The sequence below is a fragment of the Marmota monax genome, unplaced genomic scaffold (assembly GCF_021218885.2).
Source record: "Marmota monax isolate L192 unplaced genomic scaffold, Marmota_monax_Labrador192_F-V1.1 WCK01_AAM20220418_F8-fsc00360, whole genome shotgun sequence".
Lineage (NCBI taxonomy): Eukaryota > Metazoa > Chordata > Mammalia > Rodentia > Sciuridae > Marmota > Marmota monax.
Genome location: NW_026694905.1, coordinates 389,760 through 461,848, shown reverse-complemented (window position 1 = coordinate 461,848; position 72,089 = coordinate 389,760). Strand labels below are relative to the sequence as shown.

Below are 72,089 nucleotides of genomic sequence, written 5' to 3'. Positions count from 1 at the left end.
CAATGACTTGGCCAGTATTTGGCCAAAGAACTGGATGACATGATCTAGCCAAGATGACACACAAAACTGACAATCACAGACAGTTTTGGTCCAAGGCTCCATTTCCTGAGCATCAGGTAGCATTGTCCACGTGTCTGTCATAGCACTACTTTTTAAAGCAAACCTCTGTTCAGTATCCTTGATGATTCAGGAAGGTCTCGGTACTTGGGAAACAGCAGGCAGCACTATAGTTCCCTAAGGCATGGGGCTCATGCTGGGAGGTGGGGAGGAAGGGACTGACCTACTGTGTAAGCTCAGGTAGGTGCTAGGGAGGAAGAGAGCAGCTGCTGCTGGTAAGAGTAGGTGATGTATGAGAGAGACCAGCATTGGGCACCCTAGGTGCTCAATAAATGTCACCTGCCTTCCTTTCCTCCCATCACCATGATGTACTAAGTGATATTTTTTGCCCTTCCAGAAATTACATTTCCCCCTGGTTGATAAGGGTCATCTTTGAGCAAATCTCGGTTCTGCATGGGCTAGGGGTACAGGTTGACCTTGGCCACCTTAGGTCCTCAAAGCAATATTATTCCTTGGCATGGACAACTGGAATTTAGGGAGTGGGTAAAGTCCTAGGGAACTTTTGGGAAGGGAAGAGGCCAAATCCTTCACCAGAGATTCCCAACTCTGTCTAATCCAGCCCCACTCCAGTTTAGAGATATTTTGAAACACTGTATTCACTCTCCAAAATGAAATTCATTGCTACTGTCGCCAATTTATACACGAAGTCCAAAATAAGCAATATTGTTTCACAAGTGAAATGAAGGAGAAATGAATTGATTTGTAATTTTAAAAAATTTGTATTTCACTATGAAAGTGCTCAAGCATCATTACCCTAGGTGACCCAAAAAAGCACCCAAGGTCTCCAGAATTCCCCTGTCCCTCCACCTGCCAGTGAGGATCTGGCTGGAGGCAATGTCCTGGGTGGGGAAACTGTAAAGAGTGAATAAAACCCAACTGGAATCAGTCTAAGACAAAAGAGGACCTTGCTAGCTCACCCAACCCAGAAACACGGGTAGATGCGGCCCTGACTGGCAGACGTGGGGCCCAGCACCTCTAAGTGGCTCCCTCTCTCCCTGCTTACACTTCCTACCCGCAGACAGCGGCTGGCTAGTCTGCAGGACTTCCAGCATCTCTGCGAAGTAAGGTCACAGCCTTTCTCTCCAGTGCCACATCGATAAGTCTCAATGACCTGAGTCACATAATGTGGCACAGGGCCAAGGTAGCCAAAGCACTGACATGACCCATATGGCATGTTTACAACATGGTATGGCTCTTTTCTGGAAGCATGCTGTTGGCGTGGTGGAGCAGAGATGCTTGCACGGCACAGAGAACTGATATCCATCCCATCGATGCCTGTCCAGCCTGCTGACCTCAGTTGAAGTCCTCGTGTGTTTATTATGTACATGGGCTATGGATCAGAACTTCTGTTTATTGAGCACTTATTGGTTCCAATACTGTTCTCCACGTTACATCTAAGCTGCCCTTTTACTGATGGCAGGCGGAGGAAGCTTCCCGGGGTGCTTTTTTCTTGGGGGTCTAAGACCAGGGTAGGTGTCTCCCTCTCCTCTCTGCTTTATGCTCTTGTTGTTAGCAGTCCTTGACTCATCTGTTCCAGGCCACCCTTGGCCACCCTCTGCAGTCAGTCTGACAAACGCTGGCATATACAGGTGCCATCCCACCTCTATGCTGCCTGCGATGGAGGCTGGTCTCCCCACCCCATCCCCCTGGCTCTGCTGCTTCTGTGCCAAGGGTTTTTGTTTGTCATGACCCTGTGCCAAGTGGCTGCGGATGACACAGATTCAGTTAAGCCACTGTAGTGCTAAGTGGAGTGATTATGAAGCTGTGGAGCCCAAACATCCACTCTGGGCGCTGAGTGGCTCAGGTGAGTGGGAACCCGCAGTACACTCCAGGATCCGCTTGAAAAGCAGAAGTCCAATAGAGCTGCTGATCCAGAATACGGTCTATCTCAAGGTTAAGATGATTAACCACGTTCATCTATAGACCATCCACTTTGTCTACAGAGGCAAGTGTTTTCAAGGAGTTTTCAAGTGTCATTGATTCGAATGCTTGAAGCTGTAATGTAACCAAAGACAAGCGCTCTTCAGCTGGCTCTGCCATCTAATAAACCACTCGTATCGGAAGGCTGGTCTCCCTGTCTGAGGATTAAGTTTCTAGAGGCCGAGGCCTCATCCCTGTAGCTCTGAGCATGTTGCAAAGAACACTTGATGGGGGTGTCCTGCTGCCCCTCAGGCTGCGGTAACAAAATACCTCGGACCAGGCAGCTGAAGCAACAGGAATTTATTTTATTTCAGTTCTTGAGGCTGGAAGTCTGAGATCAAGGCCGCGGCAGGGTTGGCTTCTGCGGAGACTTCTCTCGTTGGCTTGTAGAGAGCCATCTTCTCCCTGTGTCCTCTACATGGTCATCTCTGTGTGTGTGTCTGGGCCCTAATCACCTCTTCCTATAAACACACCAGCCACTTTGGATTAGGCTTCCTTTAGGACTTTTCTTTTTCTTTTTTTTTTTTTTTTAAATTCAGTCACCTCTTTAAAGACCTTGACTCCAAATACAGGCACATTCTGAGGTCCCTGGAGTTAGAATTTCTTTTCTTTCTTTTTTTTTCAGGGGGTAGGTACCAGGGATTGAACTCAGGGGCACTTGACCACCGAGCCACATCCCCAGCCCTATTTTGTATTTTATTTAGAGACAGGGTCTCCCTGAGTTGCTTAGCACCTCACTAAGTTGCTGAGGCTGGCTTTGAACTCGTGATCCTCCTGCCTTAGCCTCCTGAGTTAGAATTTCAACAGGTGAAAGGCTGGGGGGGGGCACAATTTAGCCCAAAGGAAGTTTCTATCAACATTGACCCTTTACCTTGGGATCCTCAAGGATAAAAGTGCTTGAGTCACCCAGGAGAGATTTAAAATTCCACGTTTCCAGAGCCCACTCTGGACCTGCTAAAGAAAGTCTACGAGGATTTGTATCTGTATAAAGTTCTGGAGGCGTTTTTGGCTCAGCCATCGTGGACCAAGGTGTGGGACACTGTCTTAAATACTGCTTGGCTGACCAAGACCCTGCTACCAAAATGGCTTGGGGCACTCAGAATGCACAGAAGACCCATTCTGGAGGAAAAAAATCCACAGAGAGTGAAGAGAATGGGAAGGGAAATTAACAGTCGACAGGGACATTTCTCTTTATTTTGCAAAATTAAAAAAGAGATCAGAAGTGTTGTGGAGAAAAGGGGGCTGAGACCCACAGTCCCAAATGCCCCATGCAGGACATATGGGGGTGGGCAGGAGATGAGGCCTCCTGGCTGAACCTCTAGGCTGCAGGTGCAGGGAGGGGGCAGGTGAAATCCAGGAGAGGCCCCAGCGCCTGCAGCTTCCACCCTCAGCCTCCGTGAGCCTCACCCAGCTCTACCTGTGGGACAGAGAGAGCAGGTTTGGATGCCAGGCTTGGGGGAGGAGGGGGACCTGGAGGGCCTTCAGCTAAGGACATGGGAATTGGGAGGTACTGTGGTTTATGTGTCCCCTGGAATTCATGTGCTGGGAACCTAATCTCCAAATTCATTTGATGATGGGATTTGAAGGTGGGGACCTTGGGAGGTGCTTAGGGTTACATGAAGTCATTAGGGGAAAAAAAATCCTATGATGGCTTCATAATTTCCAGACGATGTTCTGGGCCACCTCAGGACCTTGCAGAGAATCCCAGTTGGCAAGCACCCACCAGGTGCAGCTGCCTGATGGACCTAGCCTCCAGCACTCTGGGCCAAATAAACCTTGTTCCTTATAAATTCCTCAGTCTGTGGTTGCTATAGTGTCCCTCAAAGGTCAGTGTATTAAAGCCTTAGTCGTAGCTATTGGGAGGGGTGGAACTTTTAAGAGATGGGACTTAGTGGGAGGTCTTCAGGTCATTGGGGGGAATGGTGGGCCTCTAGCTCCTTCTTCTTCTCTTTTTTTCTTTTGTTTCCAGGCCATTGAGGTGAGCAGTTTCGTTCTGCCATGTACTCCTGCTGCTATGTGCTACCGTGGGTATAAGAGCAATGGGTCCACTTGATCATGGACTGGAACTCTCAAACCTTTTCTCTTTATAAGTTGATCCTCTCAGGCATTTGTTATAGTAATGGAAAGCTGACTAACAGTAGTATTCAGTCAGAGCCACAAAAATGGATTAAGACAGGTGAACAATCTAGTATTTAATCACTTGACTCCAATAGACAGTGTTTAAAGTTCATAGATCAAGAAAGGACGAAATAAACACATTATTTTAAGACATGGTGGTAAATAAACAAGAGGATAACAAAACAAGCAACAGGTGAAGTGAGGGTTACAGGTGCCTGGGGGGCTTGTTAACTGGGGGTTCAGGATCAGTCCCCAGTGTGCCTGAGGTTTTGCCTACCTGTTGTGCTCCCAGGGAATTACCACGGGTGGCAAAGCTCCCGGGAGCATGGCTCCTGGTAGAAGAGCCTCCAGGGTCGCCCATGGCTGCTCTGCATTTGGCTTGGTTTTCTAGGCCCTTTGCAACCATTTGCATTTTCCAGGCAAAAGCTGGGCTACAGTAACGAAAATACTCTGGGGATTCAGGGCTTAGAACCAAAAACTGTATTTTCTTTTCACAAGAGTCAGGGTGGGGATTCAGGATGCGCACCCTTTCCTCCAAAGTGACCCTCAGAAGCCCAGGTTGGCAAACGTGCGGCTGCCTCACAGCACAGAGCCGGCTCAGGAAGGGACCCGAGGGCAGTCATGGGGGCGGGGCTGAAGCAGTAGGCGGAGCCACTCAGGGCCCCGCCTCCAGAACCTGCCCCACGGCCACCCCAACCTGTGCCCAGGAGAAAGCAGGAAGGGACTCGAGGCAAGAACCCAAGGCTGCTGCTGCAGTGTAGGATTTGTGTGAACAAGAGAACACAACTTGTAAGGAGGACAGGATAGTCACCAAACTGGGGTGGACAGAGCCGTGGAGCAGAGGAGAGGCAGAGGGAGACTGGTGTTCTCTGGCCATCCTGAGTCACACCAGCGTCTCTGTCGGCTCAGAAGCAAAGGTGGTTTATTTGGTAAATGATTTTGGCACAATAAACTGTCTATCTGGGAAAAATAAAATTACGTCCCATTCTTATGTCACATATACAAATTACAAATGGAACAATGTAAACAGTGAACTAATACAATCTTTTTTTAAATATTTTTTTTAGTTGTTGGTGGACCTTTATTTTTATGTATTTGTATGAGGTGCTGAGAATTGAACACAGTACCTCACACATGCTAGGTAAGCACTCTACACGGCAGATTCCATAAACACACACACACACACACACCAAACAAATATTTACTAATGGTAAACACATATAAATAACAAAATATACAAAAGAAATAATAAAAAACCTAATATTAGATTAGAAAAATATTTGCAATACATATGAAAGATAAATCATTAGTGCTCTAATATATAAAGAACACATACATTAACAAGAGAGAGAAAAATTAAAAGATGGAAAAAATGTATGAAAATTATTAAATAGCAATAAATAATTGCCAAGAATATGCTAAAATTAGGATAGGCAAATTCACAAAGATTACCAAAAAACGGTATTGTCTATTGCTGGTTTCATTGTGAATTGCCTTAGTGCTTTGGATAGTAATCTGGTAATATGTATTAAAATTTAAAATATGCAGCTCGGAGCAGTGACACATGCCTGTAATCCTAGCGGTTCCCGAGGCTGAGGCAGGAGGATCATGAGTTCAAATCTAGCCCCAGCAACTTATGGAGACCTTAAGCAAGTCAGTGAGAAACTGTCTCTAAATAAAATTTAAAAAGGGCTGGGAATGTGGCTCAGTGGTTAAGTGCTCCTGGGTTCAATCTCTGGTACCAAAAAACAAAAATAAAAAATTAGAATATGCAAACTGTTTTACAACTAGTCTATACTTGAGAATTTAAGCAACAGAAATAGGAACACCAACATGAGCATTTACATAGGCGTATTTAGGGTAGCGGCATTCTACAAATGCCATATGGTAAAAATTCCTGAAAACAAAGCATTTATCTGTTCATTACACTTGATATTGTAGGATATACAATGTCATGTCCCTTAGAAGGAACATGTGAGACCTATAGCGCTAGGTGTGGATGAATTCCAAACTGTAAGTGAGAAAAGCAAGGTGCAAAAGTATTTGTAAAATATTAATCTTTTATGACAAAATATAAACTACAAAAACACCTAAGAATGTTCAAACATTACCGTATGATTATAAGCACTTGCAAGAAATCAGCTTACAAGGTGGAAAGTGGGGTATAAATGAGTTTAAAAAAGGAACCCAAAAAGTGGCCAAGAAAAGGAAAGATATCTATGATAGAAACAGCAACCATGATGTGATCTCATCTTTCTAAAATCAGGTATGCGTGTATCAATACATAGGGATCTACGTCAAGAATGGAAACCAACATGTTCATGTGGTTATCAGTTTAGTAGATTCCAGATTTTTTTCTTGTGCTTTTAAACACTGTTGGAAACATTTGTGAGCCTGTATTAGTTGTACTGAGGCAGGGACCACGATAGGGACAAAAGGCAATGCGGTCTGGGCCTTGGTACCAGGATGCAGGTACCAGGAGGCTGGATATGCACATTTCTCAACCAATGTCAGCTTTGCATCATGGAGATCAGGGTTCCCTTGTTGTGGTCTCTGGAATGGCTGCAGTGCAGGGCAAAATGCTGGAGTTTAGAACCCAAACAGATCCTTAGCATTCCCAGCCCTGCAAGTAACCAATACGAGGAGCAGTCTTCCTCTGTTCCGTGAACAGCCTGATGTCTTTACTGATTCCCCAGGGCAGGTGAGCATAGCCTCTGGACTCTGGTCCTTGCACCATGCACGCTTGTCTGAATCACATTCCTAGAACCCAACACCCCACAACTAGAGGAACTCTGAACAATACAGAGGCCATGAAACCATGAGACATGCATGGGCCCTGAGGCTGAATCTCCTCAGTGGCAAGTTTTGAAATGCTGCTTTAAAAGTTAAACCAATGTCAATCGAACACCAATGTCAGGAATTTTCAAATGCATTCCTCACTTAGGCATTTGGTTATATTCCCAGGACCCTGATTGCAGGTAGGTCTGCTGGCAGTAATCCTGGTGGAAATGTCTGAGACATACCAAGTAGAATCAACCAATTCAGTCATTTACAGTGTTTTCTCTATTGGTGCCTTTCCAATCTTGTTTATTTAAAAATACTCCATGTGGCAAGTTCATAGTGGCTGCCCATGCTTTAACACTTCTCTCATGGTGAGATGGACGTGAGTCCCTTCTTGAATCTGGGCTGCCCTGTGAGTGCTTTGACCACTAGAGCATGAGAGAATTGACACAGTGCCAGTTCAGGGGACTGCTTGGGCTGTTGGAGCCCTGAGCTGATGGGCAGAGGTCCTACTACCCTGCCAGGGAAACCCTGAGTCCTCAGGCAGAGGAAGAAAGATCAGGGGGAGACCCTGTGTCTTTAGGCAGAGGAAGATCCAGCCTGGATCTTTCTTCCTCTGCCAGAGGACACAGGGTGGACCATGAGACATGGTCCAGCAGAGACTGTGGTCACTCACATCACTGGTGGGGAGTCAATAGGCATCAGGAGAGACGTGCAGTGTGAGTCAGAATAGCAGGAGGTGCCCTCTGTGCCCAGCCCAGGTCTTATTTCCTACGCGGGGGAAGAACATCACATGCATGAGCAAGGCAGTGCATGACGACGCTCATCATTCGGACTAAGTCAGCATGTGTCTGGCTGGATCCACCCCAGTTTTCAGCCCTTTGAAACTCCCCTCTGTTCCCACTAGCCTTTCTGCTCCACGGTGAGGTGCAGGTACACTGTAGATGGCCAGCTGAAGTGCCATCCGACGACGGCACCCACTCCCCCAGCTTGGTCGTGTCATTCATGTTGCCTTTTCCCAAAGTGGCTCCATTAATGAGCCCTTCCACTAGACCAGGCTTTGCCGGAGGAGGGAGCGCGCCTTCCACCCACCAATGCAGCTCCACTTTAAACTCTGAAATGTCTATTGATTGATTTGATCCACTAATATAAAAGTGCATTTATAAACATATGGCATCTATTTTCTTCTACCCGCACCTGCTCACAGCTTCCAATGATGACTGTGGCTTCTCTATGACCCCATAGTCCACCTAAAGGCTATTGTGTCTAATGAAGTTCTTTTCTCGGTTTCTTCAAAACATGAAAAAGAGAAAGGAACAAAGGGACTGGGGGCGCAGCTCAGGGGTAGAGTGCTGGCTGGGACACTTTTGTAGCATGCGTGAGGTCCTGGGTTCAACACCCAGTGCTGGGGGTGAGCCGGAAGCACCACATCTTAGGAGCATTGCTTCTTCTAGAATCACTGTGTGTCTCTAGCAGGGGCCACAGTAATAGGAGAGTCAGGGACAAAGTGTTTGCCTTTTCAAGGTGTTTGCGACCTTCACTAAACACGCTGGGATACACTGTCACTTATGGAGTACAGATGGATACATTGCTGGGGATTTTTTGCACTGGGGGCTCTTAGTGGGTGATTTCCTTGTCTACAATGGCCCCCAGGCAGAGTGCTGAGGTGCTGTGGAGCATTCCTAAGCAGAGGGCTACAGGTGCCCCACAGAGGAAATTTGTGTATTAGATCTAAGTTTCATCAGGTGTTGTTGGCCATCGAAAATATGGGGGGTGGGGGTTAGGGTTGTGGCTCAGCAGTAGAGCGCTCGCCTAGCATGTGTAAGGCCTTAGGTTCGATCCTTAGCACCATGTATAATAAGTAAAATAAAGGTATTGTGTCCACCTACAACTAAAAGAAACATATTTAAAAAAATGATTCACCAATGGGGCTGGGGTTGTGGCTCAGCAGTAGAGCGCTCGTCTTGCACGTGTGAGGTCCTGGGTTCGATCTTCAGCACCACATAAAAATAAATAAATAAAATAAAGATATTGTGTCCGACTGCCACTAGAAATAAATATTTAAAAAAATGAATCACCAAAAAAAAGGAGAGGAAATTTATCAATATGCAAGTGATGCTGCTTCAGAAAATGCTAAACTACCACTTATAGTGCATGGAAAGGAAGGGACAGTGGCTGGATTCATAGCCAATGACTCCCTCTGCAGAAAAGCCTCCCCCCCCCCCCCACAAAACCTTCAAAAACATAGTGGACAATATTGTTGTGAGGTAGAAAGTCAAAGAAATGAACAGCCCTGTGACCCCAGCTCAGGACCTCTTTAGATCTTTCTTTGGGAGCATGGGCCAGCTTGCTGGTTTCAGAAGGCAACATGGTATGAAAAATATTGAACTTGGGAGCAATGCAGGTCTATGGACAGGAGGCTGCAATAGAATTTTAAAAACCTCTTTTGAGTGTATAGAGGAAAAACCTTATTTTGGAAGAGCACATTTTCAAGATTAATAATAATTGTTTTATGAGAATGTTGGCAAACAAACACAAATGGCATTTTTGGTTGATGAAAATGTCTGACCCAAGGCTCCTGGGAACCTCATCTGGTATGTTCATCCCTAGGCTCCTGTTGGGGATTGGTTCTAGGATGTCCTTCTTGGATACTGAAATCCGAGGATGCTCCAGTTTTTCCTATGAAATGCTGCAGTATTTGCATATAACTTATGCACATTCTCCCATATGCTTTAAATTATCTCTAGATTACTTACAATACCAAATACAATGTAAATGCTGTGTTAGTTGTTAGACCATATTGTGTAGAGAATAAGAGCAAGCAAAAAGTCATACATGTTCAATACAGACACAATATTTTTAAACGTATTTTTTATTCATGGTTGGTCAAATCTGCAGATGTAAAAGCTGCAGATTTTGAGGTCCAACTGTATTTTCTTTAGGAGCAATTGTTCAGCTTTTGCTAATTCAGTGTTTGTGGCAACTTTTTTAGAATAAAACTACTGCAGCTAATGAGAATAGACTACAACTGTATGTTTTTTATTGCCTTTTCTTAGCTCAAACTATTAGTGTACAACTCTAAGGAATTTTAGAAACCGAAAAAAAAAAAACCAAACTTCAAGAATCCAGCACTCTTCTCTAGGAAAAGAAGACTGGCAACACCCCAAATGTCTTCCTTGTGCCCTTAGTTTTTCCCTTACTGAGGGAAATGTGTTGGTCAGCTTTCTGTCACTGTGATGAAACGCCTGAGATAATCAATTTAAAAAGAGGAAAGGTTTATTTTGGCTCATAGTTTCAGTCCATGGTCTTTTTTTTTTTTTAATTTTTTATTGTGGGTTGTTCAAAACATTACAAATTTCTTGACATATCATATTCCACACTTTGATTCAAGTGGGTTATGAACTCCCACCTTCACCCCATACACAGATTGCAGATTCACATCAGTTACACATCCATTGATTTACAAATTGCCATACTAGTGTCTGTTGTGCTCCGCTGCCTTTCCCATCATCCACCCTCCCCCCTCCCCACCTCTCCCCTCCCCTCCCCTCCTCTCTCTCTACCCCCTCCACTGTATAACCCTGAGGGTCTCCTTCCATTACCGTGCAATTTCCCTTCTCTCTCCCTTTCCCTCCCACCTCTCATCCCTGTTTAATGTTAATCTTCTTCTCATGCTCTTCGTCCCTACTCTGTTCTTAGTTACTTTCCTTATATCAAAGAAGACATTTGGCATTTGTTTTTTAGGGATTGGCTAGCTTCACTTAGCATAATCTGCTCTAATGCCATCCATTTCCCTGTAAATTCTATGATTTTGTCATTTTTTAATGCAGAGTAATACTCCATTGTGTATAAATGCCACATTTTTTTTATCCATTCGTCTATTGAAGGGCATCTAGGTTGGTTCCACAGTCTTGCTATTGTGAACTGTGCTGTTATGAACATCGATGTAGCAGTGTCCCTGTAGCATGCTCTTTTTAGGCACATCCTGGGAACAAATCTTTACTCCTCACACTTCAGATAGAGCCCTAATATCCAGAGTATACAAAGAACTCAAAAAATTAGACAATAAGAGAACAAACAACCCAATCAACAAATGGGCCAAGGACCTGAACAGACACTTCTCAGAGGAGGACATACAGTCAATCAACAAGTACATGAAAAAATGCTCAACATCTCTAGCTGTCAGAGAAATGCAAATCAAAACCACCCTAAGATACCATCTCACTCCAGTAAGATTGGCAGCCATTAGGAAGTCAAACAACAACAAGTGCTGGCGAGGATGTGGGGAAAAGGGTACACTTGTACATTGCTGGTGGGACTGCAGATTGGTGCAGCCAATTTGGAAAGCAGTATGGAGATTTCTTGGAAAGCTGGGAATGGAGCCACCATTTGACCCAGCTATTCCCCTTCTTGGTCTAGTCCATGGTCTTTTGACTCTGTTACTTCTGAGCCTGGAGCAAGGCAGATATCACAGTGAAGCTGTCACTTCAAGGAGGCCTGAAAGCAAAGAGAGAGATAGGAAGGATCTGGGATCCCAATATTCCCAAAGACCTATTTCCACTAGGTGCTATCTAGGGAAGATTCTGCCTCTCAGTGGCCCCACAGGCTGGCAACCAGGCCTTCAACACGGGCCTTTGGGGGACAATCAAGATCCAAACTATAGCAGAAAACAATTGTCCTTATTGTCAACATTATAGACCAGTTTTATGTTTTTGAACTTCATATTGGTGGAATCAGGCAGAACTGAATTATTTCGTGTCTGGCTTCTTTCTTTCAGAAGTTTTGTTTATTTGTGTTCATTCTCGCTTCTTATAATGTTCTACTGGCAGTTCCTTTGTCCATTCTGATCCTTGCAGACAAGCGATTCTGAACTTTATGAATAGTCATGCACGTGTCTCTGGGTTGACGTTGCGTCCCTGTTGCCTACATTCCTAGGAGTAGCATTCATTACGGTTTGGATCTGAAAATTTCCCCAATACTGGGTCCCCAGTATAGCAATGTCCAGAGGTGGGGTTTTAGGAAATGATAGGATCATAAGTGATCTAACCTCATGGTTGGATTAATTCATTGGATGGTTTAATAAATGAATGGATTATTGGGAGGTGGGACCTAGTTGGAGGAAGTCACTGGGGACATGCCCTGGAAGTTCCTTCCCCTCCACCGCTCCCCCCTCCACCAGCTTCATGTCAGGTGTTTTGGTCCCAGTAATGAAAAGCTGACTAACAGCATTATTTGGCTCACAAGGTCATAAACTCAACATTAATAGGCATTCCATAACCGTTTTCTAAATGGGTTTTACCAACTGTATACCCCTCCAGCAGTGTGAGAAAGTTCCAGTCCCTTTTCCACTCTAATACTTGTTTTGTTACCCTTCTGGTTGATGACATATCAGTGTGGCCTTAATTTTCATTTTTTTCTGAATATTCTCCTTAGCAAAGTGCCTATTCAAAACTTTTGCTCAATTTCTATTGGTTCTCCCATCGTTTTTCTTATTTCCTTACAGGAGTTCTCTGCTTACTGTATTTATAAGCACTTCACTGGATATAAAATTGCAAATACCTTCCTCCCTGTGTCTTTCCCCACCCGTGAGGGCATGTTTTGATAAAGAGACCTTCTTAATTTAATGTTGTCCGATGTATCTATGTAGTGTGACCTTTCTGATGTCATATTTTAGTTCATGGTTCTCTAGCTGCTCCTGTTATTGCTTGTTTTTGTGGCTTTTTTTTTCCCAGACAACATTTGCTCTTATCCCTGCACAGATATCAATGATTTTTTTACAGTCTGTCTTTTTCCCCACAATGTCTGTTTCCTCCAGCTGTCCTGTGCTGAGTGCTTCGACCTTCCATTCACCTGGGTGGGATTCTTCCAGCGTCCTGTGGTTTCTGGGTGACTTCTGATATCTGAGAATCCTTAGTGCACAGAGGTCTTTGCTGTAGGGGATTCTGGATGAGCTGTCTTGTGGGAGTCCCATTTTAAATGCATTTAAGTCATTCCTCTTGGGTCGGTTCAAGTTCATCAAAGAATAGAGTTTTAGTCTTCTTGGACAAGAAGGATGAGAGTTTCTAGTTCAAACTAGCTGGAATTCCCTGATATCTATCTATCTATCTATCTATCTATCTATCTATCTATCTATCTATATTTTAGTTGTTGATAGACCTTTATTTTATTTATCTATATGCAGTGCTGAGAATCAAACCTAGTGCCTCACACATGCCAGGCAAGTGCACTTTAAGTTTTGTTTTATCCTCTCCTAAGAATAAACCAGCTTTCTGTTAGGACAGAGGAGAAGTGTCCTAGAAGTAGGGAGAGTAGATGCCTCCTGACCAGAAAGGACCATGCATAGCACCTGTTTCAAACTGCATGACCCTCCAATGATTTGTCAAGCTGCTCCCAAGACTGAGGAGACCTCATGGATTTGTTGGTGCTGTCCAGCATGAACTCTGGATTGGCATTGGTATTTGGGTATTTTTGTCCCTCTTTGCACACATTTTTCTGAATGTACAAAAGAAATGTGATGCCATTCATCATGATATCAGAGAAAAAAAAAAAAACTGCATGACCACCTCATGGTTCTCTTTCTTCCTAGCAACTTTTTTTTTCCTGCAATGCTTCTCAACTTCTGAACTGCTAGGACACTCACTCATCTACTTTGGCTGATTGTCTTACTCTTCCTTGCTAGACTAGAACCTCCATGAACTCAAAGATATTTTGATTATCATGCACATTCAGTAAGCATTAGTAGAATAAGTTGATATATATACTATATTTTCAAACAAACATGGCTGTTTTGGTGCTCTTTATTCTGTTTTAATTTTTTTATTCTTGTGCTAATTTTACTAGTTTAATAGTCTAATATTGACAGAAAAATCATCATTCATTATACCTCTTTTCCAAAACATTCTTGACTATGGTTGGGCATTTTTCAGTCACCCTATTAAAGTGGAATTTGGGGGGCTGAGGATATAGCTCATTTGGTAGAGTGCTTGCCTCACATGCACAAGTCCCTGGGTTCAATCCCCAGCATCACACACACACACACACACACACACGCACGCACACACACACACAATAAATAAATAAATAAATAAATAAAATACAATTTTTACATTTTGATAATTTTGATCGATTTTTACATTTTGATCATCTCTGATTTATTATTTATTAACCAAATTGAAACAGAACCAAAATATACCAGTACACCTTTCCAGAGCCAACCACTCCTAAAAGATTTCTGTATCCTTCTAGAAGTATATCAGGTGAGTGTGCTATTTCTCTAACATACACATACATAAAAAGTGTATATATTCACACAATTAGGAACGTTTTGTGAATAGTATTTTACACATCAGATCTTTCCACCTTGACATATTGGGTAATATCCCATAGGTACCCACCTAGTCTAGGCTAGCTTTACTCCAAAGCTGCCTTGCGTTCCACTTTCAGGTCACTATCAGTTATTTATTTCATGTATACTTAGGAAGTCTCTGATTTTTTTTTTATTACAATCAAGTCATGATAATTCTGAACACATAAAATGAAATAAATAAAATTAAAATCACAATGTGTAAGTTAAAATTTTTTTATTAGAATTAGCAGAGTTCAGCACGTGTCGGTGGTGGGAGTTTAGATCGGTGATGACACAGATGGAAAGGACCTAGGAGACAGTAATTGCAGCGTCCGTGGAAAGCAACTTGACAACATTTATCAAAATTAATATTTTAGCTTTATTTTCTCTTTTACTTTCTTTCTTTCTTTTTTTTCCTTTTTGCAGTGCTGGGGATCAAATCCAGGCCTTGCATATGGTGGGCAAGTGCTTACATCCTCAGCAAAATTAATATTTCATATAGCTGTTCACCCTGGACCTTCACTGATTAATGTATGTAATACATATAGTCCAGGATGTGTTGGGATCTTGGTTGAGATTGCATTGTGTTTATTTAATTTAGAGATAGTTGCCATCTTTATCACATGGTGACTTTCCATCTATAATGACATAGTACAATATTCCATCTCTTCAAATTTTCTTTTGTAGTTTTCAGTAGCATATGTCTTGTACATGTTTTAGGTTTATTTTTAGGTCCCACATAATTTTTTTTTGCCACTATAACTGGGACTATTATTACACTAAAATTTCTAGTTGTCTAATAGTGGTATATAAGGAAGTTATTTAATCTCTCTCTCTTCAATTACCTGTCTTATAGTGATCAAACATAATTTTAGTCCAGATTATTGTTTATTCATTCATTTAAACAATGTGCCAGTAAGAGTACTGGTTTTCTTCTTTACTATTCTTTCCTGTTTCATGTACTTTCTCTTGGATTCATTTTTATTTTGCTGAACTACAGACTCTTTTTTTAATTTTTAAGTTTATTTTTTATTTGTTTTGTTTTTGCAGTGCTGGGATTGAATCCAAGGCTCATGCTAGGCAGGTTCCCTGCCACTGAGCTGCACCTGCACCTCCTGTTCTGTTTTGTTTTGCTTTTTAAAATTTTTATTCATTTATTTATTTTCAGAAGTTTGTAGGGATCAAAAAAAATTTTTTTTTTTGAGTCCTTACAGATCTGAAAATGTCCCTCACATTTGAGTGAATTTTGGCCAGGAATGGAAACTTAGTTTCAACATTTTTACCTGCAGAACTTCCCAGTTTTTGTTATATGGGTCTTCTCCATAATTCTTACATTTTTGTAAGTAACCTGATACTTTCTTTCAGAAAGCTTTGAGGATGTTTTCCCCCTTCAGTCTTGGTAGTTTTGAAATATCTTCATGCAGTAGCCAGGATTTTGAGTTTTTTCCAATCTGAATACATACATCATTTTTTTCCCTTAACTCATTGATTATCTTGTGCCACCCTTCACACAATTCTTATAAGTTTTCCTACATACATATCTGAGACTGTCGCCTACGATTTTTGATCATTACATTTTCATCTGTTGGTCTTTGGGTGAACATGAACCCTCCTACTCAATGAGGATTCAAAACGTTGGGGTGGGGATGAGTATAGGAGTCTTAGAAAACCTTGATTTTAAAAAAAAGATTTTAGGGCTGGGGGTATAGCTCAGTGGTAGAGTTTTTGCCTAGCATGTGCAAGGTTTGGGGTTTTTGATCCCCAGCACTGAAACACACACACACACACACACACACAAAACAAAGAACTTTTACTATCTGTTTTAACCCAGTCTCTCCCGTCTTAATTGATCATTGGGGGAAAATGTTAAATTTCTTTGGTCATTAATACTCTAGTAGGAATAAATTAGTGAGAAAAATCTAAGCATGTCAGCATAAAGAAATCTATGAAATGGAAATTTGGCCCAAATCTTTCATAAGTATCAACTTTAGATGCATGCAGTAAAATTTAAAGGACAATTAAATAATAGTTCCTTGGGTAACATGGAAAATTCCTCCTCAGAAAGAAACACTATCTACGTCCTTATACCTTGGGCAGGATGAAGAAGACTTACAAGACAATTTCAGAAGTCAAAGTTGAAAGAAAAGTGAGACAGCCCCATGAGAGGTAAGTTCCAGGCTGTGGGGCAAGAAAGCAGGCCTGAACAGAAAGGTATGTGGTCATGGTTTCTGTAAAGGAAGAAAGCATTCTCATCTTTCAAATACCACAGTTTATTATAATTTTCAAATTGAAATAAATTAACATTTGCTCCAAGGATATTAGACTGCTTCCCTAAATTCATTTTCAGTTTCTTATGTCAAATAAAAGGTTTTATTCTTTAAGGTAACAATAAAACTCCAGGTTTTTTAACTTTTATTTTTCTGACACTCAGATGAGAGTTATAGATCTCACTGATATACCGCCTAGAGTGAACATTGGATGTCTGGTTAATCTCTTAGGTAGATTTCACAAATCTCCTGGTTTATCCTATAGGAAAAGTCATGAAATTAATTAGACCCAGTTCCAATTGTTATGTCACATTTTTTTTTTACCTTAAGTTCCAAAATTTATAGATTTTTAATAGGCAAAATTAATATTTTGAGAAGTTGAAGTTTCAATATTAGAAAACCATTAGATATTAAAAATAAAACAACAAACCAGTTTTACTTGCTTTGGCAAATGATTTTGCTTTGGCAAATGATTACTCCTCTGAGAAATCAATTGTCATTGAAAAGATAACCATGTGTGGCCTCATTGATTCAAGCAGTGTTTGGTTTCTTATTAGGTGGCTGCCATATTTCGCAAATTCACCCTCATTGGTATTGACCAGTTATAGATCCACTTCAAGTACCATTAAATTACTTTGTCAAAAGTTCATTACACAGGAGTGGGAACATTTCAAAATAATTCTAATTATTTTTAAGGGGCATGGGAGAGAGAAAGAATATAACATGATGCATTATAATTTTTATTTACATTCCTTGTTATTGAAGTGAGTTTACACTCTATAAGCAGACCGTGACGGAATGAGGGCTTCCACATAATTTGCTTTACTTCCTAAGAGAAACACCCTATTTTGCCACAATTTCCCCCATAGTGATTGGCAATACTAGAGTTCTGATTATGTGAAAGTGTCCCAGGCAGAGGTCTGAGGAGCTCCCTTCAAGAGGGCAATAAGACCTCAACTTTAGCCTAGTCTGGTTTTTTTTTTTCAATTTTATTTATTTATTTTTAATTTTTTTAGTTATAGATAGACACAATATCTTTATTTTATTTATTTATTTATTTTTATGTGGTGCTCAGGATGGAACCCAGGGCCTCACACGTGCTAGGCAAGTGCTCCACCACTGAGCCCCAACCCCAGCCCCCCTGGGCTGGTTTTTGACTTACTCTTATAAAAGAATATCAGGACATGTTGAAGGCAAGGCACAAGCAAAGATTTATTAAAGGACAGCAAAGGTAGCCAAACCTCAAAGGCAGGGTGTGGACCTCTCTTTCCTCGCAGAGAAGACAGTGAAGCACCCACGGTTGACCTTCCTGACTATATACAGAATTCTCCTGGGAAGAACAAGGCAGGTTCCCAGGCAAGCTTTTGTGAAAACCAAGTCCCACATCAATCAGTTTATATTTGAGGGTCCGTATATTTCTCCTTGGTTAAGCAGTCTCTCCATGAATCAGCTGTGGGCACATTGTGTTGGTCTTTGAAGGTGGTGACATTTAAATTGATGATGTTTTTGTCCTGGTTCATCTGGTACAAGCAAACACTGGAGCCTTTGTTCTTCCAACAAAAGAGACAAGCACGGCTGGGCTCCATCTATTAAGGGTCTCTTTTTCTCTCTCCCTGAGAGCCCACCTATCTCAGAAGTAAATTATCATCCAAAGCTGATTAGCATCCAGGTTACCTCGGAAAGAACCATGTCAAATACTAGAATGCTTATTTTTTAGGATACCCCGAATTGCTGAGACACCAGGTGAAGTAGTCCCCATGCCAGGACCCTGGACCTTGTGGTCTCCAGGAGCCTCTGCTGTAGCATGCTGACCTCAGTGCAGTGTGTGGGTGACCTCAGGGCTACTGCAGTCTCCTTTCCCAGCCTGAGGCTGCACGGGCCTCCCAAGTACTTCAGTGGTATCATGCCTTGTTTTAGATAAGGAATCATTACATTTTTATATAACAGGAAAGCAAAATTAATGTGTGCTGTCATCAGTGCCAATTCTGTGAGGTTTGGGGGGCTGTCAACCAGGGCCTCACACTAGTAACCTGCTATGCAAGTTCTACCACTGAGCTACACCGCAGCCCTTTTTGTTTGTTTTAAGGAGAGGAAACTGTAGCCCATTGGACTGCAGAGGTTTTCTGTTTTCTCAGATGCCATTTAGCACCCTTAAATGGATCGGTGGAGACTTCAGCTGTTGATTATGACAATGGCTAATACTCTCTCCTCCCTCAATCAGAGTCAAAAGAACCTATTAGAGCTCTCAAGGAGTGGGCACTCCCACATAACCTCTCAATTGTGCACACTGATGTTTTTCCTTTTGCTTTATAGGGTGTGGCAAAACATGCATTAAAAAGGAAAGATGAGGCTAAGAGGAAATTTAAATTGCACTTACTTTGATTTGAAAAAAGTAATATCTTTTGTGGTCATGATTCATTTCTGCATGGTAAGAATACTGATTGTTTCATATGGAAAGGTCGATTTTCTCTCCCGGATTTGCATGAGTGAACGCTGGTTTCAAGATGGCAAGTGATTCTACTTAACTAAATGATAGTTCTGGATATTTAATCAGAAAGATTATATTAGAGGTTAAAACAACTATTATTATACCCACAATTGGGAAGCTAGGATCCTTTCCTAAAAACAATCAGTTCTTCATACCTAGCAGAATACCAAAATCCAGAGCACAGAGAACACCAAAAGTTGCTGAGTGTCAAGCAGTTGAGCAGCTTGGAAACTAAACATGCTCTTATCATATGATCCAACAATTGATCTCCTTAGAGTTGGAAATTCATGTCCACACAAAATACTGCACATAGCTTTATTCCCAAACTGGCAGCAACCAGGATATCCTTCAGAAGGTGAATGGACAAGCTGTGTCTTATCCAGAAAGTGGAATCTTATTCTGCATTAGAAAGAGATGACTTTCAAGCCATGAAGGGACATAGGGGAAACTTAAATGCATATCACTAAGTGAAATAATCCAATCTAAAAAGTCTCCAAGCTGTGTGGTTCCAACTACAGTCATTGCTCTTTATCCTCTGGGGTTCGTTCCAGAAACGCCCCCAGATGTCAAAATCTGGGGCCATCCAAGTCCCTTCTAAAAGTTGGACTAATATTTGCCTATAATTTACACACATACTCCTTTATACTTTAAATCATCTCTAGATTACTTATAATGCCTAATATAATGCAAATGCTATGAGATAGGTGTTAACTGTATTGTTCAAGGAATTACAATAAGAAAAAATGTGTACATGTTCAGTATAGATGAAATTTTTTCAATTTCCAAACTTTTGGTCTACAGTTGATTTTCAAACCTTGGATGTAGAGCCCATGGATATGGAGGGTTGGTTGTATAGGAAAATTCTGGAGCAGGGAAAACCATGGAGACAGTAAAAGGATCAGTGGTTGCAAGGGGTCAGGGGAAGGAGGGATGAATAGGCAGATTTTAAGAGAAGTGAAACTTCTCTGTATAATATTCAAATGGTGGACACATTCTGGAGCTCGCTGTCTATGAACTAAGATCTCTGAAACCATGTGCCCTCAAATAAACTCTATCTCCTCTACAGTTGCTCTGGTTGGGTCTTCTAGTCACAGCAGCAAAAAAGCGGATAAACACCAGGTGTTCAGGGTTCTTAAAGCAGGGTCCAGGCCAGGAAGCCCTCGCCCTCTCCATCTGTGGACCCAGGACAGGTCTGAGCGCTCCCTCATCTTTCTGCCTGTGGTCCCAGCAGGTTCAATAAACTAAGGGGATGGGCCCCAGGGATGGAGGGAGAGAGGGTGCCACTGAGTACAAGACAAGGATTCCCACCATGGCCCACAGTTGACAGCGTATATATCCTCTGAGGATTCTGCAGCTCCATCGTGGTCAAATGCTATGATAGAACGCTTTAGTAGATAAGATCTGGTTGTCGTTGGTGTGTGTGTGGGGGGTTATTTTCGCTTGCACAATAACCATCTCTCCTCTCTATAAGCATTCTGATTCTGGGGAATTCCTGTTCTCCACTAGGAAAAGTCTGGGTGGAAACCATAATTGAAAATGCCCTGCCGTCCTTGTTCAGAAGCCAATGGGCTCAGGGTGCACATGTATTGAAACATCACGTGGTACCAACTTAATAGGTACAATTTACCATTTTATGTATAGTTAAAATAAATTAAAATATTTAATAACAACAGGAATCAATAGACTCTTTGGCGACGCCTTTTTCTCATGGACTTAGGCATAGCAAAATGGAGGGCACTTTCATAAGCATGGCCAACCAACCCTTCCCCTGAGATTTTGCTCCTGGGCCTGAATGCAAGTATCAGAGGAGGATTTGACATCCATCTGTTCCAGAAGGGAGTGTGAGGAACTGGCCGAGCCATTCCCGCTGCCCTGGTTCTCATGGATTCTGATCTCCAGCCCCCCAGGGAGTGTCTACCATGCTCCAAATTATTCTCTTATTCCTGCCTTAAACGGCATTGGTTTCCATGCTTATATGGGAAGCACACGTTGTGCCAAAGGGTACTGGGTGGCAGTGGGTACTTGGTGTGCTCCCAGGGCTACAGCTTAACTGTGTACACATCCTCTCCTTATTGAACCAGGAAGCCCATTTAGCACGTGGAGTCCCAGTGTTCCATCTAATGCCAACTCAGTATAAGTAGAAAAAAAGCAAATGAGAAGTCAACTTTAATTCTCTTTTTTCTTAATTATTATTACTTTTTAAGTTGTCGAGGACCTTTATTTTTATTTATTTATTTATATGCAGTGCTGAGAATCGAACCCGGTGCCTCACGCATGCTAGGCAAGCGCTCAGCCACTGAGCCCCAGCCCCAGCCCCTAACTTGTAGTTCTAATGGGTCATATTAAATGAAACTTGATAAGCCTTCCTAGAGATCTTTGCTAAAATAGTGGACATCTGGCTAAGGAGACACCTTGGGGTTGTCTCTGTATGCGTCCTGTCCATGTGATATCTTCATGAACAAGGTACGCGATTGTCACCTGTGCATCCAGGAAGCAGAGCTTGCAAGGGCACCCGAAAGGCCTTTGATGTATAAGCCTGACAGTTTGGAAGCCTGAAGAATCCACAGACCCTGCTGGCTGTATCTTTGCTCTCTACCTTGAATCCTATTTAATGAGAACTACCTGAAACTTTCTATCTAAACACCTGAGTCTAACACAGGAGGTGCTAGGAAGTCTCTGCCTTTCTTTTGACGGTTGCAGACTACACTTCAACCTTGCACCAGGCCAGGGCATGGGGGATGAGACAGGAGGCAGATGGAGGAAGTATTTTACCCTGAAGGCCAGTGGCTCAAAGGAAAATAAGATGTTCCTCTGGGTTTGATCCTCCTAGGAGCTACTTGATAAAGTGGTTCAAAGTCTTGCTCCTATTTCTGTCAACCAGAATATCGATATTGTGGTTGGCAGAATGTTGGGGTTTTGCAAGCTGCGTAGGGGATTGAGAAGTCTCTGTTCCATCTCAGTGCCCCTTGGCTCAGAGCTTGCCATTCCTGGTTGAGTGCCTTTGACACAATCTATTCTCCTTCTTGGCTTTGGTCTCTCTTTGCTATGTTAAGTACTCACAGCTCCCACCTTGATTTCAACTCTGGGAAGAACCAGAGAAGCAGCTCAGGGGAGCACAGTAGGGTCCATGCTGCTCTGGAAGGTCTCCCCTGGGATACCCACCTGGGCCACCTCATTCCTGGGCATGCTGCTACCTGCTCTCAAGGACGACACGAGCTGACTAAGAATCAGGAGCCCTGGCCAATGCAGTGCTGCACACCTGTAATCCCAGCGGCTCGGGAGGCTGAGGCAGGAAGATCTTGAGTTCAAAGTCAACCTCAGCAACTTAGTCAGGCCCTAGGTGAGACTTTGGTGAGACCCTATCTCTAAATAAAATATAAAGAAGGGCTGGAGATGTGGCTCAGTGGTTAAGCACCTCCAGGTTCAATCCCTGGAACAAATAATCAGGAGCCCAACATTCCTGGTTCAGTTCCAGAGTGTCATCTCTGCTACCTGACAGCTCTTTGAACTTGGAAAGTCATTTCATCTCCCCGGACTTTGTGTTCTTACCCAGAAAAGGAGGAAACTGAATGCTGAGCAGTTCGCAAGACTGGAACTGCCAAATCAGAGGGACATTTAGAGGAAAGGGACCAAGGGTATGTGGCAGAGAGGAAGAGGGGGGAATGCTGGGGAGTGAGTAATATTGGCCAAGTTATGTTGCTATGTTGTGTGCATGTATGAATGTGTAACAACAAATCCATCAATCTGTACAACTATAATGCACCAATAAAAAATGTGTGTGGGGGGGAAAGAATGGGACTGTCATCCACTGAGCCACCAATTACACCCCTATTTCTAAGCCCACCATGTCATTTCCTTGGTAGAGATCACCCATCCTAATTCCCAACCCACCCTCACAATACTATTTGTTGGTGAGTCCATGGGTTTATGTTAGATCATTTCTTCTAAAGCAGCTTTCTCTTCCCAGATTCTGTGAGTGTCTCGACTTGCAGGTTTTGTGTTTCTCAAACTGACAAAAACTCCAGTCACCCCAACTTTAAATGTCTCTTTTTCATTATGAGCCATTTTGGGGGTCTCTCTGAAACTGAGCTATATGTGATGTGTTGGGCTTCATGTGTCGGGCAGTAACAGACTGTATCTGGAAAAGGGATTTATTTGTAAACTGTATAGAAACAGACATTTCAGTGATTTTGTGTGATGAACTTTAATCCCAGGAAGGAGTGAGTGACTAAATATTCATCTATAGCCCTGGTGCTTTAGCTCCAAACAGCTTCCTCGTGAGGTAAGTTAGAAGAAATAAGCATGGGTAGAAAGGAGACGGACAGGGGAGCACAGAGGAACCGTAGCTTTAAATCTAACAACTGCACGAACACCCCCACCCTTCCTCCACAGGCCAGCTTCCCCCCAAGCCTGAATTCTTAAAAGGTCCAATAAATCTTAGCCTACTGTAAGTCCAGTTAATTAGTGCCTATATAATGATGCGGGTCCTGTAGGTGTGCTATTCACTAGATAAAGTCACCCTGAAGATTCTGAGATGCACCAGACCACGGTGACCGTGACCTGCCCTGCGTTCCATGATCAAAAGAACTGAGCTCCTTAGGCTGACACCACCCCACAGCCCTCTCAGGCTCAGCATTTACAGACTTTCCTTTAAAAGAAAAAGACCCCAAAGTCTCGCCCTGCAATGCCCACACTCCCTCGCCCTCTGAGCGTGCACCTGCTCCACTCCTTGCTTTCCTAAGTAAATCTTTGCTGTGCCTCTTTGGGTGCATGCTGACATTCCTCTCTGTGGTATAAGTCAAGAACCTGCCAGGCTGAGATGATCTCCCCTTCTCCCTTCTGGGATCCCATCTGGCAATAAACCCAGGATGTAAAAACAAGGAATAAAAACCAGGGTTTTTGTATTTTTTGCTTATTTGCTGTTTGTTTTTGTATCAGGGATTGAACTCAGAGGTGTTTAACCACTGAACCACATCCCCTGCTCTTTTTTATTTTTATTTTGAGACAAGATCTCATTTATTGCTTAGAGCCTCACTAAGTTGCTGAGGCTGGCTTTGAACTCGGGTTACTCCTGCCTCTGGAGCTGCTGGGATTACAGGCGTGAGCCACTCTGCCTATAAAAGCCAGTTCTAATATTTGCTTCATGGGATCCTAGCTCCATCCTTCTTTGTACAGAGTGCTAAGTGATTAATGCCCTCGGCTGGTGAAACACGGACCAATAAAAGACACCCACCTTGTAAACACCTGTATCCCTTTAACAGAATTTTGTTAGCTCCTTCCAGATGGAAGCTGTAAGGGTAATGCCATGAGCTGTGCTTCTACGTAGAGTCAGCCCTCCCTATTCACGCACTCTGCATCTACAAATTCAACTGCCTTTGGATTAAAAGTATTTGGGGAAAAGTCGCATAGTACCACTATGGGATATTCATGCTAAAAAATTTAAACCTGTGTCTAAACAAGTTTCTAAGTCTAAATACCAGCTTACGGGAAACACAGGGAGCTAGAGAATGTGTTAGTCACACCATGAGAATGCGATTCATCAAGATCTAGACTGTAGAAAATTGAGCAGGCTAAATACACGACACGGAACCCAGGAACAAGGAGGGGGACTGTCACGTATTGAAGAGCTTAAGGGATTTGTCAGTCAAATGCACCATGTAGACATTGCTTGGAGCCTCTTGGAACAAACCAAGTGTATGAAGTTATTTTCGAGAAAACTAGGCTTTAAAAGAAACCGGGTACTATATGATACCAAGACATTATTAATTTGGGGGAAGTAAAATGTGCTGTGGTCAGGTTTTCTTTTTTTTTAAGTGCTTATTTTTTTACAGAGACATGTGACACCTTTAAGAGTGAAATCCTGGAATTTGCTTTAAAATGCTCCAGGAAAACAATGGGTGGTGGACAGAGAGAGAAGTGGAAAACAGAGAGAGCGAGATGAACAAAATGCTGCGAAGCCTTGAAGTTGGATGGCAGACACAGAGAAATGCGCTTCATCGGCTTTTCTAGGGTTGTGGACGTTGGAAAGTATCTGTGACCACGTCTGAAGAAATGACGTATCACCGGGTTTGACACTTTCAACAGAAAAAGGAAGAAAGAAGAAAAGGAGGAAGGAAGGAAGGTGTGGGGAGTGAGGAAAGAGAAGGAGAAGGGGACAAAAAGAGGGAGCGCGACGGCGAAGAGCAAAGAGAGAAATGTAAAGAAAAGAAAGGGTCAACGGGTGCGGCGGCACGCTCCTGTAGTCCCAGTGACTCAGGAGGCTGAGGCAGGAGGATCGTGAGTGCAAAGCCAGCCTCAGCAACTTAGCGAGGCTATGAGCAATTTAAAGAGACCCTGTCTCTAAATAAAATATAAAAAGGGCTGGGAAATGGCTCTCAGTACCCCTGGGTTCAATCTCTGGTACAAAAGAAAAAAAAAAAAAGGATGAGAATGTTCTGCTCATATAGTAACAGGTATGTGGCAGTAAGGACCTGAGGATTCAGTCTTAGGAAACACCCTGCTCCTGGCAGCCGAGATTGGTAACTGGGACGCCAGCCGTCTGTTGGACATATAATCTTTCTCTTCTAACCTCCCCAGTAAATTGTGACCAGCTCTCTGCCTTTGCTTGTGTTATTGACGTAGGTGTCTCAATGAGAACTCGCGGGATAAACACAGTCTTGTGATTTTTGTACTCTACTAGTCCCTTACTGGTGAGTAATTCCCTTGGCTTCTATAAGAAACAAAGGAAAGGGCTTCCAGTAAATTCCAGGGCTCTCAATGGAATTATTAACCTGTTATGAGAGGAAGAGAGTTGCTGAGAAATTGCCTGCTTGTTTGTTGGGTTTCCTTTGATTTATTCTCTTTACGTCCGCGAGGCACCACCCTAAAACTTCAGGACGAGGATGTGGACCCTCATTTCACATTCCAGACCAATCCATCCACAGAATGACGGGAAACTGCTGAAGAGTGACTTCTACCTTCGCACTCTCACCAGGGCTTGAGGATGTTCTTTCTTTTTCTGGAAATGTAGGATATTTGGGAGGGAAAAAGGAGAGGGGGTGTTGGCAATATGCAGATCTGGGCAGTGGACAACATGGGGCATCCAAACGTTCTTTCTATAAAATGGGTTGCCTTTGGCTTCTATGAACCCTAGAAGTGTCTGCAGAATCACAGTACTATTGTAAGAATCCTTTATTCCCAGAAGTGGCCCAAGTAACACTCTTGTTTTAAATTGCAGTTGGAAAAATGTGGTCCCTGAAATCATAGTCTAACTTAAGCAGACTCCGCTAGTTTATTTTTAACAAGTGCTTACTGTATGTTGGGCACTGTTATGAGAATTTTCCCCTTTGAAGAAATGTGATTCTACAAAAGACAGCACTCAGTCTGTAGGATCAGCTGGGATTATGCAGGCACGGGCAGCCCATTGCTCAAGGTCCCACGTTTCACAACCACCACGCTGAAATACAGCTTTCTTTTGGCTGTTGCTTTACATTCTGTTTTGGACATTTTAAAACAAAGCATTATTGCTATTGCTTTTCCCAATTAGTGAGTAACAAAACACCCAGAATGGGTAGAACTACACTATGGTTGGAAAAATTTTCCTTGTTGTGTAATACTTGAAATAACCAATCAGACACTGTCTTAATCCATTTTACATTGCTATGATAGACTAGCACAGACTGGATAATTTATAAAGAGCACACATTTATTTCTTGTAGGTTTGGAGGCTGGGAAATCCAAAACCAAGAGGCTGCATCTGTCCAAGGGCCCCCTTGATGCTCTGTAACTTGGTGCAGGACCTCACATGGAACAACGCAGGAAATGTGCTGGTTCAAGTCTGAGTCTCTTTCCTTTCTTGTGTGTTCTTCACTGTGACTGTGAAACTTCTTTAGATCCTTGATACATGACATTTCTATACATGTTTGAAGTCCAGAAATTCAATACTAACAAAGCCACACTTTCAAACAGCTCTTTATAAGTCACTGTGCTAGATACTTTGTGGAACATTGGGTGGATGAGAAGTTGACCCTGTTTTCAAGGGGACTAGATCATAAGTCTAGATCTGTGTATCTGGAAGTGTTCTCTTAGGAAAGCAGCTTCAGAATGATTTGGGAACATGATAGAATCTTTTTAAAAGTTCTTTGGGGGATTTTGACACATCCTAAAGTTTGAGAATTACTGCTCTAGACACATAAGAAATACCAAAAGACCAAGGCTCTAAAACAGGGGTTAAAGTAGATATAAGCAAAAACAATAGAATTTCCAAAAGATAATGTTGAAGCCAAGGGAAATCGTGAATAGATTTCTTGGATTTGGTTTGAGGATGAGTGAAATTGGAGGGTCACATTTGGGTGGTGGACAGGAAGTTCATCTCAAGTGGGGGCAGTTAAGTGTGGCCTATCAGAGGAACTTGGAATCCTACTTCTGGGGAGAACAGAAAATGTAGGACTGTCAGTAGTGACAGTCACGGAATTCTTCAATGTCATTACTAATACTTCAATAATGTGGGGGTGGGGGGCTTGGGGGAACTTAGACAAAAGCAAAAAGAATGTTCCAATTCTATAATGGAGAAAAATAATGGGAATATTTATCCACAATTAAAATAATGGGAAATGTTTGTATATTTGTTAGATCTTCAAGGAAACCTGGAGAATAATGTTGGTCTGGGTTTTTTTTTTTTTTGTATGTTCTTATGCAAATTTTATTTAAAATGCTAAAGTACTCATTACTTCACTTCTTGAAGACACAGGAATAGAAAATTCAGTGGCAATACCGACAACAACATTTTTTGCTTTATAAAGAACTGTGATAGTGTTATACTCTATTGTTGCAATAAAGCCATAATCTTAATTCTTGGCCCTAGTGAAACAATTCCCTGATTCAACTTTAAGAATATCTTCTTGGAGCATTTGGAGAAAAATTGAAATATGAGTGAGTATAAGGCAGAAAACCGTACTGTTTTTAAAATTAAAGCTTGATATTAAAATACGAAAACGAATTTCTGCTATAATGATCTAGAGCATCTAAAAATAAGTATATTTTGGGGTTTACTATTCTAAGAGACTGCAGAAAGTCAAAGGAATTTTAGCAGATGCCTCTGAAAATGAAGATATGACAATGTCAAACTACAGGAATTTTAAAACAGAATTTAAATCTGGCTGAGATGGTATAACAAGACCCTGATTTAATCTTAAGCTTGAAACAAACAAACAAAAAAGAACAAAATACTTGAAACAACAGCATTCAAGAGCTTAGACCCTAGACATTGGGCAAGAAAAACATGCCTTAAGCCCTGTGATTACCCCAGTTAATGGTTCTGAGAAAGCTTCCGGGTGTGGTCCAGGGCGGGGTGGCCAGGGGAATATGGTTTCATTGCTTTGGGAACTGAGAAATTCCAGAGTTCTGAAGAGGAGAGAGTTGCGAAGAGGATGAAACCTGGGGACCCACAGAGAGTTCCCTTTGGGTCTTTAACCGACTGACGATCAGAACATATGTGTGGGGAACTACCCAGAGATGGGGAAAGAAGGCTCTAAGAGATTCAAGAGAATAGTGTCTCCAAGCGTTCACCAGGGGAACTGGAGGTGTAGCTCAGTGGTAGAGCACTTGCCTAGCATGCATGAGGCCCTGGGTTTGGATAGCGCGTACACACACACACACACACACACTCTACTTACAAGATCAGAAATAGTGTCTGTTCCCCAAAACCAGAGTGGAAGAGCTTCTCATTCAGAGAACAGAAGTGCTAAGGTTTTGGATCTTGAATGTCCCCCAGAAGCCTGTGTATTAAAGATTTAGTCCCCAGTTCATGGTGCTATTAGGAACAAAAGAAGTAGGGCCTAATGAAAAGAAGGTTGTAGGGGGAAGGCACTTCCTGTCTTTTTTGCTTCTTGGCTGCTGAGAGGTGACAATTTTGCTTGCTGTGTGTGCCCTGCTGTGATGTTCTGCCTCACCACAGACAAAAAAAAAAAAAAAAAATACAGCAGACCAATCAACCATGGACTGAAACCTCTGAAACTGTGAGCCAAGATAAAAATTTTCCTCCTTGTAAGTTGATTATTTCAGGTACTTTTTCACAGTAACAGAAAACTGATTTTCACCTATAGTGGGGGAAATTAATCTCAGACTAAATTCAGATATGGTCTGCTGAACAAAGCTTAAAAGCCAGTCCAAAAATAACCAACCTATTTCTAAGTACATTAGTCATAGCCCAGAGCAGAGCTCACAAATATTTACAGGAATACACACATGTTCAACAACCAATAAGGTAAATTAATAATATCTAGCAGCAAATAAAAACTGTCAGGTGTTCATAGGAGTGGAACAATACAACCCATAATGCGAAGGAAAATCAATGAATCAAAACTGACCCCAAAGCGATCCAGATAAGAGTGTAGGCAAAGACCGTGAAACAGTTATGACTGCATTCCATATATTCAAGAAGGTGACCGGGCATGGTTGGCACATGCCTGTAATCCTAGCAAATCAGGAGGCTGCCGCAAGAGGATCACAAGTTCAAAGCCAGCCTCAGCAACTTATCAAGGCCCTAAGTACCTCTGTGGAACCCTATCTCAAAAAATAAAAAAGGGTTGTGGATGTGGCTCAGTAGTTAAGCATCCCGGGGTTCAATTCCTGGTACAAAAAAAAAAAAGAAGTCCCAGAAAGGATACCTTGGAGCCAAGACTCTTGTGGCAGTGGCAGTGGCCCTGGCTCACCACAGAAGGGAGGGATAACACAAACAGAGAAGCCCAGCAAATTGCATGAAAAAAAAACCCTATAGAACAGAAAAGCATCCTGCATTTAGTGGATCCAGAGGTTGCTCAGCGAAATGGTGTTTGAAGACTGTTCTGTGGCAAGCGAAGAGCCGGGGTAGAGCCCTCTTGAGGAGGTCACACTTGAGCTTGCTGCTGCAGGAGCCTGCAGAGAAGAGCACACATTTCCACACTGTCCAGCAAGCGCCTACCCTGTGGTCTAGAAGTGTCCCTAGCGGAATGGGAAACAGGCACAGAGAAGATTGTGCCCAGGGGGATTTAAGTCAGAAATACGGATGGCACTGGGCCTCGTTGCCCTTTGAGTCTGGCAGCTCATGTGACCAGCTGAACAGGGTTGGGAAACTGAAGAGGCAGGTGTGTGAACATGCTCAGGGACCAAGCCTATGAAGGCTGCATTCGTGGGCAGCAGAGTGAGAACTGTGAGGCCTGACTCCCCGGCCCTGGGAGCGCAAGGCTTGGGAAGCTCCCGAAATCCAAACTCCCAGCAGAGATCTGCATCTTCTTGGCCATAGAGGTGTGTTGATCTATTCTCTCCAGAGCAGATACCTCCCAATAAAGTCCCTAAGGCCTGATCCGAGCTAAGCCCCAGACTCTGGAACTCCCCTCTTAAAATTCGGTAGCAGCTCTACCCTGGGAATGCATCAGTCTGGTCCTCAGCCTGGACTTCCCATTCTGTCCTACCTTCTACTGGAAAGAAAGGAAGTGGGAAGCTGTCTCAACCAGGTCCAGCTTTAGGCCACTCCCCCTGGCAGCTAGGCGACCAATAAGAAAGAGGAAAGAGTTAGCAACCCCCGGATCTCTCTCTCTCTCTCTCTCTCTCTCTCTCTCTCTCTCTCTCTCTCCATACTTAGCTCAAAAAGAAATTTTAAAAAAAGACAGTAAGGCACAGGAAGTGACCATCCATCCTCAATGACAGTTTTGACCACCTCAGTGGAGAAAAATTCTTCCATTTTTCATTAAGTATCTTTTAATTCCTGTGTGTGTGTGTGTTTTCTTGCTGTGTTGATTGGTTCATGGATATACATACACTTTTTTAAAAAATCATTTTTAGCATTTTTTACATTTGCTTTTCCTTGTCTTTTGAGAGTTAGTTTTTAAAATTTTATTTTCATTTTGTTTTGCTTCTCTTTTTCTCAAGACACAAAACCCCCAAACTAATAACCAGGTCCCAAGTAGGAATGGCTAGGTGGGGGCCCTCAGTTCACACTCGTGGACACTCACTCCTATAACAAAAACAGAGAATTAACACAAAGGTTGTGAACACCACACCTTCGATGGGTCTCAATCTACATCACTGAAGGATGCTTTGGCAAAAGAAGGCCATACCCTAAATAGTCCCCATAAAGAAGAGTGGAAGAGAAAGCCTTCCCAACAGATGCATAAAACCCAACATAGGGATAAAGGAAATATGAAAAAAAGCAAGGTAAGATGATGCCTCCTAAAATTCATAATTCGCCAGCAACCAACTTCCAAAGATATCGAAGTGAACAAAACGCCAAGTAATTCAAAGGAATGATGATAAAAATGATCAATGAATTTCAAGATAACACAGAGAAACAACTGAATGCATTAAGGAAGTCAGTACAGAGTAAGAATGCTAAGTTCAAGAAGGAGACAGGGGTATTGAAAAAGAAGGAAACAGAAATCTTGGAAATGAAAGACACAATAAATCAGATCAAATGTACAGTTGAAAGTCTCTCTGATGGAGAAGATCATGCTGAAGACAGGGTCTTAGAGCTGGAAGACAGAGTGATTGGCCTTGGACATTCAGACAGTATTAAAGAAAATAAGTAACCATGACCAGAATATGCAAAAATTCTGGGACAATATTAAGAGATCAATTGTTGGAATTGAAGAGGGTTGTGAGATGGAGGCTAATGGCATGAATAATCTCTTCTGGAAAATAATAACAGAAAGTTTTCCCAACCTGGAGAATGAGATGGACACATCCAGATATGGGATGCATTTAAAACACTGAATAGACAAGATCAAAAAAGAACTTCTCCATGACACATTGTAATTAAAACAACTGACATGCAGAACAGTGACATAATTCTAAAAGCCTCAAGAGAAAAAACATCAGGTCATGCTTAGAGGTAAGCTAACCAGAAGTATTTCTGATTTCTCAGCACAAACTTTAAAATCCAGGAAGGCCTGGAATGATGTGTTCCAAGACCTGAAGGAAAATAATTGTCAACCAACATTATTCTATCCAGCAAAGCTGTCCTTAAAAATCCAAGAAGAAATAAAAAATAAGCAGAAATTAAAAAAAGAATTCATGACTACCAATCTGACGCTATGGAAAATATTTAAAAAGAGACACTACACACAGAAGAAATAAAAAATAAACCCAACAGCTCAGAAAAATCACACCTGAAGAACGGCTAAACAAATGAGAAACAGGACCAAATTAAACCTTAGAATTAAATCAAAATGGCAGAAATAAATAAACATCTCTGTATAATAACATTGAATGTAAATGGTCTCAACTCTCCAATTAAAAGACAGGCTGGCAGAATGAATTTAAAAACAAGATCCAATCATTTATTGTCTGCAAGAGACTCACCTTACAGGCAAAGACTGCCACAGGTTGAAAGTGAAAGCACAGAAATTCATATAGCATGCAAATGAAGCCTGAAAACAAGCAGGAGTGGTTACTCTTGTATCTGACAAAGCACACTTCAAACCAAAATTAATAAGATGAGGCCAAGAAGGTCATTTCATGTTGGTAAAGGGAACAATTCAATAAAAAGACATAATGGTAGTAAATATTTGTGCCCCAAACATAGGTGAAACTAATAACATAAAAGAGGTAGTACTTACATTGAAGCCTCAGTTTGACCACAGTATAAGAATACTGGTTGATTTCAACACACCTCTCTCACCAGTAGATAGGTCATCAAGACAAAACTCAGTAGACTCTTTTTGAACTTAAAAAAAAGTATAAATCAAATGGACTTAATCAACATCTGTAGAATATTTTATCCAACAACAGCTGAACATTCTTTCTTCTTAGCTACCTGTGAAACCTTCTCCAAAAACAGACCACATTTTAGACCACAAAACAACTCTTAGCAAATACTATATATAATTCCTTTCATCTTATCTGATCATAATGGAATAAAATTAGAAATCAATACCACAAAACCTACAGAAAATATATGAACGCATGGGGATTAAACAGTACACTTTTGTAGTTGTAGATGGTCAGAATGCCTTTGTTTGTTTATTTTTATGTGGATCAAACCCAGTGCCTCACACATGCTAGGCAAGCACTCTGCCATTGAGCTACAGCCTCAGGCGCTTAAACAGTATACTTTTATAATGATAAATGAGTGAGAGAAGAAATCAGGGGAGAAACTTTAAAAGTCCTAAAATCATATGAGAATACTGATTCAACACACCAGAACTTAAGGGATACTATGAAAACTGTTTTAAGCTATGCATGCCAACATAAGAAAATCAGAAGTATCCCAAATAAACAAGCTAATGACGCATCTCAAGACCTTTGAAAAAAGAAGAACATGCCAATTCCAAAACCTTTAGAAAGAAGGAGATAATTAAGATCAATGCCAAAATCAATTAAAAAGAGAGTAAAAAAAAAAAAACAATGAAATTAAGAGTTGGTTCTTTGAAAAGATAAACAAGATTGGTAAACATTTAGCTAAATTAACCAAAGGAATAAACAGAAGACCCAAATTAATAAAATTGGAGTTGAAAAAAGAGAAATCACCAGAGACATCACAGGAATCCAGTGGATAATTAGGTACTATTTTAAAAACTTATACTCCAGTAAATTGGAAAAACGAAAAGGAATGGATACATTTCTAGACACATAGGAGCAGCCAAAAATTGAATCAGAGGACATAGAAAACATAAACAGACTGATAAGTAGCAATAATAAAAAGACTTCCAACAAAGAAAAGCACATGACCAGATTGATTCCCAGACCATTAAAAAAGAACCAACATCCAGTGATCCTCAAACAATTCCAGAAAATAGAAAGTGATGCAACACTTTCAAATTCATTCTATGAAGTTAATATCACCCTCATAACAAAACCAGATAAGCACACATCAAGAAAAAAAAAGTACAGATCAATCTCCCTGATGAACTTAGATGCAAAATTCCTTAATAAAGTGTTAACATATCATAATCAATGACAGATTAAGAAGATGGTCAATCATGACCAAGTTGTTCTATCCCAGGTTTCAAGAATGGTCTAACACTCAAATAAATAAACGTAAGTCACCACATAAATAGGGTTAAGGACAAAAATTACATAGTTATCTCAATCCAAGCAAAGGAAGCTTTCAACAAAATTCAGCACCCCCCATATCAGAGAGAACATTTGACCTTTGGCATTTTGGGGACTGGCTTATTTCACTTAGCATGATATTTCCCAGTTCCATCCATTTACTGTATAATGCCATAATTTCATTCTTTAGAGCTGAGGGGAAGTATAGAGGTTCATTGGATTAGACAAAGGGGAACAAAGGGAAGGGAGGGGGGGATGGGAATGGGGAAAACAGTAGAATGAATCAGACATCACTTCCCTACACTCTTTAATGAATACACGACCAGTGTAACTCCACATCATGTTCAACCCAAGAATGGGATCAAAATTGTAATGGGTTGCACCCCATGTATGCGTAATATGTCAAAATACACCCTACTGTCACGTAGATCTAAACACAAACAAAAAAATTCAGCACCCACTTATGTTTAAAGCACAGAGGAAACTAGGGATAGAACGAGCTTACCTCAACATTATCAATAGTCTATATTACAAACCAAAAGCCAACGTCATCGTGAATGCAGAGAAACTGAAAGTATTTTAAAACAAGATAAGGGTGTCCACTTTTACCACTCCTATTTGATGTAATACTAGAAATTCTAGCCAGAGTAACTGGGCATGAGAAGAAAATAAGAGAGAAACAAATAGGAAAGGAAGAGGTCAATTTATCACTGCTTACAGATGACGTGATCCTGTACTGAAAAGATTCAAAAAGCTCCACCAGAAGATGGTTGGAGCTAATAAACAAATTTGGCAAAGTAGCAGATTACAAGTCAACGGCTTTCCTAAACACCAAAAATGAATCTCCTGAGAAAGACAGCAGGAAGGTAATCCCATTCACAGTAGCCTAAACAAACAAACAAACAAACAAACAAAAAACCCTATAAATAAATCTAACCAGAGACCTCTACAATGAAAAGTAGAAAATTTGAAGAAATTGAAGAATGTACAAGAAGACAGAAAGACAGAATTAATGGATAGGCAGAATTTATTGTTAAAATGACCATACTACCAAAACCAATATACAGATTCAGTGCAATCCCCATTAAAATACCAATGCTGATCTTCACAGAACTAGATTAAAAAGTTCTAAAATTCATTTGAAAGAATAAAAGATCCAGAAGAGCCCAAAGCAATTTTAAGCTGAAGAAAGCAATGCTGGAGGCATCACAATACCTGACTTCAACTTATACTATGGAGTTATAGAGTAACGAAAAGTGTATAGTACTGGTATTAAAATAGACACATTGATGAATGGTACAGAATGGAAGACACAGATACAAACCCACACAGACACAATCATCATATCTTAGCCAGAATTGCCAAAAATGCACTTTAGGGAAAAGACAGTCTTTTTAACAAGTAGTGCTGGGAAAACTGGTTATCCATATGTAAAAGAACGAAACTAGATCCTTATCTCTCAGTCTGTACAAAGGTCAACTCAAAATGGACCAAGATCTAAGAATTAGATCAAAAGCTATGTGGCTCCTTAGAAGAAAATACAGTGTCAATATTCCAACATGAAGACACAGACGATGACTTTCTCAATAGAATCCTTAAAGTTCAGAAAATATTACCAAGAATTAATAAATGAAATGGCATCAATTTAGAAAGCTTTTTCACAGCAAAGGAAACAACTAAGAATGTGAAAAGAGAGCCTACAGAATGGGAGAAAATCTTTGCTATCTACTCTTCTCCTCAATATACAAACTATGAAACCAGCTTAGGTGTCCATCAACAGATGAATGCAAAAAGGAAATGTGGTATACATACACACACAATGGAGTTTTTTTTTTTAATACTTATTTTTTAGTTGCAGCTGGACACCATACCTTTATTTGTTTTTAGGTGGTGCTGAGGATCAAACACAGGGCCTCACACTTGCTAGGCGAGCACACTACCACTGAGCCACAACACCAGCCCCACAATGGAGTTTTATTCAGCCATAAAGAATAGTTTAATTATGTCATTTGCAGTAACATCGATGGAAATTGAGAACATTATATTTAAACTGAAATAAGCCAAACTCAGAAAATAAAGGCTATGTTTTCTCTCATACATGAAAACTAGAGAGGAAACAGGAAAAGAAATTTGGTGGGAGGGATCTCATGAAAATTGAAGGGAGATCAGTAGAGTAGAGGAAAGGTACCAGAGGGAGGAAGGAGGAGACAGAAAGGAGAAATAATGAGGAATAACAGTGTCCAAATTATATCATATTATGTGAAAATGTGAATATGTAATCCTACCATTATGTATAACTTCAATGCACCAATAAAAATATGGAAAATTTTAACAAAGTAGATATAATGGAGTCCCCAAAGGAGAGAAGAGGAAGAAACAAACAAAATTTTTATAAAATAATGGGCAAAAGTTTTCCGACTTTACAAAAACTGTAAATACATAGATCCAGGAAGTTTACTAACCCCCCAAACAAGAAATATGAATTCAACACCAAGGCATATCATAATCAGTGATAAAGAGACGGTCCTAAAAACAGCTGGAGAAAACACATCAAGTACTGAGGAAAAAAGACAAAGATGACAGATTGTTAGAAACAGAACGAGAAAGAAGATCGTAGACACAACTTTAAAGTACTGAAATTTAAAAATTTTCCAGCTCCCAGTTTTTCATCCAGCGAAACCATTTAAAAGAAAAAAAATGTAATACACCTTTTTCAGACATTCTAAAACTGAAAGACACTCATCACCAGTAGACCCAACTGTAAGAAACATTAAAGGAAGAGCTTAAGGCAGAAGGAAATGACACCAGTTGGAAATATGGGTCTCTAAAAAGGAATGAAAAGCTCCCAAAATGGTAATTATATGAGTAAATATAAGGATTTGATAAACGTCTAGGGAGATTAATGACAAAAAAAAGAAGACATAGATTACCAGTATCAGTAATGAGTGAAGGGACCCATTATAGATTTTACAGATACTGGAAGGGTAATTAAGGAATATTATGAACACTTTTTTTTTTTTTTGCTAATGATTTTGACAATTTTGATACAAAATGGACAAAATTCTAGAAAGACAAAAACTATCAGTTAATTTGAGGAAATGGTTGACCCAAGTAAACCTGTATCTATAAAAGATAGTGTAAAACTTTCCCATAAAGAAAAAAATTTTAAATGTTATTGTGTTTAAAAAACATACTTATTTATTTTTCTGTGGTGCTGAGGATCCAACCCCCAGTGTCTCACACATGCTGGGTGAGTGCTCTACCACTGAGCTACAACCCTAGGCCCCATAAAGAAAATCTGAGGCAGAGATGGCTTCACTCATGAACTCTGTGAGACACGAATGGGAGAAACAACACCACTTCTGCATAATCTCCAAAATAGGAGAGGCGGAAATACCTTCTAGCCCATCCCATGAGGTCAGCATTACCCTGTTAGCAAAAGCAAAACTTTGTTTAACTCAAAGACAAACATCTGAGGCACAGCACTATAAATCTCTGGAAGTCGTTTCAAGTTCAGTGAGCTTCTTGGGACCAACTCCTGCCTTTCTTCTTATCCTTTCCACCCTTGCCTTTCCTGTTCCTTTGCCAAAATCTATGGCAACTCATAAAAACGTTCCTTCTGCTCTTCCTATCACTGCTAAATGAGCTCACGTGGACATAGGGTCAGTGAACTGCGTTTTAAAGCTTCATGTCCTTCTCCTGCAGTGATCCACAGGCTAGAAAATTCATAACAATATGGTATTTGAATCCCTACTGTTTCAGGAAGCTGCCATTCTTGCCCCCCTGTTTGGTGATGGTGGAGAAGCTATAGGCATTTCTGGGATCCATTTAATGAGCTGCTGAATTAAGGATTAAACCCAGGGCCTTGTTTGTGCCAATAAGCACTCTACCACTGAGCTACAACCTCAGCTCTGCTTATGTTGCCTATAATCATTTCTGTGTAAGTTACTGTTGGCCATTCTGGACCACAAATGACTCAAAGAACAATCCTCCTGAACCATCAGCCTCTTACAATGTGAAAATGTTCAGAACCTGAGGTCTAATTGCAAGGTGCATGTGTTATGCCTGTAAGACACTATTAGCTGCACCAACATACACATAATGAGAGGTGCAGAAGAAGAAATGTATGTATGTAGGGGAGGAAAATATTTGAAAGACAATAGCAAAAGTATTCTCAAATTGGATGAAATACATTACTCAACACATTCAAGAAACTACAAACAAAATAAGTTCAAAGGGATCTGCACCTAGAAATATCATAATCTGTCAAAGACAGAGCATCTTCAAAGCAGCAAGAAAGAAGCAATTTATCATGTCCAACGGATCTTCATCAAGGTGAACTGATTTCTCATTAGAAATCATGGAAGTCAGAGGGTAGCAGGATGACACAGCCAATGTATTGGAAAAATAAAAGACTGCCAACCAATGCTTCTATATCCAACAAAACTGTCCTTCAAAAGTAAATAAACAATTCAAGGAGGAGTGATATCAGCAAGATGATTTAATAGGAGAGAGCAATTCTCGACTTCCTCCCCCAAAGCAATGACAATTTGACAGGGATCCATGGGCAAAAAATAACCTCAGGAGGGCTCAAGCGTCTGCCATATTTCTCTGCTTCTATTTCATTAGCCAAAGTGAGTCACATGGCAAGGTCTACTCTCAATGGGAGGTGGGAGGAAGAATATTTCCTAAACTGTGAGGTCACTTTGCTCAGAGAAGGATTAAAGAATTGGTATCTGTAATGAAGTGTACAGCCAACCTGTCATAGTTGCAGATTTTCAAATGAGTCTACCATTGGAGTCAGCTCTGATAGGAAGAGAAGCAAGAAGCGGTTTTAGTCAGTTTGGGGGGAATGACTCCCAAGAAGTTGTGGGGTGTGTTTGTTATTTGTTTTGTGTCAGTGTGTACTTTTTGTTTTGGTCTTTTATAGACAAATGAGAAGAGATGTCTGTTCTATGTAAAGATTTTCTTGCATGAGGCTTTGGACATTCTGCTTGTCCACCTACGTCCATAATCACAGTGCATCAGAGCTCCCAGATATTCTTGGATGGAATATGAGTATATCATCTCTCTGCATCTGTTCTGTTTTTCAGGAGTTTTTATATGGGCATTTTTTCAAAAACTGTCAGCATTGGCAGACTCTACAAGGGGTCTTCTGTGTCTTGCTTCATCAATGTCACCTCTATCTATGGGCTTCCACATAAGGACGCAGGTCTCCAGCATTCTCTCCTCACCATGTTTCTCACCCTTAACCTCCCAATAAGTTAAACATCTTTTTGATTAAGTTGGTTGTGGTGCTTTCATATTTGTAAATACTATTCTCTGTGGAGTCAAGTTATACATCATGAATTCAGTTCCATTATTAGGCATTTTTTTATCATTAATAATTGCCACATTTTTTTCATTTCCTTGATTTTCTGTATCCTCATCTCTCCATCTCATCTTCAGTGCAACTAACTGTCTTCTGTGTAAAGCAATCAGATTATATCAGCTCCATTTCCCTCTCTTTCTCTCTCATCCTACAATCAAATCTGTATTATTGTCCTCTGGCTGTTGCATGGTTGTCCCAGGACTTTCCTTTGGGGTCATCTTGAGAATTGTCGTCACTTCCCTACTGGGATGGAGTCTGTGATTTGGAGTCTCATATTATTTTATTTCTTCTCTCTCTCTCTCTCTCTCTCTCTCTCTCTCTCTCTCTCTCTCTCTCATTTGTACAGAGGATATCATAATTTCCCAGAAAAAAAAAATGGTGTCTGGGAGACAAATTGTTAAATCTCTTAATCTCTAATGATGACCTTATTTTACTTTCATCATTGATTGTTTGACTCAGTAGAGGAATCTACCTTGAACATATAAATTTTCTTCATAATTTTGAGGATATCCTAGTTCTTCAATTTTTCAACAATGTTGATAAGTTTGGTAACATTTTATCCACTTTTGGTAAATGGATTTATTTTTCCCATTCTGGAAGGTTTTATGATCTCCTTTATCCTTCGTGATTATGATGGTGTGCTTTGAATTTTTTCGTTCACTTTGTTGGAAATAGGCGACCCTCCCAGTTTGAAAGGTCAAATCCTTCCCTTCTGGGGAAAATCACAAGAATGTTTCTTGAACAAATCTTCCTGATTGTCTTCTCGGGTTCCACTTTGTCAAACACCCATTAGTCAATTGTTGGATCCCTTGGATTTATCCATTTCTTGTCTTTTCTTTCCTGGAATCCATCAATTTCTATTTTACCTTTTAGGAGACTGATCTGACATTATTTCCCATTTCTTCTATTAAAAACTTAAAAATTTCATAATATTTTAGTTTCTTAGCATTTTTTTATATTCTCTAATTTTTTCATAGTATCAGGTCCTTGGCTTATAGACTCAGTTGAAGAAGTTCAGGAAATACTACTCCAAAATGTTCCACTTTGGAATGCTATTTACTTCAAACTGAGGTCACTCGGGGAAGACCAAATGCCAGGAAGGGCCTTCTCTGAATTTCCTTTATGGGACCAAAGACAGACCCTTCAGAAGTTGCTTAACTGCATGAACCCCCCCCTCAGAAATCTCATCCACCAGGAAAGATTGGCTCATATCACAGGACAGGAAACTGGAGGTCAACATCACGTCCCGACAGACTATTCTTCTTCCTCGGAAATCATTTACTCTCTCCTAAATTGCCTAGATTTCTCTTTCTGTTAGCCCTAAGAAGAGAACAAATAAGCTTCTAGATCTCACTGGGTTTGGGGAGTATTTACTTTAGTTTGATGTGGAGCCCCCCAGGCAAGTCATATGAGTGTATACCTTCCCTCCTGTTAATCGGCCTGCCTGTCAGCTTGAGTCATTATCAATATCGCCTCTTACTTCTTGAACATTTGAGCTACAGCTTTTTAAAAGACTGCCATTTACTCTCTAAGTTGCTGACAATTATTCTGTTTTCCTTTCTCTTTGGGGTTTGATGGTTTTATTCCCTGCTTTTCATGTTGTAGACTCTTTTCAAACGTCTGATTATCCTCCTGTGAGGGATCAGAACATCCATACCATAATATGCCATCTGGCATGAAGATTATCTTGAACTGAAGGTGACTGAGAAATAGCAGAAGCAGGAAAAGCTCTCCGCCCAGCTCCTTTCTCCTTAAAGGCAGGCTAGACATTTCCTGGTATGCAGGCATCTCCCCTCACCTGTCCCATGCCAGGAGGAGACCATTATCACAGCCAAACAATCAGTAACATGAGAGACAAAGTCAGCATCTAGTTGAGTCTATATAAGAAATCTTACTCAAATGATCCTTCTTTCCTATTACTGCCCCCCATGTATTTTTTGTCCCCTGATTTCCTGCCCCCCAGGAAGCTCAACCCCCTTTTTTCTTTATCTTATTTCTCTACAGATTTACCACTCTTTGCTAGGATGATGTTCAAATCGCCTCTTTCAGTTGCTCAGCACAAAGTTCTTCTACATAGATCACATTGCATGCACAAATAGATTCTGGAGGGTTTTTTTTTTTCCTTTTAATCTGATTTTTATTGCTTTGATTTATGAGTCTCACCCCCTGAACCCATAGGGTAGAGGGAATTTGGTTGCTCTGTAATATTGGGGAGTAATGCCTCTATAAGTGGCTCAGAGCTTATGCTGGGGGCTGTTAAATGAGAGGTGTAACTGAACAGAAAGCTGGATTGGCTAACCCCTGTGGCTCTTCTTGCCACAGCTGGATATCAATCACCTCAGGTCTGAGAATGCAAGACTCCACTGGGAGCACATCATGTCCTTACTGGATTTCTCTAGAGAGGACGCTCTCTTCTCCTTCCTGGGAGAGATCTACTCTGGTTCCAGGGCTCTGAGCAATTCAAGAGGATTGGGTGGAGGTGTGCATCTCATCTCTCACTGCCAAAACATCCCTCCTCACTGCTTTGCCTGGTGACCCTGAGTTTCTAGCTCGATTTCTCCAGGGAATAAACTTCTAGTTTCTTATATCATGAATCAATTAACTTTTTAAAAAATATATTTTAATTGTCACCGACCTTTATTTTGTTTATCTATATGCGGTGCTGAGAATCGAACCCAGTGCCTCACCCATGCTAGGCAAGTGCTCTACCACTGAGCCACCACCCCTGCCCCTCCATTAACTTTTGATAGTATTAAAAACACCCCAAAACTTTTATGCCACTAGAGTGCCATTTTTTAAATCATCCCAAACCTTAGTGGCTTTAAAGAAAAATACAACAGCTTATGTTGCTTGTGATCCTGTAGATCAGTGATTTAGGACAGATTTAGGATAAGGTCTGATGGGCAGGTTGTACATACACGAGTAAACAGAGGCTGATTGATTTGTCAAGTTTCAATCAGCCTCAGCTCATGCAGGTATTAATCAGCTGCCAATCCAGCATTCCTGGTGGGTTTTGTGCAGGCTTCCGTTTTTTCTGTTTTGGTCTATGACTCACTTCTGTCTGTCTTTAAGGTACCCATGTCTTTAATTCCTGAGCATTTCCAAGTTCTGCAGGATGGATTGTTTTTCAGTAAGCATTTAATTTTCACTCTACACATTCTGCTAAGGCAGTTCTCCATCCTCAATCTGTTCATGTATGGTGAACATGTATCTTTGTTTCAGAAAAAAAAAAAAAAGTCTGTTTTTTCTCCCTGCTCTCTTCTTCTTATTTTCCTAGCAAGATCAAGGAGAGAAGGGAGCATAAATATCTTTACACTCCAGTATGCAAAACAGTGGTCTGAAATAAAGGACTTGAAATGAACAATGACCCATGCTTAGTGGCAATGAAAGGAACCATGGGTCCAGACCTGGTGTGACTGAGTGGCAGGCAGTGAGCTTTCTGCAGTTACTAAGTTAGAAAATAATAACCCATAGTGGTAGGTTACAATTGTGGCCGTAGTGGTGAAGGTGTTCCCCCTCCCACTGTCTTGACAAGGTCACGGTGAGGATGAAAGTATTTGGCAGGGCCACACTTGTGGGAAACTGAAACCCTGAGACCCTTTTTTATGTAATTGGGACTTTTTATTTTATACTCATAACCTAACGAAGGCATGAGTCCACTTAATTCAAACCAAATTGAATTCTAGATGGCCAAGAATGTATCAGGCGGTTCATGACTTAAAAGGCTGTTTTACTATCTCTCAGGACATTGAGGACAAAGCAGGAAAATATCAACAATCATTCTGGGAAAAGCTACAGGGACTTTAGGCACCACAATTGATTATATCAACTAAGAAACCAAGCTCCTGTCTTCAGTCTCTTAGAAAGCCTAAGCAGATAATTATCATGCCTATTGCATGAGGCCCACCATATGTAGTCTATTTTGATTAAGGATAGGTTATGGTATTCATCCAGGGGAGAAAAGGCCAATAAAAATATATTTCCCTTCTAATAAATCCTTCTTTACCCTACACAGGGATTTATGATAAGCATAGTTAATGTTAACAGCAGGGGGATTGACATACAGAGCCTGCCTTTTAGTTAAAGATTACAAAGATTTAAGCCCTGCCGTACTTTGACTAAGGAACAAAGAAACTCTCTCAGAAAGTAGCTTAACCAGTTTTATGAGAATAAATGTAGGCATTTTTAGATGCTTTTAGAATATATTATAAGATGGTTATAAGGGGACTTTAAATGGGATCTTAAGTACAGGTGTACTTTAAACTTGAAGGTTAATGACAGGTTAGGAGACATAGAGTCTGGTTACGTAGTTTGGCATCTGTTAAACAAGGAAATGTTACATCCTGGGAAAATCTGGAAATTGTAAATTGATGACGCATTTTACTAATGATTCTGTACCCATAATGATGAGAAAAAGCAGAATAAAAAGAGACCCAGAGAGAGCAGTTTTAGAGTTCTCTCCCTCTCTGCTCCAACAGACGACTCCTTGTCTCATTCCTTCCGATGACACCACTCATCCTTCCGATGACACCACTCATCCTTCAGGACCCCCTGGATCCCGCTGGGGAGGACCCTGGCACAGCAGAGTGTAGTTTTATGGCCCTTTGGGGCAATGCTGAATGTTCTGGCTGCACTTGGACCTATTCATTCAAAGAGATTTCTTATTTCTTACTAAAGACAAGATCTTCATCTTCAGGGTGTTCTGCCTGATCCCAGTTGACAGGCACATTAAAGACCAGGAAGCCGACTCTTTCAGGGTATGAGATAATGATGGCTGAGTTCTAATAATTATACAATTTTTGACTGCCTTTTGTTCTGGTAAGTATTCATTCATGCTTCATAGTGGTTTTAAATATGGTTTTTAAAACATCCCAATAATGCCATCCATTTACTTATCTCATGAGAGACTGAGATTTGATGAAAAAACAAATTCTTTGCATTAGAGCTGTAATAAAGGGTCTGACTTCATTTTTGGTGTCTGATGACTCACAGATATCAAGCCCCACCCCACTTGCTTCCTCTCTGCCCATCACCTGGACAAGCTAATAGGAAAGCCTGGTGATCCCTCCCGCGGCAGGAACCCGTGATTAAAACCACACAAGACTCTTCCCACATGGAGGAACCTGTACCTTAGGCTCAACTATAGTCAAATCTTTGTATCTGTCGGGGAGTTAATTACAGGATCCCCCATGGATACCCAAATCCAGGGATGCTCATGTCCCTTATATAAAATGATGCTGAATTTCTATATAAACTACACACAACTTCCCACATGCTTTATTAAAATATACATATTTGTCAATTATACCTCAACAAAACCAAAAGAGAATGAGGAAGGGAATGAGGGAGAGAGAAACAAGGGGTGAATATCAATCTCCCAACCCTATGTTTTAAATGATCTCTAGAGCAATTATAATACCTACAACAATATAAATGCTATCTGAATCCAAATGGTTGCTACACTGTATTGTTTAGGGAATGATAACAAGATAACAGTCTGTGCCTGTTCAGTACAGACATAATTTTGTATACATATATATTCCTCACCCCTTGGTAGGTTGACTCTTCAAATGTGGAACCTCTGGATGTGGCAGGTCACCTGTCCTTGCCTTTGTGAACACTGCAGGAAAACTTCCTTTTATTTGCCCACTCAAGCCATTTTCTTTGTGTGTTTTCTTCTCTTTCCCAGCAAATCTGCAGAAATTATCTCTGTATTTTTGGCATTAAAGTGTCATATAAATGATGCAAATATTTTCTTCAAAACTGTCACATTTTAATGTTGCTCATTTCTTTTTTTTGCAGTACCAACATTTGGCTTTTCAAATGTCACATTTGACAATCCTTTATTTTGGATTTTAAGTCATTTTATAGCATTCTTAAAAAGAACTACCACGCCTAAAAGTTATGAGCATTGTTTTTAACCTAGAATTCCTATTTGATGACCTCTCTGCACCTCCCTGTTCTACTACATTTGTTTGTGTTGCATTCGGGGAGAATTTCTGTCTTTCTGTTTAGCACTTTGTGTTCATTCTGCTTTCCATCTCATCTACTAGCCTATTTTTATTTTGGAAATAATTTTAATTTCCAATAAATCTGGGTTTTTGGAGAACAACACCCTTTAAAAAATAATGTAATATCTACTTAAATGGTTCTGGAGATATTTGTTACGAAAAAAATCCTTCTTTGTTCTGGTAGTTGTTTTGTTTTCAGTGCTGGGGAATCAAACCCAGGGCATCACGTGTGCTAGATAAGCACTCTGCCACTGAGCCACAACGCCAGCCCTCTTGGAGAATCTTCTGTTTGTTAGGTTTGATATTTCTTTTTCTTTAGTGTGGTCGTTCTCAACTGATTCTTGGTCTTCTCATAGGTGAAGTTGAAGGTTATGGGCTTCTCAGTCCAAACGGTTCTCTATCTGAGGCAGGCGCTGATTCTCATGGAAGGAACTTCACACGGATGATCCAAATTCAGAAGGCAATTTCCCTGATTCCTACAGTGAAGTTGGATGCGTCTATCCTCTCTGTGTCTAGGGAACCTAGAACCTGGCTTAGGATTCTGCTGCAAAAGTGTGGGGTTTGGGGGCTTGTGTTTTGCTTTCTGCCTCTAATCAGAGACCTGCTTGTGAGTCCGTTGCTTGGTCCAACATTATAAAGCCAGCAGCACCACACACAGGGTGGTGGATGTGGGTTCCAGTCCAGTGGCCTCAATGCAGTTTCTGAACTACATGGATCATCTCTGAGCTCCAGCCTGAGCTTTGCATTTGTTGACTCTAAGTTTGGGATTTCCTGAGGACTTTGTGGAGAACACTGACTTCCACAGATGGACACTTCAATTTTCCTTTCATCAGTCAAAACCCATCTACCCTCCATTTTTATTTTGATGAAAGTTATCCTATGTATATCAAAAAGTACTCTAAGAATACTTATAGCAAATTATAGAATTTCCTTATACCCCATCTCCTGCATACTACCCCAATTTCCCCCAAAACCAAAATGCTTTTCTTGGGGGGAATTTACCTGTGTATCTACACACAATGTGCTTTTGTTGTTACACCCAGATAGTTTCGATTTTTGAACTCCCTTTTGCTTTCCTATCCTCAACATAAGCCTTTCATCTTTCTAATTTCTCATCTCATTCTGCCTTGAGAGTCATCTCCCAATATCTAGATCAGTACTCACCACTTCTATTGTTTTGATGGTAGAAATGTTCATTTTAGCTGAGTTTTATAAATGAATACAATGACTTTTTTTTTCCTACTCCATCTTTTATTTTTCCCGGAGATGATGTTCATTTCTTTTTTTTTTTTATTTGTTGACTTGGGTTTGTTATCTATCCATGTACAATTCCTCACCAGTTGGTGTATCTTTTCACTCTAATCAAGTTCATCATGTGTCTTATTAGCTTCCTCATCCTGAAAGTGTCTTTCTCATCTGTTCTAATGTTTTCTGAGTTGCCTCTTCTGGTTTGTGTCACATAGTTTCTTCATTTTTACAGTATTCCTCTTATGGTTTTGTTATGGGGCATCCCCCAAAAGCTCATGGGTGAGATGATTCTAAAACATTCAGAGGTGAAATGATTGGTTCAGGAGAGCTTTAACTTGATGAGTGCATTAATCTCCTGATTGGGATCAACTGGGTGGTACCTGTAGGTAGGTAGGGTGTAACTGGAGAAAGTGAGTCATTGGAAACATGCTTTTGGGGTATATATTTTGTTTCTGATGCGGAGAGCCCGCTCTCTCTCTGCTTCCTGATTGACATATCCTGAATTCCTTTCCTCTATTATGCCTGTCTGTTCTGATGTTCTGCCTCACCTCAGGTACAAAGTAATGGAGTCCGCCATCTATAGACTGAGACCTCTGAAACCGTGAGCCCCCCAAAAAACTTTTCCTCCTCTAAAATTGGTCTTGTCAGGTCTATTGACCCCAGTGATAAAAAAGCTGATTAAAACAGTTCCCTTATTGGGTAAGAGGACAGCCTCTAGGAGCTTCATGAAATTCTCACTATTCATAAATTTCATATTTCCAAATTCTTCCATTCACTGTATTTATTTGTAACCCGGAAACCAATAATGGTGGGGCTTTCCCAGGCATTCACAAATATGCCCAGAGTGGTGAAAAATTTAAGTCACTCATGTGCTGTTGGCAGCTGAGGTCAGACACGGTGATGCTCTGCCTTCTTGTTTCAGTTCGTATTGCAATCAAGTGTCCTTCCAGCAAATCTGCAGAAATTGGACTTAGCTTTTTGACGTTAAAATTTCACATGTTATACATGATGCAAATATTTTCTTGGAGATTGTCACTTGCATTTTTGTTTTGCTCATTTCTGTTTGTAGTACCAGTATTTTGACTTTTTTTAGTGTCAGATTTGACAGTCTGCTTGGTATCACATTTTTGCACTTTTTCTTGGTGATTTCACTGCTTAAAATGGCTCCCAAGCCTAGTTCCAAAGTACCATTTAGTGTTCCTTAGCCCAAAAAAAGGCTGTGATGTGCTTTAGAGAAAATATATGTATGTCAGAGAAGCGTGGCTTATGCAGAAGTTGCAGGGTCATGAATCAACCATATGGTTCATTCAGAAAGGGAAGAGGAAATTCACCCATCTATCTGCGAGGACGCTGAAAAGCACCCAGGAAACATCTATAGAGCATGATGAATCCATGGCAAAAACAGGTAAGGGTGGGACTTGTGGTTCTTGAGATGGCATAAGAAACAGAGCGGACGACACTGCTGCCCTGCTGAAAGTTGAAGAAGCTGCGGGTCACATGGCAAGGGTCAGCAGAATGTTGAACTCTGTTGTTTGTGTTTTATTAAAAAAATGCACACGGTTAGACATTTCCAAGACACAAGTATCAAAAGATGCCTGTAAACCAAAACACACCTAAAACAAGGTATTGATCAGTTGGCAAAAATGTAGCGACCAAGATTGGGCCTGACCTTGCATTTTCCCCAGGAGAAATGGTTCAGTATCCGCAGACTTCAGAGAACAGACTCTCGGCCACACCTCTTGTGTGGGTCTCAGCTACAGCTTCCATAAGGAGCTAGAAAGAAGGAAGTCTGCAGGGGGTCCCAAAAGAGAGAAAAAGGGGCATTCAACAAGGTTTAATTGAAGGTTTAATTTAACCAAAAATGTGGCTGCAATAGGGAGACCAAAGAGATGGCAAGATCTAAAGACTAGCCAAAAGAAAGGCCTCCTCTGGTAGTGAGGGCCACGCCTCCTGCATCATAGCCACGCCCCCTGGGCCATAACCACGCCCACGAGCCATAGCCACGCCCCCAGCCCCAGCCGCACCTCGACTCTGTCTTTCCTCTCACTCCTTGAAGCGATGCCCTGAGACGAAATGCCTTCCTTGGTGGCCAGCCTTTGTATATCCTCGACTTCTCTTTTGTCTCTCTTACCTCTTCCCATATCTTTGGTTAAATTCTTTTCAATTAAACCTTGTTGAGGGTCCCTCACTTGTTGAGCCCCTACTGATTTGCATCTTTCCAACTGGAAGTTGTGTTTCCAAGGTCAGACCCCACTGCAGGGCTGGTCCACCCGGTCTCCTGAGCCTCCTCCTCCCACAGACTTCTGCGGGAACCCTGAGCCAACAGGACAGTTTCTCTTCTGTACCTTCAATCTCCTTCTCCAGCAGCTTCCTCTCGAGATACGAACAGGATTGCCCGATTTCTACCTTAAAAAATGGAGAGTCATTCCCCACAACTCTTTCTAAACTTTCTAAAAGCATTTAACGCTTTCATTTCCCTTTTAGCTGCCCATCTGGCTCAGCTTCCTTTTAAAACGACCTTCTACCTTCTTCCAGCTATTGAAACGACTCCAATTTTATCCACAATAAGTTTGGTGGATGCTTTCTTCCTCTTACTTGTCTCCCTATTGACATCTAAGCACTAATAACCACTTCTTTCTGGGTTTCTTCTTCAGTGCTTTGCTTCTCTGGCTCCTGTTCTCCACTTCTCTGCCACTTGACTCTCAGTTACTTGAATCTTCAAAATTTCCCTCCTTCACCCAGCCTCCAGCATCATTCTCCTCAAAGGATATGGCTTCTGTCCACTAGCACTATCATGTCCTGTGGCCATTCTTTTTTGCAAGCCTGTCTCCTCCCATGGGTGACTTCACCCAGCCCAAATGCCAGTGACTTTCTGGACAGATCTGTCTTCATCACTCCAGATCAATATTTCCAACTGCTTCCGGGATATCTACACTAGATATCACAATGAGCACCTCAACTCTGTGCACTTCAAACAAAAGCTTTATCTTCTCCCCATCAAACTTATTCTGCATGTCTGGTGATTCCTGGTTTGGGTATTTCTCACCATGGTCACTCACCTGGGAACCAAACTAACCATTTTAAATCAGTTACCCAGCCACATTACCATTGGCTCCTGTGATAGTTAATTTTATGTGTTGACCTGTCTGAGTTGTTGGATGCCCAGACAGCAGGTTAAACATTATTTCTGAATTTGTCTGTGAGGGTGTTTCCAGAGGAGAATAGTATTTGAATTGGAGTAAAGTGGATCCACCCTCACCAATGAGGGCGAGCCTCATCCAATCCATTGGAGGCCGGAAGAGAACAGAAAGGTGGAGGAAGGAGGAGTGCATTCTCTCTCTGAATCTTTGAGTTGGGGCATCAATATTCTGCTCAAAATGCTGCTAGTTCTTCAGTACTAGACCAGAATCTTCTCCATCAGCTCTCTGGCTTTGTAGCTTCTGGGCCTTTGAAACACACCACCAACTTGCTGGGACTTTTCAGCCTCCATTGTCATGTATACTAATTCCTCAATTAATTAGTTTAGATAGATGCATAATAGGTGATAGACTAATATCCTGTTGGTTCAGGTTCTCTGTAGTATCCTGGTGAAAATATGCCTAAATATTTCTTAGATTTATCTTGCTTCTTTCCTCATTACATTCTCTCAGATTCATCTTTCTCTTGGATTCACGCAATCATCTTTGAGCCCAGTGGTTCTCAAAATGTGCTACCTGAGCCAGTAACATCAGCATCCCCCAAACTAGAGAGCATCTCACTGGACATCTAATTTGAAAGATTGTCCAAGGAATATTAATTTTCTAAATTGTTTGCATTATTAGCTAAAAGCATAAAAGTGGAAACATTACAGCTTGTCAAGATCGAAATTCTTTTTTTTTATGTTTTTTTATTGGTTGTTCAAAACATTACAAAGCTCTTGACATATCATATTTCATACATTAGATTCAAGTGGGTTATGAACTCCCATTTTTACCCCAAATACAGACTGCAGAATCACATTGGTTACACATCCACATTTTTACATAATGCCATATTAGTGACTGTTGTATTCTACTACCTTGATCGAAATTCTTTTTTGCAGAATTCTATACCCAAATCAGAGTGATTCAAAGCACCTGTGTTCGTTAGCTATTGGTTCATTCTCTCTTCTTCATCTGCATTTCTTATCTGCTTACCAATTTTAGGAGACGGAAGGCAATGGGTCTTGTGTTCTTTTTCTATTAATAAAGATCTGCATGTCTGACAATCAGCTGTTTTTTTTTTTTTACTTCTGCTGCATCATGAAAGCATTTCGTGATTTTTGTTTTACTTCAAATCAAACCATGAAAAACTGTTTAGAACCAAGATTTTTAAAAAAATTACTGAAAGTAATGGTAGAAAGGAACTTGAACTAATGCCAGCATTGAGGAAAAGAGGGCCATTGGAATTGAGGGACCAAGACTGTGTGTGGGTAGGTCGAGGGTGTGTATCTGTGAGCATGTGCGTGTGCCTCCTACCTCACTTTGATTATTTTATCAACTGCACCAATCAGTAACACCTGGTAACACCTTATCATTACAGGGCAGGGGTTTTTTTTTTAATCTTATAAGTATATAACTTTATTTGCTTCCATTTAATATAGGAATTTCAGGATACAGAAAAAGAAAGGTAGACCGAGTCTGAAAAGAAAAGTACTCATGAATCATTGGGATGCAGGAAATCCCATGAACCTCTGAAATGTTAAACAAGCTCCTCAAGAGCAATTCAGTTCATGCCCTTGTGCCACATCTTTAGCCACAAAAAGTAGCACATGAAGGTGATGCAGAAGTTCTGACACCACGGTGGAACTTCACGCTGACTGTACCTCTTGTCTAACCCCTGTCTCTATAAATGTTTCTTTTTTTTTTCTGGTTATGTACAAAGTATGTTCACACCAATTCATGTCTTCATACATGTACTTTGGATAATGATGTTCATCATATTCCACCATCATTTCTGACCCCCTGCCTTATCTAGAGTTCATCTATTCTTCCCATGCTCCCCCTCCCTACCCCACTATGCATCATCCTCCTTATATCAGAGAAAACTTTATTCGGCATTTGCTTTTTTGGGATTGGCTAATTTTATTTAACATTATCTCCTCCAACTCCATCCTTGTATCTGCAAATGCCATGATTTTATTCTCTTTTATTGCTAAGTAATATTCCATTGTGTATATATGCCACTTTTTTTTTATTCCATTCATCCCCTGAAGGGCATCTAAGTTGGTTCCACAGTTTAGTTATTGTGAATTGTGCTGCTATAAACATTGATGTGGCTGTGTCCCTGTAGTATGTTGTTTTTAAGTCCTTTGTGTATAGACTGGAGGGATAGCTGGGTCAAATGGTGATTCCATTCCCAATTTTCCAAGGAATCTCCATACTGCTTTCCATATTGGCTGCACCAATAAATGTTAATACAGCAGACCAAGGGGTTTCTCTCCATCTCTCTAGAAATAACTCTCATTCTCCCTTGAATGTGTTTTCCTTGCTTTACCTTAAAAAGCATCTTGCTTTCAAGATGGGCTGCATTCTCCCTTGAATGTGTACCCAAAACATGTTCCTCCCTTGAGGCAGTCTGCCTTCTCCCTTGAATGTGTATCTGCTTTCCTAAACAAATGTGTCTGTGTGTCTGAATGGCATGTGATGAAATTAGTATCCTTCACATTCTCCAGGGATTCCCACTTTGACCGAACTTGTGAGCCCCTTCTCTGGGAACTCCCTCAAGTAATATGACATTTTTGCTATTTTATCATATATCCATTTAAATTGAAAACCCCCACAATATAGTGTCATGATTTTTGCATTAAGCCTTTATATGTCCTTTAAACAAATTACAAGAAAAAATGTAATATTTTCTATTTATTCACATTTTACCATTTCTGGTCTGCTTCATTCTCCCCAGTATGTGGGATTGAACCCAGGGCCTTGCACATGCTAGGCAAGTGCTTTTCCACCACGCCACACCCACCGTTTGGTCTTCACTTATTCTGTTAGGTCCAAGTTACCATCTGATATTATTTCAGGGAAGGCTTTTATAAACAATTTCTGGGTGTGTAGGCAGCCCAAGGAGGAGACAATTTGACTACCTATTATCAATTTAGGAAAGTCAGTATAAAAACAAATTCTAATGTGTCCACTAATTGGTTTGTTTTTTTTAAGGCTAGAATGTGTCCTGATAAATTTATTTTTATTTATTATGAATCTCTATATATTTATCTTTAGAATATTTAGATTGCATTAGAATATTTGTGTTCATTATAACATACATGATAAATAGAAACTAGAGAGAATAACTTAAAAATATTTTCATTCTATTAAATGATACAAAAACCTATTTTACTTCCATTAGAAAAGAGCAACGTGATTGAATGTACTCATTTTTTTTTAAGTTTGGTTTGAATCTTTGTATGCAGTTCTAGTTCTAGATTTTATTTTTCCATTAGAAAAGAGCAACGTGAGTGAATGTACTCATTTTTTTTTTTAAGTTTGGTTTGAATCTTTGTATGCAGTTCTAGTTCTAGATTTTATTTTTTTATTTTAGGTTCTGGAGATTGAACCTAGGGCCTCATGCATGCTTAGCATGTGACCTGCCACTGAGCTACACCTACAGCCTCAGTTCTGTTAGTTTGGATGATCAGGATTCTTTGAAACACTCAAAAATCCAGAGGGAAAACGTGGCTGTGACCCGACCCCTCCCCTTGCTAGATTATGTCTCTTGTGGTCCAAGTGCATCTTCTACAGAAGTTTTAAGAAAGTCAGGTTCATCTTCCCTGATGTGCATCAGGAAGTCTTGAAAATTAATTAGAAGATGTTATACTTTTTATATTTTTGTTAAGCGGGTTCTTCTTTAGGGAGATTTACATATTTTTAAAATCCATTCCTCAATTATTCAGTATGTTGTTACAAGAGTGTTTGCAATGACATAACAGCAGCAAGAACACGCATCTCTGCGCTTTTCTTGCAAAAAGGGGTTATCTTTTCCCGTTGTTAAAAACCTGAAGCATACCTTGAATAGAATAGATTTTGTTGCTTTATTATTTTGAAAGTATCTTCCAGGACACAAACTAATTATACAGTTAGGTTATATAACGAAACTATTCCAGTTCTGGAAAAGTTTAGCAGCACCGGCACTTTCTTGTGGTCATGTTTAAATTTTAAAATCTCATTTAAATATTTTGTTATGAGATCATCCTCATCTGCAGATTTCCATGAACACCAAAGACTCTCCTGGCTGTCTCCTACATCGTTACAATGATTCTCAATTAAAAGATTCTCGGGCTAATAATTAAACACTTATCAATTCACTTAATTGGATGTAGGCAAACTATCTTCTGCAGTGAGCTGAAAGCAAATCGGGGAGCGTGGGAGCAGCTCTCACAGCGGAACTTTGGCTCATTCCTCAGAATGTCCCCACTGCCTCCTTGTGACAAGACTGAATAAACACAGAATGCAGACAGGAGCTTTGATGGAACGATTTGGAGACCACTGGGCTGCACAACCAGGTAACATGGAGTTCACCAGGAGCTCAGCAACTCTGGTCTTCTCCTTTTATTTTTTTTATTTTTGGTGAACTCAGGGGCACTCAACCACTGAGCCACATCCCAGCCCTATTTTTATTTTAAATAGAGAAAAGGTCTCATTGAGTCTGTGCCCGGCCTGGTCTTCATGTTTTTAGTGTTATGTGGTGCTGGAGATTGAACCCAGGCCTTGTGCATGCGAGGCAAGCACTCTACCAACTGAGCTATATCCCCAGTCCCTGGTCTTCTCCATTTTTTGATATATGTGTTTCTGAAATTTTTAAATTAGATCATTATTATGAATGAGAACTTTCAAAAAGTGGCTATTGCCTCTGTATATTAGCTCCACCATTTACTCTCTGTGGGACTTGGGAAAATTATTCCTTCTTTGCCCTTCAGTTTGTTCATCTCTAAAATGGGGATGAGCATAGCAATGTTTGGCTCACAGGATTGTGGTGAGAATAAAATGAGTTGGTAGGTAAGAATCACTCAGTGCAGCTGCTGGTGTATAGAAGCTGCTACTATTAGAATGATTATCTAACTAGCTGGCTCAGTTCTTACAAAAAATGTTATTCTTGCCAGGCCAGTGGCACAGCCTGTAATCCCAGCAATCCGAGAGGCTGAGACAGGAGGATCACAAATTTAAAGCCAGCCTGCGCAATTTAGCGAGGCCCCAAGCAACTTAGCAACACCCTGTCTCAAAAGAAAAAATAAAAAGGGCTGGGGATGTGACTCAGTGGTAGAACATCCCTGGGTTCAACTCATGGTGCCATATAAATAAATAAATAAATAAATAAAATTAACATAAAAATAAAATTTATTTTATGTTATTTAAAATAAAATAAATTATTATTTTAGATTTTCCAGGCATATAATCATACTATCTAAAGTTAATGGCACTTCACCCCCTCCTTTCTAAATAATGGGGGTGGTATATAACCACATGTGCCATATTTTAATAGCATATTGCACCATTAAGTTACATATATATGTATGTATATATATATATATACACATACATATACATGTATAAGTGGTATACACATAACACATGAACACACATATATGTATGTGTATACCTGCATACGTATGTATATACACATATGTTTTATTGAGTAATTGAAATGTTCTTCTACTTATGTTATGCTTAGGGCTTTAAGACAGCATGAATTTTTTTATGTGTTTGTGGTGCTGGGGATTGAACCCAGGGCCGAGTGCATGATACAAGGCAAATGTTCTTCCAATTGAGCTATGTCCCCAGCCCAAGACAGCATGAATTTTGAAGTGATTGTACAACTTTGTATGCATGTGTGTGCATGAGTGTGTGAGGGGTGGGTCTTGGGGGTTGAACCCAGGATGCTCTACCACTGAGCTATGTTACCAGCCCATTTTATTATTTTTTTAAATTTTGAGAGAGGGTCTCACCCAGTTCCACAGGCTATCCTCAAATTAGCAATCCTCCTGCTTCAGCCTCCCAAGAAGCTGGAATTCTAGATGTGTACCACTGCACCCAGCTTCGTTTTGATCTTTTTTTTTTTTTAAAGAGAGAGAGAGAGAGAGAATTTTAATATTTATTTTTTAGTATTCGGTGGACACAACATCTTTGTTTGTATGTGGTGCTGAGGATCGAACCCGGGTCGCACGCATGCCAGGCGAGCGCGCTACCACTTGAGCCACATCCCCAGCCCCTCTTTTTGATCTTTAATATGATTAATTATGCAGGTAGATTTTCTGATACTGAGCTGCCCTCAATGTGACTAAGGCCCTAAACTTACCTGTGGTTCATGATGTTATAGTGCACTCATGAGATCTATTTATTAATCTTACTAAGATGCTGTGTTAACATTCATTAAGTGGGATCAGTCTCTCGTTCTCTGCTCTTCATATTCCTGGTGGATTACTGTTGGATCTAGGAACTTAACTGGACTCGGGAGTGGTTATTAGGGAGGCCCACCCCCAGACGTGTTCTTCCTTCAGGAGGCCCTGACTCTGGTTGTCTCCTTCCTGATGTCACCCACCACTGATGAACAGTGCCTGGATCAATTAATGTAATAGTGATTATAAGATAGTGATATTCTAATTGTATTAGCCTTTATCTTCATTTATTAGCTGGAGTACTAGCTTTTCCTCATCTGCTTCAAATTATAAAGGAAAGGTAAGAGTAAAACTTAAAAACCTGATTTTTTTTTAACATTTCCAGAGGTAACCAATGAGACAATGAATTTTATTTATCTGATCCATGCATCCACATATGTAAGTCCATAGTTTCCCTGTCAAAATATAAATACATTTTAAAATGCCTCAAGACATAAATGCATCAACAGAAAAATATAAATGTACATATTTGTAAATGATATTATAACCTGAAGAGGCAGCCCTCAGGTAAGGGCAGGTATCTGGGCAGCTCCCTTTAGCCAGATACAACCAAAGTGACATCCCTCTCTGTGGGCAGCTGATCTCCTTTTCTGAAGTTGTCCATCATGATAAAAAGCTGCTCTTTGTGTTCGATTTTATTATATCAAGTGTTATTATGAACCAATATGTTTAAATATATTTGATGTGCTTCAATCAGTTGCAATTTCTGATCATCAAATTTGGTTGGAGTTGGGGTAGAGTCTTCCGTTAGATCCTGAGTCCTTGAGATACGACCTCTTTTCTTTGCTATCTGGGGTGGCCACACGTCTTTGGTCCTTTTTGCCCCTGACTAGGACTCAGCCATCTGTTGTAGGAACCTGGGTTCACTGAAGGGGGAATAGTGATAAAGAGCAGAGTCCAGGGGCCAGGCATGCTCCCAATTTGGATGTCGGTCCTTTTTTCTAGACTTTCCAGTGGACAGAATCTAAGTTTAATTGTTTGTTTTCTTAAGAAAAAAAAATGTATCATGAGTTTATACCTACATTTACCATTCAGATTTCTGGGCAATAAGATTTTCATTCAACTTCTTTTTTTAAAAAAAAATTTATTTTGAACTGGTACATAAAAACATAGAAATTGCAGGTTAATGGGGTGATGTGATGTTTTGATACCTGTATACATTGTATGATGTTTAATTCAGGTTAAATGTGTCTGTCTCCTCAATGTTATTTCTGTATAGTAAAAACCTTCACGATCCTTTCTAGCTTTTTTAAACAGTCAGCACCTAATTGTTATCTATCGTCACCCTACTGCACACCAGGACTTCTCCTATCTAGCTGGAACTTAGAACCCACTGATAAACTCACCCTGTCCCTCCCTCCCCGCGACTCCCACAGCCTCATATCATAACTATTCTGCTCTCAACTGCTGTGAGATCAACCACTGCATATTCCACATTGGAGTGAGAGCAGGTAGTCTGTGTCTTTCTGTGCCTGGCTTATTTCATGTAGCATAATGGTCTCCAGTTTCATTTATGTTGTCACAAATGACAGGGTTTTCACTCTTTTTTATGGCTGAAGAGTATTCCACTCTGGGTATGTGTCACATATTTACAATTTCTCTCCCTCTCTCTCTCCCCCTCCCTCTCTCTCTCTCTTCCTCTCCCTCTCCCTCTCCCCCTACCCCTACCCCCTCTCTCTTTTTCTCTTTCTCTCTCCACCTCCCCATCTTTTTCCTTTGAGTTATTTTTTTTAATTCCTGGTTTTGGAAGCCCTATAAAACAGTGCATTCCCAGGGACGATGATTGTGAAGAAGAAATTTTGCTATCTTTGCTTTTCTTTTTTTCCATAATAGTTTTTTTTTTCTTTCTCATATTATGTTCCTTGACTTTGCTTTCTGGTTTCAGTAAAATGTTTGCTTAGTGATATGCCTTGTCTTACCAAATTTATTCATTTAAAAAGATAGTATACATAACATAGTACAAAATTCCCATATCAGAAGATGGTCCATTACTCTCACCAGGGGGGTCCAGGCCCCTTGCTGTCCTCAAGTGGCAACGACTGAGTTGAGTTTCTACTGCACCCTCTGGAAATAGTCCCCGTGTGACCCAGGGTGGGCATCTTTTATTTTACATAAATAGGAGTGCTCCATAGAAATTCCTTTTCATTTTCCCCTTCAAAGTTATTCAGAGTTCTGTGCAGCAAACTGCTCTAGATATTTTAAACAGAAAAGAATTTAATGTAGGAATTTAGATTCTTACAAAATTGTTATACCTCTAAGAACTTCTAAAAGAGTGCCTGAATGGCTTCCCAAGAAAGCCTCTTCTATCTCTGCTGGGTCAGGAAATGCTGTGTAGTCCCTACTTGCTCCTGTTATCATTGTCATTGGCTTGACAGATAGTTGATCAGTAGATAGAGAGCTGATAGATGAACAGATGATAGATAATAACAGATGACCAATAAGAAGATAGAAAAATCTTGGAGGAGGGAGGGAGAGAGAGAGAGAGACAAGCAGAGATGGGGGGGGCAGGGGGGGGCGGGGGGCGGTTCTCAAAGGTTTTCTGTTGATGAACATTTACACTGTGACCGATTTTTGCTTTTTCGCTTTCATGAATAATGCTGCATCAGGAATCCTTACATAGTCCTCTTTGTACACCTGGAAACACAGGTGTTGCAAAATTTCTCGGTCTTGGGTCATATGCAGGCTAACATTTGATAGATACTGCAAAATTGCTCTCCATAAGAATGGTAACAAATATTTAGAATTATTTGTTTCTCCATGGTTATATCAATAGTGTGAAATGGTTTCTTAAACATTTTGAAACAAAATGGGTGAAATGGTGTATCTAATTGTGGTTTTCCTTTATTAAAAGGAGTCAGGTTGATTATTTCCATAATGTCGTTTGCTAAATTTTGACATTTTTATTGGGGTTTTTTTGGTCTCTTATATATGAAATGGAAAGGTTATTTATTCATTTAGGAAGTAGTCCTTTGTCTTGTGCATTTGGTATTTTTCCTCATTATAGTTATCTTTTAAACTTTATCCTGAGACTTTTTTGAATTTTATATTAAAAATACAGAATTTTGTTTTTAACTCCTAGGTTTTGTGTTATGTCTGAATGGTCTCAGCCACTTTACCGAGTGATCTCAGTTTCTTTAGCTGTGTTTTTCCAGCTGATTTCCCCAGGACCAGCACTAAGAGAACACTTGTAGCCCTTTTTAATTTCCTTCTCCTTTTCTCCTCCCTGGATCCCTTGTTCTCTCCACCCTTAATTTCCTCCTTTGCTCTCTCCCTCCTTTTTACGGTCCCCTACTGTCCCCAGAACAATGCTGAATAATGGTGGACATCCTAGTATTTCCTGTTGGAACCTTTTGATATTCCTCCATTAAATATGATGCTAGATTTTATAACCCTATTAGGAAAATAACCTTTCCATTTTTTATTAGCCGGTTTTTAAGAAATAGATTTCAAAATCTGATCGAATCTTATTTAAACATTTATGGGAATGATCATGTTTTCCCAATATTTTGTTTTCACAATTTTATCTACGAATATGACTAAGGTTCTTAATAAACTTTCAATATTGAGCCTTTCTTGCATTCCAGTTAGGAAAACAATGGATCATGATATTAAGTGCTGCTGGATTCTGTTGGTTAATGTTTTACATTGGCTTTCTGCATTAGTAATTATATTTCAGATTCCCTGCAATATTATTCTGTGGTGCTATCCATTATGCTTACTGCATAAAGATTTTTATAATGTTTTCCTTCCCCCCCTCTGTGTTTTGGAAGCCATTTATATATCTTGGGTTTAACGGTTCCTTTAAGGTTGGCAGACTTCATTTGTAACACCATCTGTTGCCCTTCTTCCCCTGGGGATAGCTCTTTGAAGTCATTCTCTCGTTATTTTCAAAAAATATTTATTTTTTAGTTGTAGTTGGATACAATACCTTTATTTTATTTATTTATTTTTATGTGGTGCTGAGGATCGAACTAAGGGCCTCGCACGTGCTAGGTGAGTGATCTACCGCTGAGCCACAATCTAGCCCTCTCATTATTTTAAATACTTAAATTGCTTATATTTTCTGTAGACTTCCCACTTGCATAGGAAAATTGTTTTACTTATTGGGCACTCAAATACTCATATATTTTAGCTGATCATATATTAAATTTACCATTTTTTTCTTATCTATGGTAACTTCTCCCTTCTGATTTCTTTTTTTTTTTTTTAATTTTTGGGTTAGATGTTATTTTTATTTTTACTAGGTATTAAACCCAGGGATGTTCTCTGACTGAGCTACACCCAAGTCATTTTTCTGGTTTTTATTTTGAGACAGGGTTATTGCTGAGTTGCCCAGACTGGCATTTAATTTGTGATCTCTGGCTCAGGCTCCCAAGTCACTGGGATTCTAGCACACAGTGTGACAGTGTCCAGTCGACTTAAATTATTTATTTTTATCTATTAAAATTAATACTTAATTTTATGAAGTTTTCTCCGAGCAATGCTTTAACTTTAGTATTAATGCTATAACTATCAACTAGATAATTCATTGTAATTTCTTCTTTGTCCAAAATGTAATTTAAGTGAATTTAGAAAAAATATAAAAGCAGTAGTAGGTTTGCTTAGTAGTATTTTAAAATTAATTCTGGATTTTACTGATCTCCATTCCAAGAAAGTCAAATGTAGAGCCTTTCTGTTTTTATTGAGGCCATTTTTGCAGTTCAGTGCAAAACTTTCAAAGTATGGTGCAAAAGATACACACTTGAGGGATGGAGTTGTGGCTCGGTGGTAGAGCGCTTGCCTGGCATGTGTGAGGCCCTGGGTTTGATCTTCAGCACCACATAAAAAATAAATAATAAAAAAACAAAAGATTCATTCACAACTAAAAAAAAATTTAAAAAAAAAGAAGCGTACTTGGGAAGTAAAAACAGATGAGTTATTGAAACTTTTTTTTTTTTTTTGCAATAGTAAGAATCAAACCCAGGCCCTTGCGCATGCTAGGCAAAAGTTCTCCAACTGAGCTATTCTCCCAGCCCTGTATTTACTTTTTATGTTAAAAATGTTAATAGTACAGTTACCTAATGTGAATAAGTGGTTATATATGGTGGACAAAGTTTTTTTAAATTGATGAATTACATAATTGGAAACTTTTAACTGATGGACTAATCAAACATGAGTGACTATCTCATAGGAACCTAAAAAGGTTTATCATTTGTTAGAGTGTATAGGATTTTGAAGGAAAAACCAACTTTGACTCAGACTCCGTGTCTCCTACTACACATTCACAACACAGGTCGTTTCTGATACCAGATGAGTAGGAGTTTTTCCCACGTACCAAGCAAGCAAGCAATTCTGCAGCATCACCAGCTAATCCAACTGAGTTCTGTCATTATCTACCTGGAGACAGAGCAGATCCCACACGTGGAGGGCTCAGTCCCCAAGACTGCACACACACTCCCTCTCCAGTTTAGATGCAACCGCAAGCCCCAGGATGTTTTACCTGTGCTTCTGACTGAAGGCTATAAACCCTTCTTTGGGTTTAAATAACTTGCTTGAACACTTCCAAGAACTCGGGGGAACACTGACTTACATTTATTAGTTTATTATAAAGGATATTACAGAGGAAACAGATGAAGAGATGGGATATGGGAGAAGAAAGCATTGCCCAACCTTTCCCTTCAATTTTCTTCTGAGAGTCTAGCAGTCTCATGTCTCTGATCCATTTTAAGTTAGTTTTTGTGTATGCTGTAAGGTAAGGGTCCAGCTTCATTCTTTAGCACATGAATATCCGATTTTCCTAACACCAGTCTGAGATGGATTAAATGAGTAAGTTCCATTATCGTCTCATGATTTGGCAAATATCCTTGGATTCAGCTCTGTCGTCTTAGTTTGTGCTAAGCTTCTTGTGTGTTCCTTTTTAAAAAATCTTTTCTACATGGCCCATGTTTTCTTTTGTCTATTTTATATGCACGTATTTTATGTTTTTGATAATTTAGAAAGTTTGTGATATCTTTTTAATTGTAAATTTACCTTTATAACAATAAGTTTGTACAATTAATTAATTCATTATTTAGACATTATCTATAAATTATAGATCTTTTTGTCTGAGCCTTGAGAAATTAATATATTCATATTACCTCCTATCTCCCCTCCCTATTGTTCCTTTTCCCACCATCAGTGTTTCCTGATTATGATCCCTTATTATTCTATTGTTTATTTTTATGTCTTCTATATAAAATTATATCTTGATTACTGCTTTAGCTATCAGTTTTGAAAATATCTTTAAGCCATCTTCTGTAAAAGATGATGATGTAGTGAATCTAAACAATCTTCACCTTCTCTAAAACTTCACCTCCAAGATTTTGTTGTTTTTGTTATTTCTGCATTGTGTTTTGGGTTATTTCAACATGTTTATAACCTTGATACTTTGTTTCAAGACCTTAAATTTAAATTAATTTAAATATAGACAATATTTGTGGTGAACCTTTTTACTACAGTTTCTCTGTTATAGATTTTAGTTGCTTAAACTCTAATTTTAAGAATAAAATCCACTTCATTCTTACAAGGTTTATGGAGAGACCCATTCTTTGAGCTACTACATGCTTGGGAATGGTTGTTACCTACAGGTTTGGAAAACCATTGCTGACTATAACATCCTTGAGTTATGCTTTCCTCCCTGAATTCCTCACAAGCACAACTTTGCTCACTTCTCAGTGTTTTTGTTTTGTTTTGCTTTCTGCAGTACTAGAGATCAAGCCCAAGGCCTTGCATATGCTAGTCAAGCATACCACTGCTTAGATGCACACCCAACACAGTTTTATTCTCTTCTAGTTCTGAATGCTCAGCTATTAGTTGCAGTACTGCTCACACCTATAAAAATAGACCCCAGAGGATATTATTAGATATGCATAATGTATTTTTTATCACAAAACACTATGAAAGGGATATTTCTAATTGACCATTGAGTACTCTTCTGTGTACAGCAACCCACCAGTCCCTATGGTCTAGTTTTCTTGGTCATCCAGCTGAAAGAGTGGGGAGAAATTCTGCGAAGGCACAACTTCCTCTGTTTTTATTTTTTGTTCTAATTAGTTATATGTGACAATAGAATGCACTGTGACGCATCATACATAAATGGAGTATAACTTCTCATTCTTCCGGTTGTACATGATGTAGAATCACACTGGTCGTTTAGTCATATATGTGCATAGGGTAATAATGTCCGATTCATTCTACTATCCTCTCTACCCCCATACCCCCTCCTTTCCCTTCACTCCCCTTTGCCTAATCCAAAGTAACTCTGTTTTCCCTAGCACCCTAATGTACTGTGAATTAGCCTCTGCATATCAGAGAAAACATTTGGCCTTTGGTTTTGGGGGATTGGCTTATTTCTCTTAGCATGATAGTCTCCAGTTCCATCCATTTACCAGCAAATACCATCATTTCATTCTTCTTTAAGGCTAAGTAGTATTCCATTGTGTATATATACCACATTTTCTTTATTCATTCATCCATTGAAGGACACCTAGGTTGGTCCCATAGTTTAGCCACTGTGAGTTGAGCTGCTGTAAACATTGATGTGTCTGCGCCACTGTGATGTGCTGATTTTAAATCCTTTGGGTATAAACTGAGAAGTGGGATTGCTGGGCCAAATGGTGGTTCTATTCCAAGTTTTCTGAGGAACCTCCATACTGCTTTCCATAGTGGTTGCACCAATTTGCAGTCCCACCAGCAATGTATGAGTGTACCTTCCCTGCCCCACATCCTCACCAATACTTATTATTGCTTGTATTCTTGATAATTGCTATTCTGACTAGAGTGAGATAAAATCTTAGAATAGTTTTGATTTGTATTTCTCTAATTGCTAGAGATGTTGAGCATTTTTTCTTATATTTGTTGACCAATTGTATTTCTCATGTGAAGTGTCTGTTCAGTTCCTTAGTTCATTTATTGTATTGATTGGGTTTTGTTTGATTTTTTGGTATTAAGTTTTTTGAGTTCTTTATATATCCTGGAGATTAATGGCACAGCTGCTTCTTTAAGCTGAGGCCCCTAATGGCACACGTCACTGTTATGAAGTCACCATTGGTCAGATCTAGCCAATGATCCACCCATCTGCATGATGTTGGAGAATAGGAAAAGAAGAAAATTGGGTTTTTGCTGAACAGCTGGCAGATTCTGTCATGGAGGGGAAGAAGTCTAAATCAAGTCTTAATAGTTTTCTCCTCTGAGTCACTTGATCATTTTTAGTAGAGGCCTAAATTATCTTTTCTTTATTTTTGAGGTCTGATTACTTTACTACGGAATGGTTCAGTAATGATTTTTCGATATCATTTCCCCCTATAAAATAGTATGCTCTTTTAATCTGCAGGCTTGGTTCTTCTTTTATTTCAAGAAAAAAAATCATTTTAAATACTTACATGCAACATTTGTTTTAGTTCTCTTTTTTTGGCACATAAATTCATCTTCCTATAACAAATATAAAGTTTATTGTTATCACAAGGTCATATTCACATAGAACGCACAAGGTGTGGTTGTCCATTAACTAAATGTGTGTTCTCCAAATTTCAGCCTGCAACTCAAGAATGAGTCATGAGATCTGTTTAGTGGGCCATGATCTGCTGAATTAGTTCTCTATTGTTGCATAATAAATTAACGCAAAATTAGAAGCTTACAACTACAGACATTTGTTAGCTCACTGTCTCTGTGGGTCCAGAGTCTGAGCCCAGTTTAGCTGGGTCCTTTGCTCAGGGTCTCACACGGCTGTAATCAAAGTGTGACTGAGCTTCATTCTCATCTAAAGGCTCAGCTGAGGAAGAATCCTCTTCCAAGCTCATTCTACTTGTTGACAAAATTCATTTCCTTGTGGCTGCTTTGCTGAGGACTCCTGCTTTCTGCCAGCTGTTGGCTGGAGGCCACCCTGAGTCTTGGAGGTTGTCCAGGTTACTACAGCTCAGCCACAAGTCCTTACCAGATATGGTTTCTTTCACGGAATTTCAAGGAGAATCTCACTTCAGTCTGCTAAGTCACAGTCATATATAACATAACATCATCATGAAAGTGCTACATGATCACCTTTGACATATTCTGTTGGTTAGAAATCAAGTCATAGGTCTCTCCCACAGTCTAAAGGAGAGGATGATCCACAGGTGTCAATCCTTGGAGGTGCAGATCATTGATGGCCATCTTAAGTCTATTATTACGATCACATTTTAAAATTAAATAGGACAGGATTAGGTGGAAAGCATCAGGATGCATCACATGTGGTACAAGAACAGTCATCCCTTCTTATCTCCTGGTTCCCACCACATCTGAGGATTCAACCAATTGTGGATGGAAAACGTACACTGAGAAGGTACAGACTTGTTTTCTTGTCATTATTCCCTAAACAGTACATCAACTATTTATGTAGCATTTACATTATCTTAGATATTATAAGTAATCTAGAAATAATCTAAAGTATAAGAAAAGCTGGAGATGTAGCTCAGTAACACAACATGTGCTTAATATTCATGAGGCTCTGAGGTCAACAGCCAGCACTGCACACACACACAAAAAATGTATAAGGGAGGATGTGTGTAGGATCCATGCAAATACTACACCATTTTACACAAGGGACCTGAGCGTCTAAGGATTTAGGTGTCTGCACAGACTGCTGTAGTTTGAATCTGCAATGTCTCCAAAGGCCCATGTGTTCAAGGGTTGGTCACCAGTCAGTGGCACTATTGAGAGGTGGTAGAACTTTCCTCCCTAGTGGAAGAAAGTTTGGTTACTGGGGAGTGTGCCCTTGAAGGGACTATTAGGACCCTGGCTCCTTCTTCTCTTTCTCTCTGCTTCCCAGCCATAATAAAGGTGAACAGGCCTCCTCTACCATGATTCCCACCACAATGTACTATGTTGCCACAGGCCCAAAGCAACAAGGTCAAGCAACTATGGACTGAAACATCTAAAACTGTGGGCTAAAATGAACCTTCCTTTTTTAAAGTTACTTATCTCAGGTATTTTGTCACAGTGGTGGAAAACTGACTAACACAGTACCAAAGATGATGACATGTACTTGTTAATGAAAATTATGTTAGTAATACAATACATGTTGTGTGTGAGAGTAAAAGAAAGGATTTCTTACTAAGGGCCCAGAGCAAAATAGGCCAGTAGCTGCTGATCTAGGAGATCCTTTTGCAAATACTCAATATAAGACTACATATAAGTCCCATTTGGCTCATTCTTTCTGTTTATTGTGTTCCCATGGCAACCACAAAGAAAATGTTCTCCAGCCTGCTCCACTTCATTTCTGCTGGCAGTAGTAGTAGCCATCATGGGTCTTCAATGCTCAGAGGATTGACACCACTTTTATTTCCTCTAAAGTTTTCTTATCAAATGCTGCTGTGGAGCTCAGCAAGCCTTGCACCACGGGGGGCCCCATCTCCTTTGACTCATTTCTCTGCTTGGCCTGTGAGAAATGCAGTGTCCTGTTCTCAGGGTGTCTGAATTGTCCCTGTCCCCGGCTGCTCTGCTTTCAGGTGGACTGAAGTCCGGCATTAGAGGAATCTCTTACTTTATTAATGCTGAAATTTCCATTTTCGGCTCCATATCATTTTCTTGGGGTTTAAGAGAAAAGTGGGGTCTGAGAAGTACTTACTTTGCATCTTCAAGTCCTGTACACCTGAGGGAGCTCTGCGGCTTTGAAAGAAGACCCAATGTCCCATGCTGCTCCTAAGCTCACCTGTGTCCACTCCCAGCAGGCAGTGAGGCCTAGACATGGCATGTCCTCTCTCCCCTCCCTGCCTCCCTAGAGTGTGACCACTTTAGAAGGAGGGACTTAGCTCAGGTTGCATCCAAACCTGAGTTGCCTATCTGGGTTTTTGTCTCTACAATTTGGCAGAATTTTATTTATGTGTGTGTGTGTGTGTGTGTGTATGTGGTCCTGGGGATGGAACCCAGGGTCTTGTGCATGTGAGGCAAGTACCCTACCAACTGAGCTATATCCCCAGCCCTGGCAGGATTGTTTCAGAGACATTTGTTGCTTTGTGATTGATCTCACCCCACCACCTCCTGGGTTTTGCTCTCAGGTTGCTTTGGCCCAGCTGAGTTGGCTCTTGGGGTTCTGAAGCTTCATCCTTCCCAGGGTCTCACCCCCTGCTCCCCCACCTCTCTTTCCTCCAGGCACTGCCTGTTTTCTGTTTCTCTTCTCTTTTCCCTTCTGATAAGTTTCTGTTCATTTAGGAGAATTATTAGGCCTTTGGGGTTTAATGATTTTGCCTACACTTTCCTCCCAGTTTGAAGGAACAAAAATGGTGAGCTCAGAAGATCCCAGTTGCCTCTCCCCATCTCTGCTCCTGCTTTCACGGCCCGGGTATCGCCTTTCCTCAGACTAGTGGATGCAGGGGACCAGGCGGAAGGAGGAGGAGAGAGAAAGTGTGTGGGTGAGGGGTGGGGGTAAGCAGGGGATGGAACTGGCCACATTACGTCAGGTGCAAGTACAGATATGTCACAACGAATCCCACTATTACGTAGAGTTAAAGTGCACCAATAAAAGCTTTTAATCATAATAGATAGAGTTTAAATTAAAAAAAGAAACTTTCCACCCCAAGCCAGGCTCTGCTGCTCTTTCTCTGTCCCATCTCAGAGATGTGACGCTCAGTCTGCCTTCTCCTGTCTGATTGATGAGCCTTCACGTGTGTTTCTCAGGGCTTTCCTCTGTTGGTCATTTTATCAAGAACAACCTAGCTTTTCTCAGTCATATTTGCTTAGATGTTCTGAATATTGTTTCCTACATGATGTTTTAAGAGCTTTTTTTCTTTTCCCCAAGTGTCATGGTCCCAGCCTAGTTTTTTGACTTGTCTTACTGCATCCCCCCATGCAGGACTTCAAGTTAGCTGTGGCCCCAGAAGACCTTCCTGCCTGATTTGAGGAAGATGCAAGGCTTGGTTTAATGCCATCTCCCTCAATTTTTCCCCTCTCTCCCTCCAACAACACACCCTCTCCTCCTGGCCCTAGTCCTTGCCCTTTTCCTCAAAGGAAAGTGGAGAAACTCAGTTGTGCAAACAAATACAACACAGAAGAATGTAACAGCCCAGTTCAGTTAGTGTTGCCTCAGGGCATCAAAACCAGTCCTGGGCAAAAACATCCAGGAAGAAAACCAGCTGCCTTGGCCCCTTCCCTTTATACATGAGGAAAAAAAAAAATAGTTTTCATTATAGAAATTTTGCATGTGCCTGGTGACTGCAGCTTGCAGTTAAAAATGAGGTCAGATGTATTCGCTTCATCCAGTGACCCACACTGAGCACTTTGAAAATCCTAACAGTGCAGTGGCACACGTGCCTGTCATCCCAGTGGCTGGGGAGGCTGAGGCAGGAGGATCGTGAGTTCAAAGCCAGCCTCAGCAATGTAGTGAGACCCTATCTCAAAATAGAATATCAAAAGGGCTGGGGATGTGACTTGATGGCTAAGTACCCCTGGGTTCCATCCCTGGTACCTGCCCCCCAACCTTTACTGGAAGATTTTGTTAGCAGAGGCTCCTGATGTAAACCCACCACTCCAGGAAAGAAAAAGATAAAAACAAAACCACGACTGTGAGAGAGCTGTACTTTTGGAATAATAAGAAAAGCGCATGTCGGAGACTTGGCCACGGCACATCTCAGTGGGGTGATGTGACTGAGCCCAACAGCAATCAGATGTTTTGCAGTGGCAATGAGTGGGCACACGAGGCCACTGCAGGGGAGGGGATGCCAGCATGAGTTTCAATAACTAAATTAAGCTAATAACTAAGTTTTCTTTTCAGTTGGTGTAAAATGAGTAAAAATTCATAAGCAAAGAATATCATTAAAAAGTTGGATTTTTTTTTTTTTTTTTGGCTGGGAAAATACCACATGGTGATGACATTGGTGCAGTGGAGGGCCAGGACTGGCACCTGAAGAAGGCTCTAGTCCCAAGGAGGCTTTGGCAGTGGTCTCCGGAGTGGAGGCCGTGGGGCTCCAGGAGGCAAGGCCAATGACAAGGAGCGGACCCCCCTCACCAAGCTGAGCAGCCCGGTCAAGACATGGAGATGGAGTCACTGGAGGTGATTCACCTCTTCTCCTGGCCTATGGCTGAGTTGGAGGTCACTGCCTTTTCCTTTAGGCATCTGTCAAGGACAAGATTTTGAAGATCATGCCTGTGCAGAAGAAGGCGAGGTTTAGGACATGCATCCCTTCTTGGGACCACAATGGTCATGTCAGCCTGGCTGTTAAATGCTCCAAGAAGGGAGCCACCACCATCTGAGGGCCATCATCCTGACCAAGCTCTCCATGGCCCCAGGGGAATTGATATGGTCAAGTCTGTCACTGTCCCACGTAAGGTGACAGGCCTCTTCAATACCACGCTGGTGTGACTCACCCCTATCCTCAGAGGCACTGGCAATGTCTCAGACCCTGTCCCCAAGAAGCTGCTGCAGGTGGCTAGTGTTGATGACGGCGACACCTTTGTCGTCACCCTGCACTGTCACCCTGGGCATCTTCACCACGGCCACCTCTGATGCCATCTCCAAGACCTACAGCTACCTGACCCAGATATCTACAGAGAGACTGTGTTCACCAAGTCTCCCTATCAGGAATCCACCCACCATCTTGAAAATACCCACACCAGTCTCTGGAGAGAGGATCCAGGCTCCACTGTGGCTACAACATGGGATGTTTATTTAAGAAAAATAAAATAACAAAACCTGAGAGAGAGAGAGAGAGAGAGAGAGAGAGAGAGAGAGAGAGAAAGCAAGTTGACATCCAAATATAAAAGCAGATTTGCTTCATGCTTCACCTCATGGCAAACCTTTACTCTGTGAGGGATTAGGGATGGGGAGCCCGAGGGGATGCCCTGAGACACCAGCCATCACTTCTAGAGAATGGGTTCTTGTGAGTATTTTTACTAGTACTAATTAATTATTCACTCTGCAAATATTTTTGAAGTATAATAAGTAAGTCACTATTCAAGCAACAGATAACCATGCAGATGACAGGAGACCATATGGTGGTTACAAGACAGAATTGAACATCTTAAAGGACAAAATACTCATATTCATTTGCAGCAATTAACTAGGGTATGAGACCATCTGCTGTGACTCATTAGTCCCCTGTGGACACTTATACAATTGTATGTTTCACATTGGCTTATCTCAGTTCCATAATCCAAGCAGAAAGAACACATTTCCCATTGCTTTCTGATTCCGTATTTACGGTAGAGAAATGCTTCTAGCATGCGGCTGCTGTATTTGGTACTTGGCTCAAAGACGGTAAGGTGGGTGTGGAGGGCTTTATGTTTGTTTTCAGGGTTCTTCCTCTTGCATTATTTTCTCTGATCTGCCTCGGAAACTATTTTTTCCCCCTAGTATTTTTTCTAGCATCTCTTCATGCTTCTTAGGAAGAGGGAAGAATGAAGAGGAAGCACTCACCATGACCTGGGAGGCAACAAGAGCAGACCTTGGAAGAGATTCTGGAACTGGTGTCATTTTACACTTCTGGGCAATTTGAACAGAGCTCATTTATCTTCTGAGAAGAAGTCTCAAATCCCTAGTATTTATCCCTTGAAAGTTTTAATCTCCCTAATGCAATGTTGTTCTCCCCAGGGGAAGACTTTTAAGCTCAAAGTGCAAAGTCAAGGCAAAGAGGAGTGGGGGAGAGGCAGTTAGCAATTACCTAATGTGTAGGAAATCATCGGGAGCATCAGGTGGAAAAAGGAAAATTAAACCCAAGCAAGAAAAGAAGAGGAGATAACAAAGGTAACAGCAGAAAGCAAAGAAATAGGGAAAAAAAGTAGAGAAAAGCAATGAAACAAATGACTGGCTCATTAAAAAAAAGAAATCAATAGTTGATAAGCCCTGAGGGAGGTTAACGATGATAGAAAAAAAATACATAAATCTCCAACAACAGAACAAAATGGGGTCACTGCAGGTTCCTGCAGCTTATGGAGGAGAAGATGAGGAACTGTCAGGAACAAGTTTATCACAAGTTCAAGACGATGGAAGAAATGGACCAACTCCCTGAAAAGCAGAAGCTGCAGCTGAGATGAAACTGATCATCTGACAATTGAAGAAGTCTAATTTATAATTAGCCTCTGAGGAAGTTCTCTTCAGGCCCAGAGAGCTCCTCTGGAGAAGTCTACCAGATAGGAGGAGAAAAATGAATACAATTTTACATAATCTCTTCCAGAAAATGGAAGAGGAGGGAGTCCTTCCCAGATCATTTTATGGAGCCAGTATTGTCCTGATAGTTAAAGTGAACAAGGACAGGAAGGAGGGAGGGGGAAACCCCTAAATCTGAGACCTTATGTAAATATTAACTAAACTTGGTTCACAGTCAAAAATGAAAATGGTAAAACTATAAAACCTTCAGGAAAAGTAAATGTGGGATATCATCTGAATTTAAAGCTAGGTAAAAGATTCTTAGATGTGATCCCCCAAACATAATCCCTAAAAGGGAAAATTCACATATGAGACCTCATCCAATTTAGAACTTTGATCTGAACAAGACTCCATTAAAAGGATAAAAAGACAAGCCACTTGAAGAAAATATTCACAAACTGCAGATCTGGCATAAATATAAACTCAATACATAAATGTAAACTCATATAAATATAAACAACATAAAAAACGCATTTAGAAAACACACAAAAGACATGAACAGACACACACTTCACTGACGGTGTACACAGACAATAAAGAGTGAATGAACAAATTATACTGAAAGGGAAAAAAGAGTGAAAGAAAAGATCTTTAATATCAGTAACAATTAAGGAAATGCAAGTCATTTAATAACCTATTTGAAAAGTTAGGTTATTACATGAACATTTGACTTACTATTATTTTCTACTTATAACAGGTTTATGGGGTGTAATCCTATTGTAAGTCAAGGAGCACCTCTGATATTGTTATTGGCCCATAGTTTAGTTTAGGGTTCACTCCTGTGTTGTACATTCTGTGTTTTGCCAAATGCACAATGTCAAGTTATCACCATTATAATATTATGTAGGATAGTTTTATTGCCCTAAAAATCCCAT

At 40.6% G+C, this 72,089-nt stretch overlaps 1 pseudogene; it reads left to right on the top strand.

Moving 5' to 3' along the window:
- Positions 1–16,379: 16,379 nt before the first annotated feature.
- Positions 16,380–69,756, top strand: LOC124080929 (small ribosomal subunit protein uS5-like; annotated as a pseudogene).
- The last annotated feature ends 2,333 nt before the right edge of the window (positions 69,757–72,089 follow it).